A 52,691-nucleotide genomic window follows, 5' to 3' on the forward strand; every position below is an offset into this window, starting at 1 on the left:
TAATGAAAGAAATAAACAGGAAAATCCTTTACAAAATTTAGAACTTAGTTATAGTTTGACTTGAAACAAGTTGTTTTAAATATTTATAATTATTGTAATATTTATAACGAGAAGTCGTTTGTAAATTAATATCAAATTCCTTAAACAATTACTAGAATGAGCCTTTTTTGGATCTGTGATTGACAACTATTCATATAGTTATGATGAATGAATTATTGTTCGTGAAATATCTGTAAATACATAATATACATAACCGCTATTTTAAAATTTCTTGTTTCTTTGGGTAAAGAGAAAAACTGAATAAAAAAAAAATACTTTTAAATTAAATAAAAAATTTGGATTAAAAAATATTTTATTATAAAAGAGAAGCAATATTACCACCAAAAATAAGCCACGGCTATATTGTCCAAATAATAATGGGAGTGTTTAGTAATTAGAAGACAAGTTCGCTATCAGTTCACCATCAATCTCATTTTTAGTTGTCTATTATGGGAAGACAAAAAAAAAGCGAAAAAGAGGGAATTTTCAGAGTGAACAGTCAGCACATTCGACTGGAGGGGGGTGTTTATTTTTAGGCTCTTTACGACCTAACATCATCATCATCATCCATACTTCCAAAGAATCTTCACTCTGAAGCAAAGAGGGGTCTTCCATATGATTACAACTTTCTATCTCCGGATCTTGAAAAGTTGCGAATTTCAACCAAGGATTGCAAATAGAAGATAAAATACCACATAGGCCACTCTGAGCTAAAAACTTTTCTTGTTGACAAATGAATTATGGCACTGAATATTTGTAATACTAAAACAATACTTTCTAACATAGTAAAAGTATACAACTGAGCAATAGACTGAAATTTCAAAAAATGATATTTTTTGTTGTTGTATTTATTTATTGAATAACTAGCCGCCTTTGGCGATCAAATGATTTTTCCAGGATCAGTATTGCAAAATTTTCAACTAAACATTTTGTATAACTTGCTCTTAATGGTTTCCTCGGCAAAATATTTTTGAACTTAAAATTTTGACAGATATATCAAAACTATTACTATTTTTTTTTCATAACATTTTCAATGTCTTACACTATTCTGTTCCTTATGTGTTTCAATACTTGTCTATCTATAACTTTATTCATCCAGTTATATCAAAGAAAAGAGGAACAGTGTGCAGAAATGAAATTACTTTTAAATATTCCCACCGTTGTTTGAATCTTAAGACAAATCTCTATCATAAGCACAAAGAAATAGAAATTAAAAAAAAAATATGAAAAGTATGCTTTATATTGAAACCTACAAACTATACTAATAATTGCAAAGTAAATGTTATGTGTATTTTCCTTAGCTTTCAATGATGGTTAATAGGCTTTCAAAAAAATCAAGAGATTAAATATTTGATCATTCACAATAATGAAAATATTGTTATAAAATATATTTAATCTTTAAAATATTAATTTTAATCTAAATTTAAAGCTTTTTAAATTTAGATTTGAAAATTTCACTGCAACTAAATTAATATCAGTAAAGGCAAACATTTTTCAAACTTTAAAACTGTATAAAAATTATTTTAGTGCAGAAATATTTTCGGAAATTATCGCAAAAGAACTACAAAATTTTATTTAATTTTTAATAACCTAAGATTTCAAATAAAAATTTTAAAAAAATCACTACGAGGTGCGTGTTTCTACTCTCCAAAATATATACCAATTTCGTAACTCTAGGTAAAACAATCTGCCTGTAGAGCGAAACATATTCTTCTTTATTATTAGTAGAGATAGATATGAAGAAGTTTCCCGTGAAATTCTTAAGCCTTTTGCAACCTTTAAAATGACAGCTATTTAATACTTTTCGAAATTATTCTAAGTTTTGAAAGATTTTTTCACAAATTCATTACATTAATAATTAAAAAAACAAAAACAGACTTTGTTAACAAATACTCTACAGCTTTCTGAGCTACTTTGTATTTCATTCTGTACATTTGTTATGTTCTATGATAATTATGTGACTCTAAAATAATATAATGAAATGAGATCTGAATGAAATGAGATAATATAATGAAAGTAATCAAATTAAAAGTGATTATGTAGCAATAAAAATTTGAAGACATAATTCAATGCTGGAAGTTAAAACATGTATTTGCATTTCAAATCACAATTCAACTTTAGCAATAAATTTTAATAAAACGCCGGTTTCGAAACTGATTAATGTGGAATAAATAAATAATATAGAATGAGATAAAGTAAAATACTAAATATAAAAATAATATAATAATTTTCATTCTGTCATTTTTTTAAAAAGAAATTAGCTGCCAATAAAATTCGTGTCTGGAAGAATACTATGATATATAGATATTTTACTTGAGGTTCTTCCTTAAGATTTGTTATTTTATTTGTTTTAAGGGTATTTGAATGAATGAATCTAATGAATTTTAAGAATATCTTTATTTGTTGATAAAGTCAATGTCAAAGAGAGAGAGGGAGAGAGAGAGAGAGAGTAGAAGATTTTTAATATAAAATACGATTCTTAGTTTAATTTAAAGCTATCTAAAATCTGTTGAAAAGAAACAATACATTGGACAAAAAAGAAAGAGAAAGAAAGGAATGCATGTTTTCGAATTCCGAACAAGATAAAGTATATCTATACATCTCCATTGCGGTGTTCAACAAACGCAAAATTCTCAAATACTTCTGAAATAAAATAGTGTTTTTCTCAGGAAGAAAAACTACTTGTCTCCTACTTTTCGACCGTTTCAATCGTCTGCGATCTTTTTTTAGATGTATACTGTTCCTCTCATATCCGTCAGCCCTAAAAAATTCCACCAATCTGTTCTTCATCCCCCATGCTCCTGCGTGACATAAACCTTCGACTCATGCCCCTAAATCCAAGTGACGTACTGTAAAACTTGTTTCACCTCCGACACAGATATAATGCAAGGATGCAAACTTAACGCATAGCACATAAAAAAAAAGAGTTCAATGGAATCAATTTATATTAACGTTATAATCACAAGACAAATGTGACTGTGATTGTCATTTAACATTTAATTGCATGTTTTATATTCTGCTGCCACCGCCTGATCCTTTTGTTAAATGTCAGAAGAATTCCAAATTAAGTAGTAGGCAAATATTTTTGATGAATGTTATGAGAACAAGATTCGTTCCTCATTAATATCGAAAAAACAACTATATGCGGAAATTTCATGACCTTTTACACTCATTAAAATCAACTAATTTTATATTAAGAAGATTTATAGCCTCAATAAATCCATGACGGATATTTATTTGAAAACCATCGCAATGTTAAAAAAATACAGTAAAGTAGCGTCTGGTCTAAATTTTAAAAATATAAGTGAATTTTAAGTTTAAATTTCATTTAGGGCTTTCTAATAGCAAATCAATGTATGTATAAACAGAAATAAGTTTATAATTATGAATCATCTACACCTTATATACCTACTGAACAACTATTTTTCTTAATATTAAAGTACAGAGTTAAAAAAGTACTTTGGGATACCATTTCGAATATCAGACAATATTAGTTATTATTATAAATAGATTCAAAACTCAGGGGATTTGAAAAAGATTTAAATGCAATTATGCGAATAATAAATAATGAATGGAATATAATCTCAGTGAAATGTCTTCTATAATTTTTTCACTGCAATATTATCGTAGTATCTGATGTAACAAATTGCAAATACAATAAATATTATTATTTTTTAAATATTATTTGTTCATGGTTTTATTATATTATTTCTTCATTTTAAATATTATTTGTTCATTCAAGCCGTTATAAATTTTTGATTTTTTTTATGCTTGTTTTTAATATTATTTTTTTGTAAAAGTATTTTAAACATTCTATTTAATTATTTATCAAAATAATTATTAGCTCAAATAATACTTTTAGTGTAACTAACATATATTCTTCAAGGGCTATTTTTTAAGTGGAGCTCAACAATATAACAATATAATAAATGCTTGCAAACCATTGGGATTTGATAGGGTTTTTTTTTCAGAATAATACTCCTGAAAAACACTATTTATTATATAAATGAAGTTCAACAGCGATTATTTTTATGGTAGTTTGTGATGCTCAAAATTTATTATATCATGTAAGAGGGCTTTTTAAATAATTATTGTCTTCTTTTGATTCTTTTGAAAAATCCCCTTTTTTTAATCATGCAACAATTTATTGTTTTCTCTAAATATAGTTTTTTTTTTTACCATTCATATTTTTAAAAAAGCATAGAATTTTATAAGAAAATGAGTAGATATTTTAAACTGAAATCCCATTCGTATGACCATTTTCCTATTTCTGTTTACAGTTTCGTAAAATGAATTTTTATTTTTCATCTGTTCCAGTTTCTACGTAATCCTCTTATATCTCGAGAGGTAAAAACTAAGAATTAAATAATATAATATATTTCTATTACATGAAATACATTTATTTCATAAAATCGCCGTTTATAATCTCTTAAATACATTTACTTGTAAGAAATCTCATTAAAAAATCTTATCTTGATTTGAAACGGATATAAATATCAATGTATAAAATGAAATATGAAGCAGCAGAAACATTTATATTATAACCCAACACTAAATGTTTTTATTCTTAAAACAATTAGCTTCTTTGTGATCCTCGAAGGTTAAACTTTGCCCTTTGTTAGACTTGAATCACATCAGATTAGCTTAACAAAATCGGTTCATTGTTTTAATTTCATTCGTTCGAATTCACGTCTGCAGTATCAAGTTGCAGGAAGTAACTTTTATAATGATTCTTTTTATTTAAGAAAAAAAGATAACTTCTGCCTTTTACTTAAATTTTCATTGAACAAAAGCTTCTGAGAACTTACAAATTTTAATATTTTAGGTTTCTTTCTGATATTTCTTTTCTTTTTTCAATGTAAATTGTATGTAATGATTAAAAATTAAAGCAGTTATCGTAGGAATAATAACAGCTTGAGGAACAAAAGTTTGGCTCTGTAGAAAAACTTTTGTTGATCAAAAAAGTATTTAACTAATAAGAAAGGAATGCATTCATATTTTACATAAATAAGAAATACATTATAATGAGAAAATTCCTGAATTATGAATTAAATACGTTATCTCATAAATTTCTTTGTTCGATCATTTTTCCTTTCCCCTTTTTTTATACGCTTGTTACATCTACTTAAATACTGTAGTCTAGCAAATCGAAATAAAAATGATACTGCGATATTGATGCCAATTTTTTCAAAATTTAGGATCTAAAAGTAAAATAAGTCTATGGACAATAAAAATCTCAATCGTGTCTGAAACGTTTATGTTACAGGTTTTAAAATACCAGATTTCCCTAAATTGCAAGACGGCAGCCATTTCTAATATTCCAATCAAATATTGTTTAATGAAATAAATATTAAGATAATTATTTATCATCTTTATTTTATATTAAAAGTCGGGAATGCTATCTGAATTTACTACCGAAAAAAAAAATATTTCTATGCAAATATGAAATTGCAGTTTTGATCATTTGATGATTTCATAGCACATGATTTATTAAAAAAAACGATCAAATGATCGATTTCCTTTTGATTCAAAAAGCATTAACGAGTTTCCGAAATATCAAAACATTGAAAAGGAAAAAAAAAAGTTTAAAAAAAGATTAAATTATCCAAAATACCACACAAAATCTCAAAAAAAGTTAATCACCTCAAAACTCAACTAAATCATAATATCCGTGGACAAAAGAAGCTTTTTTACAACTTATGCAATGTGATGATATCGTCGTTTTGACGACTGTGAGGGATCCTACAAGAAAAGAAAATTCAGAGTTTCTTCATTTTCCTGTTAAAAATAGAGAACTTTTCTGAAATTTGTTCCAAATCCCCACAAAATGCTTCGTCGACAACGAAGATGGTGCTATACATGAGAAGTTTCATAGTGGCCCAAAAATGGCATGGTCCTGTTCTCCTCCCTCGGAGGGGAGGAGGGGAAGGATCTCATCTTCGCTTTCTGCTTAGCTTCTATGGAAACTTATTGACCGCGTGCCGCTCGTGCAGGGTCTCTTCCCCCCCTGCCCCGAACGCACGTCTCTGAGCCAATGAGAATGTAGCTAATTTTGCGCCACGGCTTTCGCATATGGAACCCATATCTGGTTGCACAGTTTAAAAGTGCTCCTAGGCTATTTTCACTTACAGAACGGATTTCAGACGTAAGTGCACAGGAGCGTTTTCTCATCTTTCTATTCTTTTGTGCATGTGTGCATCAATTGTGGAATATCTCTAGGATACTATTCCTTGTTCTTGTAAAAGTGGATTTTCTGTTCGTGCGAAACGTTGCCTGCCTTTTGGGTTTGGTTTTTAATTTATTTTTAATAATTTATGAAGTGAATAGAGTTAATTTTTGTAAGTAATTCTTGCAGTTTATTTGCACTACATTATCGGCTTAAGTAGCAGTAATAGAAAAATAATGCAGAAATTTCTCATGCTTCTTAGGAATTTGTCAATGGTTTGAATTAATGAGTAAATTTTACAGTTGTTAAAGCTTTATTATTTTAAATTATAAAGAGAGTGAATATAAAATCCTTGCATTTTTGCCATTGGTTTTTCAAAGTTGTTCATTAAGCTTTTAGAATAAAATTTTTTAAAGAATATTACATGCATATAAAAAGCATTGCTTTGAAATAACAAAGTTTTCATAGTGTTAAATATTTTTCTCTTAAACATTACTTTTTCTATATCATACATGAAATTTTTAAGTTTGCTTATTAGAGTTAGGTTTTTGCTAAAAAGGGATGACTTAGAGATCATAGCGAAAAGAATTGAATTTTGCTCTAAAATATTTTTAAAAATACAATATACTTCAGAATGTTAATGTTTTAAATTATTCCTGTAAAAAATTTAACTTGCATCAAAATTTTAATATTTTGAATTATTTACGAATGACAATATAAATATGGTTTTTCCTTGCAAAATTAAGAAAAAAAATCGTAAAATAAATTTGAATAAATGGATAATTGAATATTATAAATCATGATGAATGCAATCAATGAATCCTGAAAACTCGCTGCAAATAACCGGATTTATTTATATTCAAAAAGAAATTTTTATTAAAAAAAAATTTAACAAAAGCTGAGTTAAAAATTTAAATACGTATGTCAAAGAAGGCTTTGAATTGCTCTTTAAAAGAAGAAACACTTTATATTATCTAATTCCAAAGCATGTACATTCTCTTTCTTTTATAATGTCTTTGTTCAATGAACAATAAAAAGCTTTTAAAGCAAACAGGATGGTGGCTATATAAATAAAAAAGCGCACTAATGGAGAAACAAAAGTAACTTCATTCGGTTTCAAAGCTCAAAAGATTCTACGTCAACTAGATGCAAAGATCCGATTGGTTGACTAGTGCGACTGCGTACTCAGATTTCGCTTACATTTTCTTTTTCGGGTTAAGGCAAAATGATATTAATAATGAATGTTTTCAGACTGTCATTGCGCAGAATAATAATATCTAATAAAGAATATAAATCTAAGGAAGTAAAAAGGTTTAAATTTTTACGAATGATTATTTAGAAATTAATTAATAAATTGCTACCAAAAATTAAAACTTTAAAATGGGAAATTTATCATTTTACATTAAGAATGTATTATGTGTTTTGTTTTTATAATTAATTAATTAAAGTCGATAATTTCATTGATTCACTTTTAACAATAAAGATTGTATATTTTTCCGCTATTATTATTTTAATTTTCGATTTTCATTATTCCTTTTGTTCTTAGTTATTAATTATTGATTCATTCATTTGATTTTTTTTATTAGAAAAGACGTTTTTGTCAAAAAAATCAATCTGTTAGATAATTTATTCCTTATGACTTTAGAAAAATAATTAAAGAAGTTCACATAAAACCAATTTACGTTTTGTATCTGTTTTTATTATTATTCTTCTCAAAGAAATAATTGTAATTAAAGTGGATAATTTTATAAAATTTATCATCATCTGAAATTGTTAATAAAAAATATATATAAATACAATTTACTAAAATCAAAAGGATATCATCTAATAGATTCAAGATCTGGATACGTGAAATAATTGTAAATGGACTTTTATCTTTAAAGTTAGAAAAATTCCAACTTACCCCTAAATTGTAAAAACAATTAAAAGATAAAAATCAACTAAAATTAACTTATTTATATAAACTATACCTTCCCATATAAAATGAGCCACAATCTTGTGTTTCAAACGTCACTAATTCGACCACGCCTGTCCTATTCAGGGACACATTCAAATCCCCCCATTAAAAAAATAAGCATCAGGGCTGAAATGATATACCTACATGTATGATATAGTTCTCTTAAGAGTTTATTAAGTGTTTATTCACACGTCGTTAATTAACTCATTTATTAACTCTGACTTTGTCTCATCCATTTGAAATTATAATTTAAAAAATTCCACTTGAGTCAATCAAATCTTTAAATCTAAAAGATTTAGAATATTAGTATTAAAATGCTGGGAAGATTGGGCTTAGTGTTAGAAATCCTTGTTGCCTCATGTTTTTATAATGACTTAAAGAAAAACTTTTTCAATAAAATATAATAGAATTTCCATGATTTTTTTTTTCATTTTGAATATTTTAAACCTTAAATGACATTCGGGATATTTTTATTAAATAATTCTTTTTTAAAAAGTGCTAAAATTTAAGGCAAAGAATTTGATAATTATTACCTTCTTACAATACTTGGTATATCGTGACTAAACAGATACAACTGAAAACCTTTATTAATTTCTATTTGGTGTAGAATATAAATGCTGATATTATAATGATTGAAATTCTTAATCACATATTTCTTTGGAATTTAATCTAAAAACACCCATTTTTCCTTATTTCAGAAATTTTGGTTAGTTTCTTTTTATAGTTTTCTTAACTTGGAAGCGAGTTCAAATTAATTTTAATAAGGTAAAAAATGATATAAAATATTTTCTCAATAGTATTAAAATAGCTCCGACGATTTCCCTTAAAATTCAAGCGAATGAAACAAATAATGGCATTCTTTATTTTATTCTTTTGAAAACAAAATGAATTCGTTGTTTCAAAATTTGAACACGTGAAAGAGAATTATTGCCATATTAGTGTGAATCGCATACAGGCGATTTTTCTAATCTTCCTGTTTATTTATTATTGCTCAATAAAAAATATCTAATTTCAGAATTTTTAAATACATAATTTAGCAAAGAAAACTGCCCTTATAAGTTTAAAAAATCTGATATAGAACTTTCTAAACAATTAATTTACATTTAACTGTGTGTTATAGGTTTGATTCTTTACATCATAATCTAGGTTTCGGAAATTATTAATAACTATTATCTCCAAATATTAACAGCAAATTAAGTCCTATTTATAGATGACAATTTTATCTCTAACAAGGAAAATAAATAGCTTTAATTTGCTTTTGATAAAAAATATTAGATATTATTGCACAGAAGTGCTAAAAGATTAGCAGATTGTCGTAATTACTATGGAGGAAAAATATCAACGGATTTTGAAACTAATATTTACAAGAAAGCTTCCAATTTCTAATATATGCAATTTAAACTCAAAACCATGAGGTAGAATAAGGCTAACTTATAAAGATTGCTATATCTGAAAAAATAAGCAATTTATTTTTATTTTCCAACTTTTTATTATGTTTAAATACTTTACACTCTTTTTTCAAGAAAAGGGAATGCTTACTGTAGTTCTCTATTCTAATTCTGATGATAATTTTCCAATTAATTTAGTATCCCATTTTTACATATCAAAGCCAAACTACTGGGGCATCAAAGACAGAATCTTTGGCATGGCTACGTTTCCACGAGATAATAATTAACGATAGAAGTAATCATAGCTTTTCGTGGCATTTTATTTTATCTTGTTATTTCTTATTATTTTTATATTTCAATAAACTTCTGTTTTTGTTTTAACTTTGCGTTTATAAAGAGAATAATAGATTTTCATGTTCATGTATTCATGCCATAAAAATTTCAAAATATCAGCCAAAAGTTTGAATTATACAGAGAATATCTCAAAAATCTTGATTGTTTTCTTTAATCTTTCACAAATTTTTTTTCAGGAAATCGAAAAACGTTCTGCTGATCGCCGCGCCGAAACGTTGATACAGCTCAGCCATGACGAAGCACCATCAGGAAGATTTTGGCGATGACCCCGACCCTTCTGAATACCTTTTCGTTTCTCTTGAGCAGAAGAGAAAGGACCAGACCAAGCCTTACGATGGCAAGAAGATGGTCTGGGTTCCAGACGATAAGGAGGGATTCGTCCTTGGTAATATAGTGTCCACAAAGGGTGACTTGTGCACTGTGGATGTGAAAGGAGATGAGGTGAGGCCAGTGAATTGGGCCTTAAAGCCAAAACAAGACATCTTTTCAAACTTAAAATTCGATATATTCTTTGTGACATAATTGTGTTCGGTACAAGTTATCTTTTTAAAAAACATTCTTTTGACCCTAAATCAGTTTAAAAATTGGTTCTTGAAACACAGTACTAAAAACATACATTATATTTCTTAGATAAGGGATTATCAAATCCTTAAAATTATACACTACGTGAATAAGAATCAAAAATTTATGTATATCATAAATGCAATTTTCTAATAAAAATCAATATGTCATAAATAGAATGTTTATAAACAGAAAATAACACATTTGAAATGTATATTATTAAATTGCGTTCGTAAGTGAAACTCTTAGATTATCATAAACATAAATATACTATACATTGCAACAAATAATAAGTATTAAATAATATATAATAGTATATATTAGTATTGAAGATGGAATAATGCGACGAATGAGCCTATTTTTGTTATATATATTTCAATATTTATCATAGAGCTATAATTATCATACAACTGACCTCTTACCGTCAGTTGAAGAGGTGGGAGGTATAAAAATAGGAAAAATTATATGGGACTGAATAATAAAAATTAAAACAAATATTGAAAGGGTAGCAATTTTATATTCATTTTAATCCTCCATTTAAATAATTTTTTGTGTGAAAATTATACTCTAAAAAAATATTGCAATGTCCCATTAGTGGTGCTATTGCCATAGTTAGAGAAATTCTTTCTAAAACAATTTTGTAATATTCTTAATATTCAGAATATAATCATTTTATAAAATAAAGCCTATTTGGATATAGATTAAATTTTTTATCCGTTGGGTCTTACTTTTTAAATATGTTTCTTTTTTTTTCTTCTTTTTTATAAAAAAAATGTTTAACATAATGTTTTTATTTCAACTTACCCATTATCACATAAAAATGTTTATCTCGTTTCATTTAATTTTGATATCAAAATTTCAGCGCTTCTAAGTCTTTCTTTTGTCATTTCTATTTTAATTTCATGTATTTCGATGCATTTTTTTTGTTCAAAAGATTTTTAAATAACCTTTGTAAAATTATGATTACTTGATTTATAAAATAAATTTGATAATGTTACGTTTTTCTTAAAAGCACTTCTTTAAATTAAAATTCGATTCCATAGATCAGTATAAAAAACGTTTTTTGCTATAAAACTTATGAATACTTATTTCAAAACCATTATCGACAGTAGAATTTGATTATATTTGGATAGAGTTTTTAAAAATATTTCATGTTTAAAAATTATTTCTCGAAAATATTTAATTTTGAAGAATAGGAAGTTCATTTGTAATTAATTCACCCTAAAAATAGTTAAGCTTTTTGTTCCATACTTTCTACTTTTATTATAGAAAAATCTCCACTCAGCAGTTAGGTAAACCAACTTAATCCATATTTACGAAACCTAAAACTCTTTTAAACTAATGCAGATTCTGTGAAGTTAAATGTTTTACTACTTCAGTAAATTAAAATTTTCGACAAACTGCTATAATAGAGATTAAATTAAAATCAATAAAAAAGTTTAATTTTAAAAATTGGACAGGGAAAAACAGATCCTGAGATTTGTATTCCCTTGTGCATACTAGAAGTTTTAAGGAATTTAATTCCAAGTAATTTTTTTCTTTGCCGGCATGCTTTTTCAAAAGATGCATAAACCTAAAAGTTTCCTGTTTCACAATTCTGCAAAAATTTCAATTCATTGTGCATATTTCCGCAGCGAACTCTGAAAAAAGAGCAACTACAGCAGGTGAATCCACCAAAGTTTGAGAAATGCGACGATGTGTCATCGTTGACTTATTTGAATGAAGCTAGCGTCTTGCACAACCTTAGAGATCGTTATATCAACTGTAATCTCATTTATGTAAGTAATTGTTCGGTCACGGAAGTGACCGAAAGAGAGACGGCATTATGATGCGGCTGCTTTAGTATTGCATTACAGGGGCATCATTTCCCGCTGTTTAAATTTTTCTGAATTATTTTCTAATTCAGTTAGGATGCTTTTGTTATTGTAAAAGCTCGCGTTTTAATCATATTTTGGCCTAAAATTTTGAAGCAAAATTAATTTTTTAGGAGGTTTTTAGAAAAATTGAATCAATGAGAAGAACAGTTCAATTCCAAAATTCTCAATTTGTGATAATCAAGTTATATATCCATTCTCATTCCATTTAAAATATGTTTAGAACCAGTGAAAAGAGGGCAGTATATGGTAGAAAAAAGAGAAGAGACTATCATATTCAATATTTAAATCTGTATTTACCTAAGAGATTCGAAAAGAGAACATAACAAAGGCCGAATTTAGACTTGTACTGTTCATTTTCTCATCAATTCAGTTATTGTTTAAGCAAAGTTCATGATGCCGTCTCTCAAGTCTTTTATCTCTTTTTGATTCTAATATACATTCTTTGTCCTTACTGAAAACAGAGGCAAGTGAAAAAAGATCAACTACAACAAGTGAATCCTCCAAAATATGAAAAAACTGAAGACATGTCGAATCTTACTTATCTTAATGATCCTAGCGTACTTTACAATTTAAAAGAACGATATTATGCCAAACTCATCTATGTAAGTATTGCATGGAAAATTTTGTACTCACCTCTAACCTTTTTTTTCTCACATTGGTTTTTACTACTAAATATAACACATTTTTACTAACAATTTTGTTTTTGTTTTCATTGATTTTTTTTGATATTTTGAATGAATAAACGCTTAAATCGGATATTTAATTTTTTAAAAATTTCGGTTTTCAATATTAATATTCAATAAAATTTATCTTAATTTAATATCATTAATAATGGCGGTCAAATAAATTAGTAAAAGATATTAGTACAAAATTACTTATAAAAAAGATGGAAATTTCCGTAATTTTAGAATTTGTACATATTTGCCAAGTATTTCAAAGATACAATTGAAAATATTTTAATAATTTGCATTTAAAGTCTGTTCCGAATTTAAATTTTCTCCTTGATCACCTATTCGGATCACTTTGTAGGCAAAAATAAATAACATTTACATGCAAAATATTTTTAACTTTGGAGAAATTTCCTGATAAATTTCATAATCGACAAAAACAGTTCACATATAGAGTTTTGTACTAAAAATCTACAACACTTACCATCAGAAACGTAAAACATTTCGCCATAAACTTCTGTATATTTTTCTATTTTTAAAAAATATATAGAATATTAAAAGCAACCTATTATTCTAACTTCATATTTTTGTCATTTTTTTTCCATTTGTGCATGAAAAATGCTAAATAATTTTTTTATGCTTTATATATTTTTTATTTTCCAAACGATATTTTTTGAAGGTAAAAGAAAATTTTTAAATTACAGATTCACTTTTTTTGTTTTACTCTTTTTCGGTTTTGAATATTTTTTTACATTTTTTATTTAACTGTCTTAGAGAAGAAGAGTTGGCATTTTACTGTCTATTTTTACAAAATATATGATTCTCAATTTATGTTTGAAAAATCAAGGAACTGGGTTTTACTTTCTTTCAGAAACGATGAACTTTTTTTTATTTTTGTCTGTCTTAAAATTAATTAAAAAACAATGTTTTAATACGAATGAGTTTTATCACTTGCCTTCTTTGAAATGTTTCAAATCAAAACTATACTAGCTCATTCTCAGAAATATCTTATACATCTTGATATCAATATGCATGTTATTTTATATTTAGTGTTTCCAAGTAATTTATTATTATCATAATATTAAGAAAAATTTGTTTTATAAATATTATTGCTACTGTTATTGTGCTATTTACTATTCCATTTATGAAATTGATGTTTTAAATGAGTCACAAACAGTTATATTATTTTGCAATTTTACGAATTTGTCAAGATTACCAAACAATTGGGCAGAATCTAACTATCACAAATGGGAATATATAACATTTTAAATAATTTTATGAAGTCTCTGTCTTATGAGTAATCAGTTAACAAATCATTTAATATATTTCAAATTTCTAAAAAGTTTTAGCTATTTCGAATGGATCATATTTAAAATCAAACTTGAATTACTGTTCCATTTGTTATCTTATATGATATAAGATTAAGTTAAAACGTCAAAACATTTAATTTTAGTTTACAATTATTTTATTACATTTGAAAATGTAAAGAAGACGCAATGTTATACATAAACTAACAATCAAATCTTGATATATTAGATTTCTTCTCTTGAGTTATTCAATATCCTCACTAGCATAATAATAATAATAATAATAACAATTTTCTTACGAAGAATAGAAGAATAAAATTTTCGGTATGCTGCTATATTTCTGCTGAAGTAAAAGAATTCTTCTGGAACAATTCATTATTTATCTCGCAATTCATAGTGAATGTTTAGCGATTGGAAGAATTTCTTCAATATTTCTCATTAAAATGTTTCTGAAAAAACTTTTAGCAATGAGCAATTGAAAAAAAAGTAAAGTATTAGATCCTAAATGTAAATTTTATGAAACGTGTTATTTTTACTTTAAAGGTAGATTCTAAACCCCGCCAAAATACCATCTAATTTCTGTAAAATTAGTATCATATAAATAACATTTGTAATTAGTTTTATAAGAAAAAGATGATAACGTTCTTTAATATATATAATATGGTCAATGACAGGAATTTTTATGACTTCATACATATCTTTGCGAAATGTATTAAATTAAAATTTTTGCTATTTAAAAATTTGTAGTGCCCAATTTTTCCATTATATTTCAAAAATTAGAAAGTCATAAAAATTTTATTTTCTGAATTGTGAAAATATACGATGCTGTATTCTTTAAACAACCTATACATTTATTTAATACGGTGCAGTCATTTAAATAATTATAGAGACATAGAATACAATTTTCTGAATGTCTAATATCACCATATATTTTGCTTCCATTTTTTTTTCCATAGACATATTCCGGCTTGTTCTGTGTCGCTATCAATCCATATAAACGTTTCCCCATTTACACTAACCGCGTGGTTCAGATGTACAAAGGAAAAAGGCGTGGTGAGATGCCTCCACACATATTCGCTGTTTCAGATGGAGCATACAATGATATGTTGCAAAGTGAGTACATTTTTCTTTTTCAAAACAAAATTTTTATGAAATTATTATATCTGTAAAGCACAAACAGATTTGGGGGGAAGATAATATTAAATCTATTTATTGCATTAAGTAAATAATATTAAAATTTCATAAAAAATTTTCAGAGTTTCAGTGATAATTCTAATATTTATTATGTTGCTATCATAACGAATAGTTGATAAACGAAAAATAAAAAAAATGCTCCATAATGGCATAAATAAATTAATGAATTGAAATATTTGATTATCTTACGCAATAGTTAAAAAACTTGATTCTAAATTAATTCTTTTTTAATGAAACTTTATTCTTATAATAATAATAAAATCATGAATAATTTAATAATTTTTGTGATTTAAAACAAAATAACTTAAAAATACATAATTAAAGAAAAACAGCAACATTTGTGCTTCTCTTTCAATGTGAAAGAGAATCTGAACTCAAAAAATAATGTGGCATACGAGGAACAACATTTTATATAAGTTCTATTAAAATTAATAAGTATTTCAACTAGAGATCGAATTCTTCAGTCAGAGTTAAAAAAAAAAATTCATTATCAAAATCATAGTTACTAACATGGAATTATATTTGCTAACTGCTCTATGGATATTATTATAAAATAAATTAAATAAATCGACTCATTAAAATAAAAAAAAATCGAAATTTATACATTGTATGCATTTGATTTGATATCAGTATAATTTTTAAAAGCGAAATTTCACTATCAAATATAAACCTAAAATGTCTACTTGAAAATATTTTTATACTTTCATTATTGTAACTCAATCCATTTTTTTCCAGATCGTGAAAATCAGTCCATGTTGATCACGTAAGTTATAAATCTTTATATTTTAATAAAAATAGCAAAGTTTATAGTTTACTTTTGGACACCTTATGAAAATATTTATAACGAACTCCCAATTTTTTATAACTTTTTTTTTAAATATTAAATATATGTCCTTTAAGAAAAAAATAGGTTAAATTATATTTAATTAAAATTTAACCCAATTTTGATATTAATAGAATTATTTAAAAAATTAGATACTTTGTAACTTTTGTAACAGTAAATTCTAATTTTTTTTTTTTTTTTGTGACTGCATTTATTTAAAAAAAGTCTTCTAAAAATTTCCTTTCAAGAAACGGTTTGCTTTGTTTTCACTTTTAGCGAAAAGAAAAAAAATGCACATAAAAACATTTTTTAAAATGAAAACAAAAATTTATTGGATAAACGAGAGAATTTATATTCGCTTTTTAATATGTTGGAAAAAATAAGATTCAAAATATAAAATACGAAACAGTTACGTTTAAAAATCAAAATTTATTGCACAGCAAACACTGCTTATTTTACTCATAAAAACCTTATTAAACATTTAGAAATAACAGAAAAGATTACAATTTCTCTTACTAAGTTTTAAAATATTTTGTTTATAGAGGAGAGTCTGGCGCTGGAAAAACTGAAAATACTAAAAAAGTAATTGCATATTTCGCCAATGTCGGAAAGTCTTCCAAGGAAAAGAAAGATAAGGAAGCTTCCAAAAAGGTAAACCTAAGCGATAATATGCTTTCTTATTTATTATTTGTTTGAAATAAGTTAACATTTTGCTTTAAAATTATAAATAAAATCATTTTGAAAATTTATAAATATTTGCTAAACTTTTGAATTTGATGTGTTTCTTGAATTTTTTTTTAGGGAAATCTAGAGGACCAAGTCATTCAAACCAACCCTGTTCTAGAAGCTTTTGGTAATGCCAAAACTGTGAGGAACGATAATTCATCCAGATTCGTAAGTGAAAAAGAAATATATTTTCATAGATAATCAACATATTTTGAAACTAGTAAAACATATTTGATTCATTCTAGTAAAGAACACATGAAATAAATATATGTTGTTGTAACAATAAATATATAAAATTCGTAAATGACATTTGACTGTGTCATTATACCAATAGTTATATCAGATTAATCACCTGTATTACGCAATAAATATCTAAAATATATTTTTATAGGGTAAATTCATCAGAATCCACTTTGGACCAATGGGAAAACTTGCCGGTGCTGACATTGAGACTTGTGAGTTTACAGTCTTCTTTATTGGTTTCTTTGTGGATAAATATTTTCTTTCAATATCCGACTTCTGGAATATCATTTACTTTTTTTTAATTGTTGTAATTTATTGAAAATAAATTTAAATTATGCATTTTTATTTTCTTTCAGATTTATTAGAAAAGGCTCGTGTGATATCACAGCAGCCTTTGGAACGTTCGTATCATATTTTCTACCAGATCATGTCTGGTAAAATAAAGAATCTGAAAGGTAAAATTTTCTGAATTTCATTTTTTTCTAAAACTGAAAAGAAAAGCCTATACACAATTATAAAAAGTTACATAAATATAATTTATATTTTAATAGAAATACTATTTTTATTAGAAATAATACTGAATAAAGTTAAATAATTTTCTTAAAAAAATTATAATTCCTTTTACAAAAATAACTATTTATAAATTTTTCAAATTTATGCAAAAAAAAAAAAAAAAAATGAAATATTACAAAAAGATTTTATTTTTATTTAAGGAAATTAAAAAAAAACTGTCTGAAATAAAAAAATTAAGAATATCGTAATAATATAAAATACTAAAATAAGATTACTTAAATCCATAATAATATATTATATATAAATAATAAAATATTATGAAATATTGTTAACTTAATTTATATTATTATTACAAAATATAAAAGATTTTATTAGTTTAAAGTAATTTATATATTTCTGTTTGTATAATATAATTTTATTTCCTGGTAGCAAGTTAAATTTACATAAAATTTTCATTCATAAAGCCTACTATCTATTTTCAATGCTTCAGCCTCTATTTGCAATTCTTCTACTAAACGCTTTATTCTCTTCATCTGCTACAATAGAAAAACTTCTACTCAGCGATGACATTCACGATTATCACTTCGTGTCCCAGGGTAAAATTGACATCCCAGGGGTGGATGATGCTGAAGAAATGCAATTGACTGATGTGAGTACCTAAAGCGCAATTGTCCCTATCCGTTCTGGTGATTCCCAACCTAATATCCATCCTCAAGAGAGCACCTTTCCCATCTTAGACCCACATTTCTGCTTCCCTTTGTAGAAGTAGTTTCTTCTTATTTATAAGAAGTTCCCCTCGCATCCAATCAAAATCTTATTTTAAATTCCATCCAATGTTAACACCTTTACGAATCTTTTTCCCCTTCCAACTTGCTCCATAGAATGATCATTTAGATTTCCAAGTTCAAATTTGAAATCTAAAATGTAACATATATTAGTATGTAATTGATTTACCTGCAGGAAATGGTGAGCCATTTTACTGCCATTCATTGCACGATCTTTAAACATTACTAACCTCTCTTCTTGTGTCTTTTCACTTCAGTAAACAAAGCTTATCAAGGAAAGCCAAAATGTTTAATTCTTTAGGGGATAAGAAAGAAAATAAATGCTTCGAATCAACGAATTAACCATGGATTACCTTCAATATATAAAGCAGACGTTGAGTTAGAAACAAAATATTCACTCGATTTTTATTATGTTACAAATAGATATAATAAAACTGATTTAGCAGAATAAAAGTTATTTCTTCTGCCCCAACATATTATATAGCGTAGTAAGCTTATCCTTCGTAATTTTTCAGTCATTGACAAACTATGTTATCATATATATTATCTTATAACTGCCTATTTCCTCACTGGTTTATGAATAAATAAATATCATTATTTCTAATAATATCATTCATTCCCATATCAATTCAGCAATTCGCTTATACATTGCTATTCATTGGCTTTATAATGCTTTACATATCATCTGAAGTCATGCATAAAGCATTGCTCTATATGCAACTCTTTCATCTTATTCTTATTTTGAAGTTTAATCTTTTAACCGTAGCATTACAAAACAAATTTAAAATCTGAACCACTCAAGCTGGTTTATAATAATAGTAATAATAAATTTATTGATTATTCTTGATAAAAACAACTAAATTCAACAAAAAAAAGGAATAAAAATTTTTAAGCTTTTTACAATTTCTTTTTAAAAACTTGAAAGAGTTTTTATTGCACAAAAATTTGAAAAGCGAGACACTTTAAGCAACCTATCACATTCTAACAAATTAGAATAACTCTAGTTTTGGAATGTCCGAATATCCCCTTTGTTCTACCTTGTCACTAACTTCCTTATTAGTTTAACCTTCCTCCCATTACAGAAAAAGTTCTACTTTCGAACAATATCCGAGATTATCACTTTGTGTCGCAAGGTAAAACAGATATTCCAGGAGTAGATGACGGTGAAGATATGTTGGTTACTGACGTAAGTATTTGAAACTAAATTTTTAATGTCGAAAGCGATTTTCTTATCCATTCATTCTTTAATGGCTGTTATAAAATTCTATAAATTTGAAATAACTTTATGTTATGTTGTGAATTTTTACAGTGAAAGGAACCACTTAGCAGCATTTTAAAAGAAACAACAATACAGTGGCAGCCCTCAATTAATGTTTTATTTTGATTCTAATTTCATTTTATTTTGCTACAAAAAAGTGTAAACAAATTAGGAAGCATTTAATTTTTAAAATAATTTTTTAGATCTATAATCGTAATTATAGAAAAACTGAGCATGGGAAAAACTAGTTGAAATTTGAGCATAAATATTCATATAAATTTGTGTAATTTTACATACTTGAGAACAGCTTCTTAAATATAATATCACTCCAGCAAATATTGCTTTGTAAGTAGACCATCATTATTTCTTCATTAATTAATGCAATGAAAAAAACTGCCTAAAATTGAACTTTGTTAAATAAAAAAGAAATTTCATTTATTTTTAAAAGTTCTATGAGATTTAATTTTACTGTTCAATCCAGCTTCGAAATGAAAAGATATCTACGTTAATAAAAAAAAATGTCTTTAGAAAATATTAGTTTAGAATTGTGAAACTTTTTATGCTATATAATGCAAAATATTGGCAGTAAATTAAATAGAAAGACAGCTATGGAAAATTGATATGATGGAAATGTCTCATATTTGATAATACATATAGTTATGCAATGTATCTTGATAAATAAATATAGTAATTTTGAAAATTTTTAGTTCAACCTTTTTTTTAAAATTATGATAATATAATGGCAGAACAGTTAACGAGTAACAACATTTTCCCCCAATAAATTTAAAGAAAGAGGGCTGATAGAATTTTTTAATATAATTTCCAGATATTAATAAGCTGCAGTTACAATGTAAAGCAGGAATAAATTATGGTCTTGTCTTGAAACGTTATAAAATGATTTCATTTAAATAGGCAGGCAGAGAGATTCTTTCGTTGAAAAATTGGTATGCTTCTAATATGTTTTGAAGACAGATATGGTTTCCTATACATGGAAAAAGTATACTTTACTTTTGTGTTCATTTACTGACAAATTTTTAAGGGTAATAATTCTCAAATACACGAATTCGTAATTATCTTTCTCCCTCATCTCTGAATTCAGACTAAGATGGATTGATAGATCATTGCATCGATAGATCATGCAATGATAGATCATTTCCCCATCATATTTTGGAAAAAAAAAAAAAATTATTATTAACAAATGAACCAAAAAAAAATCTTAGGTTTATATTTTAGTGAACTGTAGCTGCATATTTTTATGTATTATGCAAGTAAATAAGCTTATAATGGCTTATTAGGAAAAAAAGATTTAAAATCATCGTATTCATGATTATCTTATGGAAAATAAAAATGGGGGAAAAGAAATGAAAATCAAATTCCCATGCTTGTAGCTTTTACTGATATATGAGAACTGAATTTAATTTCATCGAAAGTGGCAAATTTCAGTTTAAGATGAATCTCAAGTCTCAGGAAAAATTCACTATGCTTGAAGTCAACAATTTTCAATAGAATCAAAGACGCGAAAATCTAGCGTCTTCCGGATTTTTATTAGAAATGATTTGGGATTTGGGATATTAACAAAATAAAAAGAAAGAAATCTTATCCAATAAGCAATTCTCAGAACGGTGAAAAAACTTCATTTGATATAAAATTTAGAGATTAATTATAATTTCAGAAATAGAAACTTAAAAACTAATTCTTAAAGTTTGTTTTTGTATCCATTTCATTTACACTTCGTGTTCAGGAGTAGACTTGCAGTGAACAGATGAGCAATCAATCAATCAATTTGTAACGAATGATTCCGAAAGTAAATATAGCGGTAAATACAAATAATTAGTTAAGCTTCATTTTGTATGATCTGTGGATTTTGTGATATTCGAGTTTTGATTTTTGTTAACCCGGCACAAGCTAAGAATTCCGTTCAGGAGCATACGCCGGAAAACAAACCTCATTCCTTCCTATGATCTGTGGATATGTTTTTATAGAGATTCTAACCAGAACCAGGATTATAATTTTCTTTTCTTTCTTTCAAACAAACGAATAAAAGCAATTCAACAAATTATTATTATTCTTGTAAACGTTCGTTTTACTTATTCTATAAACTTTAACATGAATGATACATTAACAAACATAAACATTAGTTTTAATAAATATTCTTGGCATTTTGAAAATTTTGTTCTAAAATTATATTTTTAATATAGAATGGCTTTGATGTATTGGGATTCACTGATGAAGAAAAACTCAATATCTACAAGATTACTGGTTCTGTAATGCATCTTGGTGAGTTAAAATTTAAACAGAGACCACGAGAAGAACAAGCCGAAGCTGATGGAACCGAAGCAGGTGAAAAAGTAGCACATTTATTGGGACTTAATGCAGCTGATCTCTATAAGAACTTGTTGAAACCAAAGATCAAAGTTGGTAATGAACTTGTGACTCAAGGTAGAAACAAGGAACAGGTTAGTACATAAATTCATCACTTTAACATACGTGAATAGAACATTGTAAAATTATACCCTTTTGCTTCATGCCAGATATATTTGCAGTAGAGTTATTAGAAAAACCTCTTAAGTGGCTTGCTCTTTTTAAAAAATATAGATTTTAAAAAGTCATATATTTTCATATAAGAAGGGTGGGAATGTTAAAAATTCCTAAGTGATTTCAGTTCAAATTAATACAACTGAATTTTTAATAATTTATTCAAAATCACATGGTTTATAATTGTTATACAATGATAAATATTGTATAATAAATTGTTTCAAAGCTACAGCAAAAGACTGATATATTTCTAACATATGAGGGTTCATTCTGAGAAATCTTTGCTTTAAATATAACTGATTTTAGAGTTATTTTAAATAATTAATACAATATTTCTTTTATAGTTCAGAAATATTCTTAATTATGGATTTCTATAGACTATAGAAACATTTCATGTATAAATAGTAGAAAAATAAATGAAATGTATTTTTTCATTTTGGAAAAAAAAAAGAAAAAAGAGATGTAATTTTACAAGGAACTTTAATATTTTATTTTGTATATATATATATATATATATATATATATATATATAGATTTTTTTAATATTTGACAAGAATATTTATGAATTGATTTATGAATTCTTTATGAAATTCCATATATTATAGGTAGTGTATTCTGTTGGAGCTTTGGCAAAGGCCATGTATGATAGGCTTTTCAAATGGCTAGTCAAAAGAGTAAATGAAACTTTGGATACCAAACAAAAACGACAACATTTTATTGGAGTCTTGGATATTGCAGGTTTTGAAATTTTTGATGTAAGTATAGATATTTAGCATCTAAGGCTTTGTTTTTCTCATCAAAGTTCAATAAAAAAAAATTGTTATATTTATAACTCTCAATAAAGTTATAAAAATGTATCATGTAATTCTGATATATCTAAATATGTTAAGAGACACCATTCATATTCTTACATTCTATATAAAATAATCTGATAAAATCGTGTCTTTATACTATTTCTAAAGAATTGAGGTATCCTTCACAAATTTCTTCTTTATATTTTATTGATAGTTATTTTTTTTTTTTTAAAAAGGGAACTAATAGAAAAAAGATTGATTTCAATTTTTTATATTATTTCTTAATTTTTTTTTTCTTCATGAATATATTCGTTAAAAATATTAGTATTCTAAAAAATAATAATTTCTTAAAGTTTTATTTTTTAAAATTATGACTTTCCTAACATTATTTTCTCCTTTTCATCTTGCAAATATATTTAAATAATTTTTTTCAATAATAATGCACTTCTGTTCATAAAAATTATTTTCAATTAAAATTTTTTTTTTATTTCAGTCTTTTCTGTCTTTTATCCCGAGCATTTGTTTTACTATCCATTTATAATTTTATTCATTATTAAAGGAAAGCATTGAAAAATTTGCTTTCCCATTTCTTTCTTTTTTTTTTTAATAAGTAATTCAAAAACACAATATTGAGCTGGACATTTGAAATATTATGTTATAATAAAATGTTTTTATTCATTATTGTAATTTTAAACTATTATTTTGAAAAAATATTCTAATGTAAGAGTTGTATTTATATTTATTCTGTTTTAGAATTAAAAGAATTGTAAATACTTAATGAAAATTTAACATTTTAATCTAATAATGAAGATATTAATTCATTTGGAAAATATCATGCCAAAATTTCTTTGTATTATCATAGCTTAATATATATATATATATATATATATATATATATATATATATATATATATATATATATATATATATATATATATATATATATATATATATATATATTAGTCATTTTTATAATTAAATGCAATAAATGTCATGATTTTTGTCCTTTTTTGCAGTTTTTATATAATTTCTTTTATTTTTCTAAGAAATACTTTTAATTGGTTTTTGCAGTAAATGATTAAAATTATGAAAATAAATGCCTTTTTTTATTTTGAAATTATATTTTTATGTCATAAAAATTTCTTTATGTAAAGTGTCTGATATTTGCAACTGTAAGCAAATTTGATTTTGCATTTGGTTATTATTGAACATTAATATGTTTTATATGTTTCTCTTGAAGAGAAATGTGTAAATATGTGTGTTCAAGATATGCAATATAAAAATTTTTTCTAATTAGTTCAATAGCTTTGAACAACTGTGCATCAACTTCACAAATGAAAAATTGCAACAATTCTTCAATCACCACATGTTTGTTTTGGAGCAAGAAGAGTATAAACGTGAAGGCATTGAATGGACATTCATTGATTTTGGTTTAGATCTACAAGCTTGCATCGATTTAATTGAAAAGGTAGGGCAAATAGGTTCTAATGTAACTTTGATTAACTATATGTTGTTGTTTTAATAGATTTCATTATAGTAAAAAATGTTTATGTAAGATAGAATTAATTTACTGTATATGTGATTGCTATTGAGTTAGTAAAGACTTTTCTACAGATTTAAGAAATTTCTTATAGATTTATTTTTAATGATTCTTTATAAAGTTAATTGTATGTTAAGAATGTCAGTAAAGCTAATAGAATTTTTGATAATCTAAATTCATCAAAAATAAAAATACTTTTTAATATATAACTTGATATTTTGTGTTCTTAACAATAAAAATTACATAGATTTGTAGATAGAGTAGACTATAATAATTCCTTTTCTATATTTGTTTTAAATATTCATAAAAAATGTAATAAATTTAATAATGAACATTAATAAATTTTTAAATACATTTATAAATGTATTATTTTTTCTGTATATATAATTTATTTGCATTATGTTATAATATTAAAGTAATTTTGCTCTCTATTTGCAAAATTTTCTGAGAAAGTTCTTTAATGAAAATATCCAGTCTTTGTTTAAATTAAAGAATAAATATGATGTGAGACCCTCAAGTATTTTTTGTAAAAAAATAATATTTTTATCTTGAAATTTTTTTGAAATAAATTTATTTTTGTTTACATTTTTAAGTAATTAAGAGAATTTTATTTATACTAAATTTTTCATCATTTTTAACAGCCTATGGGTGTTTTGTCAATTCTGGAGGAAGAATCTATGTTCCCTAAGGCCAGCGACAAAACATTTGAGGAGAAATTAAAAACCAATCATTTAGGCAAGTCACCAAATTTTGTAAAGCCCAAACCACCCAAACCTGGTCAACAAGAAGCTCATTTTGCCATTGTTCATTATGCTGGAACTGTAAGTTTAGAAAATATCTAATACTGAAAATTGTATATAGTTAAAAATTAAAAGTAAGGTTAATTTTTACATATATTTTTATTATGTTGATAGGTACCTTACAATCTCAATGGATGGTTGGAGAAAAATAAGGATCCTCTTAATGATACTGTTGTGGACCAGTTTAAACATGCTTCTAACAAATTGCTGAATGATATTTTTGAAGATCATTCTGGTTTAGGTGTTGATGATCCTAAAAAAGGTTAATAACTGATATCACTGTTCCTGTTACTTGTAGAAAAATATATATATACATGCATATGAATATGAATATTTGTACTAATACATTTATTTGTATAGGTGGTGGTCGTAAGAAGGGCTCTGGCTTCCAGACTGTATCAGCTCTGTACAGAGTAAGATTTTCTATCTACTTTTGCTACAGAGTATTTTTTTTTTTTTTTTAGATAATTTTCTGAAGTGTTTTGAATAAAAGTTAACTAACCTTCCTTACACAAAGTGAATTTTAATGTATTTTTTCCTAGATTAAATAATATTTACTTTATTAAAATTTTCTAGTATGTATTAAAAAGAAATTTCTCAAATTAAAAAAGAAAATGTAATATTTTGTGTAATCTAAGACTTAAATTCATCTTAAATTGTTTGCATTGGTTCCACATATATTTTTTTAAAACTGATATAGTTGCATTTGTTTTGTATGTTTTTGTGAACTTATTTTTTCCCTTCTTTTTAGTTCTGTTATGAAACTGAAATGCCTGCATCTATATGTTTCTCTTATTAATAACTCATTGTATAAAACTTTTTTTCTTATCTACTTTTTGTATCTATGTAGTTTATATTCTTTCTTTCTCTTTGCTTGTGCATTTATAGAAGTTATTAGTTCATGTACTTAGTTCAATAACTAAGTTCATTTTTTTCCACTAACCAAAAAAAATGTTGTTTTTTGCCCTTTTTTTCATAGGAACAACTGAACAAGTTGATGACAACATTGCGTTCAACACAACCACACTTTGTTCGTTGTATTATTCCAAATGAAACTAAATCACCAGGTAGATAGATATATATATATAGCACTGCATATATAGCATATTTTTATGCCATGTATCATGAAGGTTTCCTTTGTTTAAAAATAGTACTTTCCTTGACATTTTAATTCTATTCCAAATTGTGAAGTAGACAAAAAGTTGATATCTCTGAAGGAGTTCGACTTGTTATGGAGCTATTAATGAAATTTAAAATTATACTATGGGATTATTATCATTACTGAGGATTATCATCAAAATTGAGGTGAAATTTACATAATTTTTATCTTGAAAAATTATTTTTGTAATGTCGTCAAAAGAATTTCTGTCTTAAAAGTTTTGCTCTTTATTTGACTCACTGAATAAGTTAGAACTTAATTGCAGTAATTTGCTGCTGAAGCAGCTTTTTTTCTTCTCATACAGAGAGGTATTTTATTTATATCAATTTTGATTCCCTTTATGGACAAAACAGCTCATTTTAAGAAATTGAAGATACTGAAATACCAACTTTCTATTATATTTTTCAACACTTCTGTGATGTGCATAAAATGTGATGTTCTGTTTATATGTAGGTTTAGTCATGCATGTACAGTATTGCATTTCTTGTGCAATTTTGTCTTCCATTAAATTATCTTAACATATATGTACTGTTCAGTTATAGTATTGACATTCTTGAAACAATTGGTAGAATTATTTCAGAATTTCTGTAAAAAATATTAATGTCAAAATTTCTGCATTTAAACTATACTATCACTTTTTTAAAATGAAAGAGCATGAAACTGGTAGATGGTCAGATATAAATTTTACAATTCCCTTCCATGATTATTGCTGAAATATTGGACATAAATGCATCATGTATTTTCTAGGCATGTCAAATATTAAAGAGATCATATGAGATCAAAAGCACTCGCTGCTTTTATAGTTTAAGAATGGAAAATTTTTTGCAAGGCTTGTGAAAATTAAAGATTTGTGCAAATCATATATTAAAACAGAAATATTTTATTTTTCCATAGAAAAAACGAAAAATGCAAAGTTCAAGGTGTGTTAATTGATATATGCAAAAACTTAATTTTAGTCTTCCAATTAATTGTGCATATTAAATGTTTTAAAAATTCATTTATATTTTCAGAATTTCTAAAAGTTATTTCCCAGCACATGTACTAAAATAAAGAAAAAATTATTTGCTGGTTTGAAAACTGAAACTATATTAATAGAATTGCTTACATGTGGAAATTTTCTTTGTTGATTTCTTCTGACACCCATATCCTCATATGTGTTTGGCTAGTATCTGCCGGTATTAATACCTTCTGCCATAAAAGTCAATTAAATTAGTATTGCCTAGTTTGAAGATCTCCCTTATGACACTTAATATTCAGTTTCCTGTGTGCAATAGAAGTCTCTTATCAATATTGGTGTGCATTAATGCTTATAAGAGTCCTTAATAAAACTTTTAGAGAAACAATTATATAAAAGTTATAAAATAATATAACTGTTATGGTGATAAATAATCTTTAATTAATGGGAAATATATTACAAGGAGGTAAAATTAGTTTTGAAATTAGGATATAGCAAACAAATTTATTTTTTTTTATGTTATCATGATTTTTAGTTTTTTTGATGCAAAACTCTGACAGTTGTTTTTTGAGAGTATTGAGAGGAAGGAATAACTTGCATATTTCTTTTACATACATCTAATTTATTGAATGAACTTAATTTTTACATTAATTCAATTATCTAAAAAAAATTTCTTATTTGACCTTAGAAACAAAATTAAAATAGATTTCTAAAATTAGTCATAGACTATTGTTAATGACAAGCTTCAATTTTTTACAATTCATAGAATACTTGAAAGATTCATTTTGATAAGACAAAACATTTTGCATGTGAACCTTGTTCTCCTGTGCCTTTGTGCTCATTAATGCATGATTTAGTAATTTTTGCATGGACAAATGGTTGTATTGGCATTGGTAGATAGAATATATATGTTTGTGTCTGCTTTAATCAATGAAAATACTATCTTTTAGTTTCAATTTGTGTTACTTTTCCATAATTTGAATTTTTCTTTTGAAAGAAGCAAGATTTGATATTTTAATTAAAAGGTAAACTTTGCATTTAATTTGTTTCAACATAAATGATTTTATTTGCTATATAAAATACAATTATAAAATAAAAAGAATTTTGAAGCATTAAAGGACCAAATAATACAAGTATAAAATCCTTAGTTTGATTATAATAAAATTTTTATTCTTCATTTTATTAAATATATTTTTTGTGTAAAGCATTTTTTTTCAAATAAAAATTTTATGTAATATATCTTGTTTAGGAAAGCATAATTTTTTAAATTATTGAATAATATATAATGATATTCATTATAAACTTGTAGAAAATAAGGTAGAATAACAAAGACAATATTATTGTTGTTGTTATTTAAGAGAGAATAAACATTCAGTTAATTCTTGAAAAATTATTACATAAAAAGTTTAGAAAACATTAAATATATAATATATTTGAATACATGTGTGTTAAGTGTTAGATTTATCACATTAGAAAATTTGGACACTGTATAAATAACTAGATCTGAAACATTTCTTTTCTTATCTTTTTTTTTTTTATTTTCACAGTATTTATATATTTATTAAAATATCAAATCTTTTTATATAATTCCCTTTTCAATAAATTTCTTCAGGTTTTTTTATTTATATAATTAATTATATGATATATTTTTTGCTAATTGCATATTAACATAATAAAATAAAATTATTGCCCTATTTTGTATGTAACCAATTTCAATATTTTTTCTCAGCTTTGTTATACTTGTAAAATTTTGCCTTATTTCTAATATGCCTTTGCATCTATAATCAAACGACTAAGTTGAGTGATTCTATTTTAACATGTGCTATGCGTATGCTTTTACTTGAATAATAGGAACAGTTGAACAAGTTGATGGCTACTTTACATTGTACTTCACCACATTTTGTAAGGTGTATTATACCTAATGAAATCAAAGCCCCAGGTAAGCAATGCATATTTCATCTGTGTGATTCACCCAGAGAAACCCTTTTTCCAGAATCCTATCTCCTTTCAATCCAGATATGAATTGACATCACTTTAAAAAAAAACTTTTTTTTTTACATTTCTTTACTATAATCATCTTATTTGATTATATTTGCATCATAGAAACAAACTGATAATGTTTCTTTATCCCTTTCATCCTGAATTTTTCCACATTATCCTGAATATCCCCATATATTCCTTCCTTCCAATGAGTGTAAAGTTCAATGTGTAAAATAAATAAACATTTTGTATTTATTTGGTTTATTCACAAATTAAGAATTTTTTTTCATAGGTGTAACATTATAAACATATGCAGTAGAGTAATAACATGTGCATCATTTTTAATACTTTTTTTTTTAATTTTTTATTTTAAATGGAAACAGTTGTGATATATGAATACAAGATCTAAACATTTTTATAGTATTACTTGGTGGGATTTTTCCTGCTTTCATTTTCATATAAATTTTGCTTTTAATATTGTTTTCTTATTTAGACATCTGTGTTGAATTTCTGAAAGAAAATAATTTGCTTTTAAACCATAAAATTATATTTCTGCGAGATATTTAAAAATCTCTCTTACAGATTTTGGAAACTACTTAAAATTTGAATATATATATATATATATATATAATATTACATTGTATAGTTGTCTTTTTTATTAATTATTCAACTACTATATGAATGTCCATATAGTAGTTGAAAATCAATATATATATTGAAAGCTTGCTTAAAAATTAATTTTTAATATAAACTTTAATTAAAATTGATTTTTAAACAAATATTTAATTGAATAAAATGTGGTCTGCAAATATTTACATAGAACAGCGAAACTAAAATTATTTAAATGCAACGTAGGAAAAATGTACTATGAGATGTATAAATTCATATAAGTAAGTTTAAGCTAACATATAAATTACACTTAAGTAGTCAATTTTATTTAACTGCATAATAAACTGATATACTAAATTATTTGTGATTTAACAGAATAAATTGTTCTATGGTCCTTAGATCTGTTTTGTCTACAATTTGAATATGAAGATACACAAGAATTCTTATAATTTGATGTTAAATTTTTGAACTAGAAATATTACATACATTCATTATTTCAGGTGTTATTGATTCACATTTGGTTATGCATCAATTGACTTGCAATGGTGTGTTGGAAGGTATCCGTATTTGCCGTAAAGGCTTTCCAAACAGAATGGTTTATCCTGACTTTAAACACAGGTATTAATTTGATTTATTTAACTTTTAAAAGAAATTATAAGTGTAAATTTAATTTTTTTATGAATATTTATAATTACATATTGTTATATTATTATTAGATTTTTTTTTAATAATGAATAATTTTTATGATATGTTTTTAAATTTTTTAACAATAATTATAGAAATTGATTAATTTGTATATGTGATTAGCATGTATTAATGTATATTCATTTTCACATTGTATTCCAGAAATTCACAACAATTTCCATGCAATTGTTTTGTTTTGTTAAATTTATTATTTTGTTTGTAAATTTTGTTGGAAAAAAATGAATTCTGCATGATTATTGTATATTAGCTTAATCACATTTTGATATATTTCACGTGATTAAATCTGCTTATATATGTACTGTTATCTATTTTTATGTAACTTAAAACTTTCTTCATTTACATTGTTCATGTATTATGTGCATTCTTAAGTATCATATTTTATATTTTTCATTTATTTAAAATTCTTTTTAAATTGTTTATTTATAATAATTTTATTGCATTTCCTCTAAAACATTTTAATGTATATTTTGCTATTTTATTTTAAATTATTTCATGTATGTGTTACATTTTTCAAATTTATTGTTTTCATAACACATTTGATAAACACCTACAGATACACAATATTGGCTCCCAATTCCATCCCAAAAGGGTTTGTTGATGCAAAAAAAGCTACAGAATGCATTCTTACAGCTATTCAACTAGAAGCAAATGACTATAGGTTGGGACATACCAAGGCACGTATAGGAATCTGCAACAAGTGGAGGACTTGTTCAGACAAGAAATTCTGCTATAATGCTTGCTTTTTTATTATTTTGATAATATTTAGAACTTTTGCTTACGAGATTACATAACATTTAAGATATAAAAATAATGCAGTTATTATACTAAGATAAAACTGATTTATTAATATAACTTTTCCTAACCTTAATTTTTTTTATTGCTAAATTAAATGTGTCAGCTTAATTCATATAAGTTTCAGATTTAGATATAAACTTTTAAACATTTATAATATAAAATGAGTACTAATGCTTTATGCAATTATATACTTATAAATATATATGCTATTGACATTAAATTTGCAATTTTTAAAAGTGCATTTGCTTCCATATTGTTTTTAACCTTCTATATTTCAATAAAATATTTTAAATATTAACTAATATATTTTTAGTGCATGCTATGAATTATATCAGCTGCTACTTTACTCACTCAAATCCTGAACCTCCTATCCTCTGAATGTTACCTATCTGTGCCTGTCCCATGTTCCTACCCAATCCCATTTCCAAAGGAATTCATTTATGTTGTCTTTTGTTCCCCCATTCCTTATCCACATGTAGCTGTAGATCCTCATAAACCCACCATATTTCTTGCTTTGTCTCTTTCTCTTCATCTCAACTACCTTTTCTTCAAATATTCTCTCTCTTTTCTTCTCCCTTTACTTGTCATGCTTTTTTATATTTTTTGTTGAATAAAAAATAAATAAAAGTCTCCTTCTCAAAAAAAAAAAAAAAAAAAAAATAAATAAAAAAAATAATGGATGAAATCAGAAATTTAATATTAGATTTATATAAACTAGATTTTCATTTTAAAAATAAGGGAAAAAAATCTAAAATTATTTATTAAAAATTCAGTGGTTAATGATGCAATATATTTTATTTTCATTTTAACTAATCAATTTTATGGAAAAAATATATGATACTTATAAGCTGCTGATATTCAAGCTCAATGATATTTTAAATATTTGAAGATCCTTTTTATGTATTTCAAAAGTAATATAATTTTCTAATTTAATATAAATGTTAAATATTAATAAAAAAACACATGTAAAAAATTGTTGTCTAAATTTTTCCTATTTTATAATTTTTATGTTTTTTTCTTTTCTTCTGTATTTTTAAAAGTTGCCCTCAGATATGAACAAAAAAATATAATGAAATTTTAATTACAAATAATAGCTCTAGAAACTCTCTGCTAATCAATATATTTTTAATTAACAGAACTCCAGTTTTCGAATATTTGAAATAAAAATGTTTCAGATAATATGAGTAGCCACCTGCAATTTTCAGAAATGTTTGAGAAGTCACTTTTATATTATTTTTTATTTCACTTCCTTTTCCTAACTTATTGTGAACCTTTTATTCTTTTGCATTGCATGCTATTATCCTTTTCTCAGATATGCTATCCTTGCTCCTAATGAAATTCCCAAAGGTTTTGTGGATGCGAAGTGTGCAACTGAAAAGATTTTGGATGCTATTTCCCTGGATCCTAGTGTGTTTCGTTATGGAAGAACAAAGGCATGTAACCAATATCTTTTCCCTTAAACGGCTTGATCTTTCCTAGGAATGCTGCTTACAGATGAAATATAAAAATGTTCCTTTCTTATTCTACTAAACCTTTTCTTGATGCTAACTTTCTTTTCATTATTAAATATTTGAAATTTTAATTTTTCATGTATAAATTGTTTATACATATTGAAAATTAATTTGACTTGTAAACAAAAAATTATTGTGACAGTTTTTTAGACTAGATTAACAACTGATTGCTTAGCACACATACACACAAAAATAATTTCTATATATAATGCAATTTATATCTACATATTTATAAATAGTTTTATGTAAATTTTATTTATCATATAAATATGTAAAATATATTTAATTGCTCTAAAAATATAATTTTTCTTTGTTCAATCTTTCAATTTTCTCTATTCTTTTTTTTTTCTAAATTAGTTATCTATTTAATTTATATACCTAATTAATAATTTAGTTAATTATTGTAATTTTTAAGTATATTTTGCAAAATTAAAAAATAGGATATTTAATATAAAGAAGAGAGAATATGAAGTTTACTAACACAATTTCTAGAATACAGTTTAATATTTTGCTATGATTACTTTAAAAAAAATACAAACAAATTAATATTTGTGTGTTTATATTTTGTCTCTTTATAAATTAGTAACATTAACATTTTTAATAATTTATATTATTTAATTTTACTTGTTTATTATTTAACTTAAGATTAAAAAGAATAAAATTTTTATCTTGAAAGAAAAATTGTTTATGATTCTAGCTTTCTAAAGAAACTTTTTGTTAGAATTTGATTCATTCATATTGCTGATTTAAAAAAAATTCTTGAACTGTCTATAGGTAAATTAAATAATTTATTTGTTGCTTACCTTCATAAAATTTAATTACATTGTGCTGTGCATTCAGTTGTTAATTTTAGTTGAGTAAAAAATAATTTAGATATAACTTTGGCAATAATATTTTTCTCAAAATTTTCATATCTTCAAAGCAAAAGTGAGTATATATATATAAATAACAAAAAGTCTCCTGCAGCAAAGCTTTTATGAGTGCATCTTTTCTGTCACTTCTCCTTTCTTTACACACAATTACAAAGGATTTTTTAAAAGGCATTAATTATATAAGACTGTATCTGAATTCCCTTATTATATATTAGGGTGGTACTTTGTGTTAATTTTAACACAAATTTCTTATCGGAACTTTACATTACACTGAAAAAATGATTTAAAGTAAGTGTATGACAAGTATTCACTTGAACCATAAATTTTGTAATTCCTTTGATGTAAGGTGTAAGTCCTCTATCTAACATTTGTAGTACCCTGTAGATATACCATTTTGGCTCCGAATGCCCTTCCAAATGGCTTCATCGATGCAAAGGCTGCAACTGAAAAGCTTTGTGAAGCAATAAAACTGGATAGTTCTGACTATCGTTTAGGGCTTACAAAGGTATGTTTGCTATAAGTTAGACAGAATAACATATTTTGTCTTTTTTTAAAATTTTTTATTTGAAAATATTGCTTTTTAATTTTTTTTTTTTTTTTTTTTTGCTAAAATAATTTTGTCATGTTTTTGAGCCCATTTTTATTTTACAGCATTTTCTTCCTGCAATAAAAAAGCAGCATTAAAAATTAGCATTGAAAACACTGAACTAATGCTTAGAAAGAAAAAATGTGCTTTTATTTTTGTTTTAAGCATAATTTTTTACTTATTTATTAACTAAATTTTTTTTATTGATAAGCATTTATATTATTGATGCATTCAGAAAAGTTTCTGCTGCAACCATCTGGTTTCTGGTTTTTCTATGCTTTTATTAAATGAGTCGTCATTTTATTGCTTTTCAGATATTCTAGTTTTGAGTCTCACTTCTGCTGAATCTTGAGTAGAGGTAAAAGAAAAAAGTCATAATAAATAATTAAAGTTTTACTGTACAAGACCTTTTAAAGAAATCTTATGCAATAATAATTTTTAAATAAAAGTAAAAAGATTGAAGCTTAATAGAACATTCTAATTTCTAAAATCACAGAAAAAAATGTAAAAAAAAAAAAAAAAAAATCAAGTTATTTTTCTAGCTCTAAAATTTTTTATAACTTTAACTTGTTTTTAAAATTAGGTATTCTTTAGAGCTGGTGTTTTGGGTAGACTTGAAGAAATGAGAGATGAAAGACTGGCAAAGATTATTACATGGCTTCAAGCTTGGATTAGATGGTATGAATGCAAGAAAGAATTCAAGAAGCTCCAAGAGCAAAGGTAAGTCTTCTCTCTTTTTTTTAAAGCTTTCATTATAAGATATGTTAATTGTTTTCTCTTATTTTTCTCTTTGTATGAATTTGAAGATATGAAATAATGTCTGGATTTATTCATCTTACTTTTTTTGAATTTAAGATACTATAAAAAAGAATAAAATGAGAGTAATTCTATAAATTCAAAAAATGTTTTTAGTTCAATATACTTGAATATGATATAAAATCTTTGCTGAAATATGTTTAACTAATGCAATTTTATTTAACCATATTATTTTTCTATTGATTACTTGACTAAGTAATTTCTTTTCATTTGTTATTTATGATTAATTTATTCTTTCAGAATTGCTCTACTTGTTATTCAACGGAATCTACGAAAGTTCTTGCAGCTTAGAAATTGGTTATGGTGGAAGTTGTACTCTAAGGTAATTTTTGAATTGAAGTTTTTTTAAAAAAATTTAAAGATGTTGTTCTTTTTTTTATATTGTTATTGCTAAAGCTTTATAATCCTTTTCTTTTTCCTTGTAAAGGTTAAGCCTCTTCTTAGCATTGCAAGAGTGGAAGATGAACTTAGAGCTCTGGAAGAAAAACTGAAAATTGAGCATGAAGCATTTGTTAAAGAAGAGAAAGTTCGGAAAGAATTAGAAACTACAAATGTGAAACTCCTTCAGGAGAAAAATGATCTCTTTTTACAATTGGAGGCTGAAAGGGCAACTTTTGGCGATTTAGAAGAGCGATTAAACAGAGCATTAGCGCAGAAAGCTGATTTAGCTAGCCAACTGACTGTAAATATAAATTTTCTTTTAATAGAAAATTGTTCTGAACTTTTCTGGTTTCCATATTTGAAGACATTTATTATATTTCTGTTATAGGATGTTCAAGAACGATTAACCCATGAAGAAGATGCTCACCTTCAGATGGCCCAGATTAGGAAGAAACTTGAGTTAGATTTAAATACTTTAAAGAAAGAAGTAGAAGACTTAGAACTAACAATTCAAAAGGTATATTCTTTTTTCTATGAATTCAAAAATTAATGTTTGTTACATTGTAAATTGGAATTTTTAATGCCATTTCTACTTCAAAAAGGGCTGTAGCAAAAATCTAAATTGCATACATTACTGTTTTATTAAAATACACCAAACAGCAAATTATTGTAAATTTTGAACATTATTTTCATTACATAAATTTCTCTTTAGTTACAAAACAATTTGAATTTATCCAAATTATGATATGCTATTACTGTATTAATTATATATATTAATACAATAATTAAATGCATTATAAAAGTTTTTGTCTCTTGTGATGCATTCAATTCCATGAAGGATTCTTCCAATTCAAAAGTAAATAATATGGCAATTTTTCTCTTATTCATTACAAGGTATTCCCTTTATGTTTAAGACAACATATAGTATTGTGTCTTCTATTAATATACTTGTACTAAATATTTTATTATTACTTCAAAGGCTGAACAAGATAAGCAGTCACGAGACCATCAAATTAGAAATCTTAATGAAGAAATTTCCCATCAAGATGATTTGATCAATAAACTCACCAAGGAGAAAAAACATCTACAAGAAATCAATCAGGTAACTATTATTCTTTATTGTTTACATTTAAAAAATCTGAAAATATTTTATTGCTATGATTAAAATATTAAATTGCTATGGGAAAAAAATTCTTTCTAATGTTTATTATTATGTTTCTAGAAAACATCTGAAGATTTGCAAGTTACAGAAGACAAAGTCAATCACCTTAATAAAGTTAAAATTAAGTTGGAACAAACTCTTGATGAAGTAAGTTTTAGTTTCTATTTATTTATAAAGAGTTTTGTTTTATCAAGTAGTTTATATCTACTTTTCTCTTAATCATTATCAATAAAATTAGAAGTGCAGTTTTTCTTAGTAACAGATCTTCTTCATTTAAAATTGTTAGATTAGCAATTTCATGGAACTTAATTCTGATAAGAATGTTTTTATATATTAATATTATATATAAAATGATTTCTAAAAATGTAATTTTTTTTTCCTTAGGAAATTATATATATATACATATATATATAATTTGTTATTTTAAAAGCTTTAAACCATTCTGTTCATTGTGCTTAGCACTCCTCTCATTTTCTATCTTTATTATAAATCCAACTGTATTACCAATTTTTCCATCATTACATGATTCTGACTTAAATTTTAATTTCAAGTACAACGGTATATCAAAAATTCTATAAATGTATTCTTGGTGCTAAACCTTACTCAACATGGAAAAATAAATCAAATATTCATATCCTGGTCACAACAATGGATGAAATATTAGTAGCAATATGCCAACAATTAGTTTCCCTGCAATAATAAAATATATTAATGTAAAAGTTGCTTAAAATATTAAAAAAATTAACTAAGAAATAAAGAGAAGTTATATAGCAAAAAATCATTAAAAAGATAATTTTTTAAAAAAATTCTATAAAAATTATTCCTTTATTGTTATATTTTCAGAAGCTATTGCGCAAAACATCTCAGATTTTTGTTTAATTAAAACTGTTACTAAAAAATTAACTGCTTCAAGATGCACATTCCCATCCTCCAAAATATATGTACCAAGCTTGGTAGCTGTAGGTCATGCATTCTGGCCTATACAGCATCAGCACACTCGCATTTTCATCCTTATTATTATAAGAATCAATAATCTAATATTTCTTTCCCTTAAATTGCTATTTTTTTTATTGATTTTCTACTTCACTGCATTTTTTAATGTCTCTTATGGTTTATGATATTATATATTGTTGTCAGAACAATAATGCTTTACGCGACTTATATTGTCTTCATATATTATGACATATTTAAAACAGAGTCTTGTTAATATAATCATTAGTGTCATAAATGGATTTTAATATAGGATAATAGATGCATAGTATTTGTATTTTCATTTTACCATGAACAAATCCTTTTAATATAAAGGTTGTAACATTTTATTTATTTATTTATTTATTTGATTTTCTAAAAATATGAATCTAATGTTTTATTTAATCTTCTTCACTAATTTTATAATCTACATTATTTATTTTTATCATAGCTGGAAGACAGTTTGGAAAGAGAAAAGAAATGCCGTGCTGAAATGGAAAAAATGAAACGAAAGACAGAAGGAGACTTGAAATTAGCTCAAGAGGCTCTTGCTGACTTAGAAAAGGCAAAGAAAGAAGTAGAACAAGCCAGCCAAAGGTATTGCATTTTAAAAATAGATTGAGTAATTATTGTTAATAATTGTTACAAATGGACAATATTTTTTTTTGTTTAAATATAGGAAAATGACTATTGTTTTTCTAATTTAGAAAAGAGAAAGAGATGGCCAGTTTGGCAGCTAAACTTGAAGATGAACAAAGTCTAGTGGCTAAATTGCAAAAACAAATCAAAGAGCTACAAGTATGTTTAACGGCGAATTTTTTCATATATTTTAGAATTTTCTTTGTTTTTGGTAAAAGATCTGTAATTTTTATTCATTTGCGGTGTGTTCTTTATATAGTTTGTTAAATTAATGCAAAATAATATTTTCTTCAACCAGACCATTTATTTATACTACATTCTTTATTTCCATACTTTCAAATATTTACTCAGTTGTAGTTGAAAAAAGTTTCATTGGGAAACATTCATCAAAAAAAATCTCTAGAGAAAATTATATATTTACTTAAATTGAATTAAATTAAATTATATATGTTACAAAACAATTTAAAAGCTCTGATGTGTGTCCTTTTTTAAATTTCAGATGTAGATGCAGATTAATACGATAATGAATGCATAGAAATTTTATCAAATTGTACATAATTCAGATCAGAAAAATTTTCTAATCTAAATTATATAACATTTGCATACATTTCACTAAATCGTTTTTTTATCCATTAAGTTTCTCAGCCTTTTTTCTATTTTTATGTAGCATATATTCAGATTTTGTAATATATATATATATATATATATATATTTAAACGATTCCTTTCAATTGAATTCTATTTTTGAAAATCAGTTTTTGAACAAACATAATATAGATTTTGAGGGAAGAAAAAAATCATCTCTATATCAGAATAAAAATACTATTCAAAAATAATCATATTTCAATTTATTTCATTAAATAAGAATACTTGTTAATTATGAAGGTAATCCAATATCCTAGTATTTCATATTCTGTATAACTGCTATTAACATTTTTTTTTTGTGTGTGTGTGATTTAAAGGAGCTCTTAAATAACACAATTTAGCTATCTTTTATTGCTGAATTAAAGTGTCACATGAATTAAATTTTTAAATATTTGTAGCAAAGATTATGTAGTTAGAGTTTTTAACCTTTTTTTTTTTTTTATTTGTAGGCAAGGATAGAAGAATTAGAAGAAGAGTTAGAAGCTGAAAGACAAGCTAGATCTAAGGTAAAATGAGTTGATTTCTTTTTAAGTGAATAAATATACCAATAAATAATTTTCTTAGTTTTGAAAATCAGAGCTTTATATATGAATCTGTAATTTCCTTAAATTTAATTCTCCATTCCTCTTCCCTATTTCCACCTGTTATATTGTGCCTATTATTATACTTCAAAGATATAATAGGACTTTTCTGGGAAAAGAATTTTATTTAATTCCATTTCTATATATTTTTTTGAATTTTATTCATTTATTTTTATTTAAAAAAAATGTAATATTTAATATGTATTTTTTTTCACATTGCATTTTAAAATCAACACCTATTTCTTATTAAGAGATACATTTTAATTTCAATTGTTAAAGTTTCAAGAAGTCTATTAAAATTTTGTAAATCAATGATTGTGTTATATAGTTTTTGAAATTTTTATTTCTAGGCTGAAAAACAACGAGCTGATCTAGCTAGAGAAATTGAAGAACTAAGTGAAAGACTTGAAGAAGCTGGTGGTGCAACTTCAGCTCAGGTATTGTTTTTTTTTTATCTCAAATACAGGATAGTGTTTCATTTTAAAAAACATTATTTCAAATGAATAATTATTCTTATAATTTTCTTACAGGTTGAATTGAACAAACGCCGAGAAGCAGAAATGTCAAAACTCAGAAGAGATTTAGAGGAAGCAAATATTCAGCATGAGCAAGTGATGTCTAACCTAAGAAAGAAACACAATGATGTCGTTGCTGAACTCAGTGAACAACTAGACCAATTAAACAAACACAAAGCTAGGTATAGATAATTTATTACAATTCAATGTTTTAGATAATTGATCAGTTCATTGCATGCATTATTAATATTGATGTATTTTTCATTCTGTTTTGTATTAAGATTTTGTTCCTATTAATTGTTGTTTTACTTGTGATTGCACAGGTTAGAAAAAGAGAAAGCTCAAATGAAAGGTGAATTAGATGACTTGCGTTCCAGTGTTGATCATGTAAATAAAGAAAAGGTAATTTTATTTATTCCTATAGATGCATACTTTTGCATTGCAACTTAACTACATATTTTTTACTTGTAAAATGCTAATTATGAATTTCTGAAAGACAAAACAAAAAAAATTTCTATATTTCAAAATTTTTGTAACAGATGATTTTGCATATATTGTATGCATGCAGTATATTTACATATGTTACACATATATTACATTTATTAAAGGGGTTATTTTCTTGCCATTTTGAAATTTTCTAGATTTTATTTCATATTTTATGTAAGAAGAGTATTCTAAAATTGATATAGCATTGTAAATATATGTACAATTTTTATTAAGTATGAAATTGTACATATTAAACTATTGTGCATATGATGATGGTTTAAAGGAATCTGTTGAAATTCAGTATGTATTAAAACTAAAGATGACTGAGTACAGAGTACAAATGTTTGAAAATTATTGTTGTAACATTTTATTTAAACTGTTTATTAAATTATTAGATATATAAAAAAGACATTTACAAAGATTTTTTTAAAAAAAATTACAGGCCAATGCTGAAAAACAAGCCAAACAAATCGAAATGCAAATGATGGAGTTACAAGGTAAATTAGATGAAGCTCAGCGTTCTTTGGCTGACTTTGATCAAGCCAAAAAGAAACTTACTGTTGAAAATGGGGATCTCTTAAGGCAGTTAGAAGAGGCTGAAGGTCAAGTTGCACAGCTAACTAAACTGAAAAATTCCCTTTCCATGCAATTAGATGAAGTTAAGAGAACAGCTGATGAAGAGAGCAGAGTATGTAACAAAATGAATTACGAATATCTTTTTGCATATAAATATTTTGTTCTGTGTACTTTAGATTTATATTTATTTATATTTTGAAAATTCTGTTAATTTTTCATTGTTTTTTGTAAATCTTTTAAACTTTAAATTGAAAGGAGTTAAAATAAAGAAACTTGTGTCAATAAATAACATTTATTATTATTCATCTTATTTCTTTTGAATACATTTTATTTGTATTATATTTCATCTTAAAATTATTTTGTTTTTTCATTATTCACTTATTTCTTATTCATATTAATTTTTAAATAATTTACTTGTTTAAAATTTATTTTTCCTGTTAATAAATCATTATTGTCATTAAAAATTGAAAATAATAATAATTTAGTAATTAAAATTCGTTGTTTCAGAGTAGAATTTAAAATGATTTTTCCCCCCTTCCTAGCACTTTGCATTAACAAAAATTTCATGAAGCAAATGTTTTGCTCATTTCAGGAAAGAGCTGCTGTCATGAGCAAGTTCCGCAATTTAGAACATGATTTAGACACGCTTAGAGAGCAATTAGAGGATGAACAAGAAGCTAAAGCTGATCTGCAAAGACAATTAAGTAAAGCTAATGCTGAAGTTCAGCTGTGGAGGACAAAGTATGAAAGTGAAGGCCTGGCACGCCTGGAGGAGCTAGAAGATTCCAAGTAAGGAAAATAATATATTAATATAGAAAAAATAATAATTAAATAATATATTTATTATGTAATTTTTTTCATTAAAATACCCACACTTTTATTCTTAGAAATCTTCACATTTAATGACTGTTAACTTAAAATTCCTGATTTGTCATTCATACATTGTAATTTTGCATTTGAAGCAATAATTAATTTTATTTGAGAATTTAATTAAAAAGTCATATTATGCAGAATTCTCAATACTTTATTTCACCCTTTTTTACAATGTAATGTCATATTGTACATATCTAATCAAAATTAAAAATAGAATTAATGGTTACAAAACTGTTTATGATTTTATATGTTTAATGTGACACATTTTAAATTTCATATCCTTTAAAGTATAATTTTTTATCTATAAATTTAAATTAATTCACTGAAGTACATTTATTTTTAAAATTTAGACGTAAACTTCAAGCTAAATTACAAGAGGCCGATGAAACTATTGAGCAATTAAATCAAAAATGCAGTAGCTTAGAGAAGACAAAGACAAGGCTTCAGGGAGAACTTGAAGATATGTCTATAGAAGTAGAAAAGGTAAATATATATATAAAATCTGCATTACAAAAGTAGTATAATCAGTATTCTATTGAAAAATACTTATAAGTTACTCATTATAGGCCAACTCTCTTGCTAATGCATTAGAGAAGAAACAGAAATCATTTGATAAAATTGTTGCTGAATGGAAACAGAGGGTAGATGATTTAGCTCTTGAGCTTGATGCCTCACAGAGAGAATGCAGGAACTATTCCACTGAAGTCTTCAAGCTGAGAACTCAATATGAGGAAAGTCAAGAGCAATATGAATCAGTCAAACGAGAAAACAAGAATTTGCAAGGTATTAAAGTCAAATTTATATATATATATATATATATATATATATTTGTCTTTATGATATTTGTGCCTGGAAATCAAAATTAACTTTCTTAGTTCTTATTCCAACTTGATTGCATCATTTGAAATACATGCTGAACTCCTAGTATAGAACAAATTATAAAGTATGTGGCTATTATTGAAACATAATAATTATATTACAAACTATAATCCATATATATGTATATATACCTCTTATTTAGATAAATATTTGTTAAATTATCACAAGAAGATATTTACTTCTAGACAAATATAGTCCATCTATTTTTTAGAATAACATAGAAATATTTAATTTTTAAGCAAACTTGATAAATAACTTCAAGATTAACTAATTCTGCCAAATATCTTGAATGATATTAAGACTTTTAGTCCCTTGTAAATGAAAATTCATGATGGAAATATTATTAAAATATAAGAGAGAGGTTTGAAGCTTCTTTTAAGATTAAATTATATTATATGTTTTACATGTAAGTTTCCATTCAAATACATTAATTAAATATGCATAACCACTAATTAAATTCAAACTCATCATGTTCATTTACTGCTAACTGTCTACAAAATAAATAAACACTCTTCATATCAATGTAATTAGCAATTACTCCAGTATAAACCACTTCTTCAGTGCTTTTTAGATTAGTTTTATCTTCCTGTATCATATACTGAAACTTGTAAAAGATTTAAGTAGCCCTTAAAATGTTACTTAAATCAGTAATAATAATAAAAAAAAGAAAATGCTTATCACTATCAACTATAGAATTTAATCGATTTTCTTTCAAAACTTAGATGAAATTAAAGATTTGATGGATCAGCTTGGAGAAGGTGGTAGAAGTGTCCACGAGCTCGAAAAGATTCGCAAACGCCTTGAGATGGAAAAAGAAGAGTTGCAGGCAGCCTTAGAAGAAGCTGAAGCTGCTTTAGAACAAGAAGAAAACAAAGTACTTCGTGCTCAGCTAGAATTATCGCAAATCAGACAAGAAATCGATCGAAGATTACAAGAAAAGGAAGAAGAATTTGAAAACACAAGGTAACTATCCATTTGCTTACAAAGAATTTTATATCTTAGGTTCCAAAAATGATTAAAGAAAATTATTAAAACTGTCATCATAATAACTACTTTCTAAAATTTTATTTAAAAAATATTTAATAGCTTCATAATTTTGTACAATCGTAAAATAAATTTTTTATATGTTAATTGCTTGAAATGTTAAGCTTTAAATCTGTGCTTATTTATTAATACTAGATGTTTTCAGGAAACTTCATTTAACATTAATTTAGTAATTTTTTTTTTCTTTCATAAAAAAAATTATTTTAAAAATAGTTCTGGTTGATATTCAAATTACTAGCATTCTTATAATTTCAGTATAAACTTTAATTTATTTTTAATTCAGTATACAAATTAACATAATGGCATGAAATTTTTTTTTCAAGAAAAAATCACCAGCGGGCCATTGATTCCATGCAAGCTAGCTTAGAAGCTGAAGCTCGAGGCAAAGCAGAAGCATTGAGATTGAAGAAGAAATTGGAAAGTGATATTAATGAACTTGAAATTGCATTAGATCATGCTAATAAGGCCAATGCTGAAGCTCAAAAGAACCTTAAAAAATATCAAGCCAACTTGAAGGAAGTACAAGCTGCACTAGAAGAAGAAATCCGAGCACGAGACGAATTGAGGGAGCAATATGCTATGTCTGAAAGACACTGCAATGCTCTTCATGGAGAACTGGAAGAAAGCAGACAGCTTCTGGAGCAGGTATACTTTCGCTCTTTTTAAATATTACCTGCAATAATTATTTTATTTATAATAAAAAAAGAGACCTGATTAAATTTGTTATAATGTTTTGTTTTTCATTTTTAGTCTGATAGGGCTCGACGTTCATTAGAGTCAGAATTGAATGAAGCTCGTGAACAACTGAATGAATTAACAGCTAATAATGCTTCACTTTCCATGGCTAAGAGAAAGCTTGAAGGAGAAATGCAGGCATTACATGTAAGCATACCTTTTTTCCTTTTTATTCTATAAATACATTATATGATGAAAGTAGATTTAACCGGATACAAACATGAATTAAATAAAAACGTAACGATGATTAACTAAAATTGATTATTTTTAATTAAGTGTCAGCATACTCTTTTTCCTTTTTTATTCCTTTAATTCATTATTTTTAGATGGTTACTACGTTAAGCTGATGAAACAATATTAACTTCTATGTTGATAAATGGCGATTCTTTTAAAAGCTATTAAAAAAAGAGAGAAAAAGAATTTAATAATAAAAAATAGATATATTGCGCAAAAATAAATAAGACTTAATGATGAATGCTTCAATACAGATAGTGAATTACAAATTGATATATTTTTTTCGCAAAATGCATTCCAAAGGAATTATTTGTAACAAAAATAGTACGTATGTTAATTTCAGTATTTTTCTGTAGTAGCATTATTATTTTGTTATCATCATTTATTTAGAAGTGCAACATATATCTATGTTTATCTTAGATCTTTAGTACCAAAGATTTATATTTCCAGGAAATAGGAAGAAAAATGGTCATATTGTAGATACTGATTCATTTCATTCATTGCCTGAGAAGCATTTATCTAACAATGCTGATAGTAGAAATAGTAATTATTAAAAATGAATTAAATAAATTGTTAATGAAAACTTATTCTGTGAGAAAGTTGCTGCAGTTCTAAAGCTAAAAATTGGCAGTGAATATAATACTCGTTTAACACGTGAATCAACCTGTTTTTATATTTATATTCTATTTGTTTTAGGCCGACCTTGATGAGATGTTGAATGAAGCCAAGAATTCTGAAGAGAAAGCCAAGAAGGCCATGGTTGATGCTGCTCGCCTGGCCGATGAACTCAGATCTGAGCAAGAGCATGCCATGCAACAGGAGAAGATGCGCAAATCTCTTGAACAACAATTGAAAGATTTGCAAGTCAGGTTGGATGAAGCCGAGGCTGCAGCTTTGAAAGGTGGAAAGAAAATTATTCAGAAACTTGAACAAAAGGTGAATTTCAAAAAATAAATATTCTTTTTTAAAAAAACTTTTGACAGAGGCATTATGTGTTTTAGTTAGATTCACCTTAGTGAACTCAGTGAGATTAAAATATTTTTCAGGTCAGAGAACTCGAAAATGAGTTGGACAATGAACAGAGGAAACATTCTGAAGCTTCTAAGAACTACCGTAAATCTGAAAGGAGGCTCAAGGAGATACAGTTCCAGATGGAAGAGGATCGCAAAAATCACGAGAGAATGCAAGATCTGGTAGATAAACTCCAACAGAAAATTAAGACATACAAGAGGCAGATTGAGGAGGCCGTAAGTTTTATCTATTATTAACATTTTTATTTAATAATTTTTTTCTACTTTTTCAAGATTTTTTATATTTAAAAATGTAAAATATCTTTTTAGGAGGAGATTGCAGCCCTTAACCTTGCAAAATACCGAAAGGTACAACAAGAACTCGAAGATGCCGAAGAACGCGCGGATATGTCCGAGAATGCGTTGGCCAAACTGAGAGCCAAGAATAGGAGTTCTGTATCAGCTTCCCGCGGCATGAGTCCAGGTGTAAGTATTTACATTTTACTTTTATTGCGATAAATTAATTAATAATAATTTTTTATTACCAGGTGTTAGATAAGAAGTAAAAGATAGATTCTAAAAATTTGAGAAACTTCTGTGAAACATTTTAGTAATTGCCATTAAAGAAAAATAAAGTTATAATATTAGCAGAACAGTTTGTCTTGGAATTGAATTACGAAGTAGTTTTGGATTTCTTATCAAACGATTATTCAGAAACAGCTGTCACATAAAAAATTTAAATATTAACTGCTTATATGATCATCATTAAAAAATTTTCATTTGTCTATAGTTGTGTATATAGTAATAAATATTCAATTTACTACTTTATACTTTCATGACATCAATGCTATCTTCATAACATGGTGTTGAATTAAGTAAATTATACCTTCTTATTTTGGATTTCTTTCTTTTATGATTATCAAATTATTTATTTTATGAGGAATGATCTTTTATTCCACACACAGCCCATCGCTAAACCCATTTCACGCAAAATCAAAGCATCCGATGAATAAATTTCCCACTGTTGGTGTTTTGTGTTGTAGGTGAGAGAATTATTCTATCTGAATGAGGCCCGCAAATATTAATGCTTTTTATGCAATATTTTTTGCTTTTTAAAAAATTGTTCTTAACCAATAAGTGTTTTACATATGAACGCCTGAAAATTAAAGAATTTCTGCGTATGAAAAATTTCCTGCGTAGCTTTTGCTTTCCCTTAAATTCTGTACCGATTTTTATTTTTAAAACATTTGTCTTACTGATTAATTTAAGAAAAATCTTGATTATCCTTGATGCTTATAATATTTGTGGATTAAAGTTGTTCTTTTGAGCATGTGTTCTAATGTTATAATTGACGTATGAAGTTTTGTTACTGGTTTTTACTTATGTAGCATGTTTGTTTTAAATGAATTTTAAATTGTTTTAATTCATTCTACAGAATTACCGAAATTCAGGTTAATGCATAACAAATTACTGCATCATTTTATAAAAAATATGTTTAATGTGTTCAATTGAATAAAAGCAGTTTTGCAATGAAGCTGATTAGTTTGGAAATCAAATAGAGGATTAAAGAAAACAATTAAAACGATGCGTTTACCTTTGATATAACCCAAAATAACAATTGGGTATTATCAAAGACTAGAAAAATAAACTCATTTTGGCATTCCATTGTAAAAATAATACAGAAATTATTAGAATTGTCTGTTTATTGAGAAATCTACTATCATATATTTTTCATTGGTTTTAATCAATAAAAATATACTTAACCCTTTCTAGGGCCATGGGAAGTATGCTTCCCACCAAATTTATCAATCTTTGTATGAAATTATATAGGTTGGAATAAGTTCTGACAAATTTTTTTAGTAAGTCAGAAACTTAGATGCTTCAGTTCTTTATCTCAGACAAAATAATGTGTCTTGATTTGTTACTTAATTATTAATTAACCAAATTAATTAATTAATCAAATTAAATTTATCTAATAAGCTAAATAAATCCCTTTTCTTATTCTAATTTCAAGCCTAAAAATATTTTAACATAATATGACTAGAAAAAAATGGCCCTTTAAAGGGTTAATTCAGTTAGGAGATATTAACTTTATAAAGCATTTAACTAAGTAATCATTCTTCTTTTTAATTCTTTATTGCATTCAATTGAATTCATTCTTTTGTTGTTTTCTTAAAAATTATATTTCTGTTGCTGTTGTACGGATATTAAATTTGACTAAAACATCGTTAATAACATGTATATAAACACAGAAAAGAAAAACAAAGATTTCACTCTCATAGATATTAATAATTTAATATAACATTCCCTATACTGTAGACTGTGGCAACTAACAATCGTTCTGATGAAATAGAAGTGTCATCTACTATTGATATTGGATTCAAAATCAACATTATATCTACCTATATATATATATTGAGAGATATATATGTAACATCGTCACAATATTCGTTTTCAATTGATGTTGCATTAAATTAATGAAAATATTAAGCGATAGGTGCAAAAGTATCTGTGTTGTATGTAATAATATCAAGCATTTTATGAAAATAAAATAGAACTTGAGGCATACAACATAATGCTTCTTACAAATACATTCAGATCTCTAAAAGGTTATATGCTTTATTTTAAAAGCATACATGTACAGTAATCTCAATAAGTGATTGATTATATTGATATTCAATTGATATCTAGTAGATGTATGGAGGAAGATTTCAGAATGTTATTAGTTTAGTTCTATAAACTAATGATCTAGTACATTTGTAAATTGTGGTAAAAGAAAAATGTCTTTCTATGTCATTAAATATTTAAAATTTTCTTTTGACTTATATCAGCATTTCTTCCATTTATTTAATTCCTAATTAAATTATATTAATTTATGCTTTAATCTTTATTTCTATGAAACCAGATATATTGAGAATAAAAATGAAAAAATTGTTTTTAAAATTTTAATAGTTTTAAAGTGTTTTTAACGATTATAAAATACTTTTTATAAACAAAGTAGTTCAGCATTCTTTTTGATTCATTAAATATTTTCCATACAAAACATCTAGCTACTATAAAAGATCAGTTTCAGTGAAGACTTCTTTTAATATGTGTAATTGAATACTATTGTATTTGAAATTTAAAAATATTTTTTTCTTTTTTTTTTTGAAAAAGTCATAAAATTGAAAAATAATTCTGGACTGTATAAATCTTATTTTTATGGTTATTAATATCTATTTTGTTATTTCTGAAAACATTTTTACTTTTACAGTTGTACATGCGTATGGAATTAGGATATATAAATTATCTAAAGAAATATATGCTTTATTTTGTCCTTTTAAACCACATTAAAAGTAATTTTTTGTACTTAAATTATCGTCGAACAAGAACTTATACTTTTAGAACTCGACTTTCAATTTATTTATTTATTTGAAATCAGATTAATTTAATGCATGGATTTTACAATTTGTCTCTGATAACATAAAAAAAAATTAAGTGAAATCGTGGCGATAATTTTTGAAAATATTGTAGCACAAAAATTATTTTTACATCATTTTAAAATTCAAGAATATTGTTTTTTCAATGATACCAATTTATCTCCTATAATTTTTTCTACATTTAATCTTTTTTTAATAAAATTTCTATATTTTTTCCATGTTTATTCCAGGTGTCTTCCAGATCCCATTCAAAGATGAGTTTGCCCGCAATGAGTTTCAATCGCAATTCTTACGCTCCTGGTAAATTCAGCTCTCACGAATATTTGGATGATAGCGACCATTAAAAACGAACTTTTTCTGAAGTATATGCGAACTTGCGGGCAGCAAGAATACTTCCAAGTTATTTATTTTATACTTTATAGTTTACGAAGCTATGCACCTCAAAGAAGATACTTGAAAAAAAAAAATGCTGTGCCTCTCTTTTCTTCCATATTATGATTAAATCAAAATGCTAATGGACTCTGAACTCAAAATAAAATCTTATATAATCTTACTGTGTCTCCTATATTAATAAACATTTTAATATCATGTATACTGTACAATCAAATTTAAATATTGGGTGTATGCGCTAAAGAAATCCGAAAAGAATGGCTAAAACTTATCCTTTTTAACGCGGCTAATTGTGGATGTTAACATTTTTTTGCAGATTAATAAATTTCAACATGAATACCATTATGTAGGAATCCACTTGTCAATTCATATCTTGTGAAGTTATTAAGTATATTTCATGGATAACATGTTTAAAGTCATCCAAAAAAAAAAAAAATTATGGTTGGTCCACAATTATTTTTTAAAAAAAGATTCGAATAAAACAAAAAAAAATTGGGGAAAAAAAACAAAACAAGATAAGACAGTTGTATGCCTGGGGAGTTGTTAAGTTACATAATAGAGTATACATGCTAATATGCAGTCACCAAGTGACTACTACTGTAGAGAGCGTTTCAAAACTACTACTGACACTATTAATTGGTAGAAGTTTTGCATTAAAAAATTGATGCTATTTCCTATTAACAACATAGAATTTTCGGTATTAATCGTGTGGTCATCTAAATGTAATCCATTATTTTTAACCAGCTTATATCTGGGCATCCTGAATAAAATAATCTTACTAAAAATAAAAATCACTGTAATTATGCATGTTCCACATCTCCACCTATATAAATGTTTTTTTTAACATCTTCAAAATTAACATTTCGCCATGTCAGTGGTATCATTTTCTTTTCTGTACATTTTCCCTTCGATTTTTATTAATTAAAAAAAATTTAAATGCAAAATTTAATAAATAATCGAAAAAATGCACACAATTTTAAACTAAAGAAATGTATAAATACTCCTCTGTTATGAAATCCTGAATTACTCTAGAGGGAAACAGGGGAATGCAGCTGTTTATGGTAAATAAAAATTCAGGGACTGTTTTGAATCAATTATATAGTGGAAGTATCATATATCAGGTTAGATCTTCACACATACACACTTTCTCACTTTTTATCACTATACGAGAATTCTCGGATATTGAAAAGGATCGATGCTTTCCTTAAAATTCCTCAGATATTAAAGAAAAATTGTCAGACCCCATAAAAAATGTACAAAATTTTGTTTTTTCAATTTTTCTTAAAACTGGCAAGTGCTAAAAAAAAATAAGGGGGGGGGGGGTCAAAATAAGTTATATAGAGATATAGTTAAATTTATATGAAACAATATTCTAAGCGAGCTAACTAGAAGCACAAGACGGCAAGTCTCTACTAATAATAAAAGAGAATGTCTACTGGCATTCTGGAAGTCAGATCGTTTGACCTAGAACAATCAAATTTAACGCAACTATACTTTTGAAGAAAAAAAAAATTATATATTTGAAATTTTCGTTAAAATTTTCGGTCAATTAAAAAGTAGGGGAGATTTCAACGTTTTTTGCAGTAATTTGGAAATTATTACTCAAAACTGATATATAAACAATTTTCAAATTCAAAAGACTGTCTTAAATTTTATTAATTAAATTAATAATTTTCTTGCACTTTTGGCCGTTTTTTTTTTTTTTTTTTAATTCAATGATTTTTAATGACAGTTTTTAATTGTAGCAAAAAGTTTCAGCTCGTTTTCATTGTTTCATCTAATATCATTTCGTATTATCTGAGCAATTTATATTCAAAACTAGACAGTGAAATTATAATGAGCAATATGAAGATAGATAAACAGGACAGTTACCTATAAAAAAAATAAACACTTACAACAATGTCATGGAACTTGACTTGTATAAGAATTGACACAATAAGCAGAAGAGTGGGCTACCAGCACGGCTCTACTACCTATCACAATTTAATACTTTAGAAATTTTTTTTTTGGGGGGGGGGGATAGGATAAGGAAAATCATGAATATCAACATAAGTATAAGAGCAAACAAGTGTAAATACAAAAAATAATGAAAATTTTTGGTTGAAAACAAAAAAAAATTATTCACCAATTAAACCTACTAAATTATTTAAACCATAAAAACCTATTAAATTTTATTCACCTACTAAAAATACCCGGTAAAATTTAAAAAAATTGGCTACGGACAGAATTTTACAACAGAGTCAAGAAAATGACAGCAAATCATTGAGTTAGCAGAGCATTTCAAAGCTAAAAATTTTTAAAGTCCATTAAATAATTTCAAATGAGTTTTTAATTTGCTTGACTAAAAATTGACCAAATCCTCATTAGTATGTAATTAAAAATAAGAATTTAAATTCTATTGAGTTAAGAACTACCAAAAAAAATTATATATATATAGTTGTAACTTTAGCAAACCTATTTACTGCTTGATTCTATTTTAAACATCTTCATAATCTGAATTACTTTTGAGGAAATGCCATGGTTGCTAACTTATTATTGAATAATTTTTGATTTATTTCCTTTTTTTAAAGTTCGACCTGCTTTTATTTAATACTACTGCCTTTGGTTCAAAGGAATTAATAAACACTAAAATGCTCAA

At 25.6% G+C, this 52,691-nt stretch overlaps 1 protein-coding gene across 12 annotated transcripts; it reads left to right on the top strand.

Moving 5' to 3' along the window:
• Nucleotides 1–6,166: 6,166 nt before the first annotated feature.
• On the top strand, nucleotides 6,167–50,216 carry LOC129968170 (myosin heavy chain, muscle-like). 12 transcript variants are annotated; one of them, XM_056082008.1, is made up of 43 exons: nucleotides 6,167–6,184; nucleotides 10,081–10,345; nucleotides 12,100–12,243; nucleotides 15,274–15,430; nucleotides 16,247–16,274; nucleotides 16,877–16,985; nucleotides 17,136–17,228; nucleotides 17,452–17,515; nucleotides 17,660–17,758; nucleotides 18,362–18,465; nucleotides 22,058–22,315; nucleotides 23,000–23,149; nucleotides 24,486–24,656; nucleotides 25,370–25,549; nucleotides 25,643–25,790; nucleotides 25,889–25,941; nucleotides 26,508–26,595; nucleotides 30,732–30,849; nucleotides 31,490–31,610; nucleotides 35,284–35,420; nucleotides 35,757–35,838; nucleotides 35,944–36,198; nucleotides 36,286–36,414; nucleotides 36,877–36,999; nucleotides 37,120–37,206; nucleotides 38,480–38,625; nucleotides 38,736–38,826; nucleotides 39,761–39,817; nucleotides 40,243–40,329; nucleotides 40,423–40,589; nucleotides 40,731–40,809; nucleotides 41,336–41,581; nucleotides 42,062–42,258; nucleotides 42,693–42,825; nucleotides 42,909–43,125; nucleotides 43,944–44,184; nucleotides 44,589–44,910; nucleotides 45,016–45,147; nucleotides 45,931–46,170; nucleotides 46,281–46,481; nucleotides 46,575–46,730; nucleotides 47,210–47,287; nucleotides 49,894–50,216. In XM_056082008.1, exons 2-42 carry the CDS (start codon nucleotides 10,136–10,138, stop codon nucleotides 47,255–47,257), a joined length of 5,868 nt encoding a protein of 1,955 aa, XP_055937983.1. In that variant the 5' UTR covers nucleotides 6,167–6,184; nucleotides 10,081–10,135; the 3' UTR covers nucleotides 47,258–47,287; nucleotides 49,894–50,216. The 12 variants fall into 12 exon arrangements, with proteins under 12 accessions (XP_055937983.1, XP_055937971.1, XP_055937975.1 ...); XM_056081996.1 differs by lacking the exon at nucleotides 47,210–47,287; XM_056082000.1 differs by lacking the exons at nucleotides 31,490–31,610; nucleotides 47,210–47,287 and adding an exon at nucleotides 33,044–33,164.
• The last annotated feature ends 2,475 nt before the right edge of the window (nucleotides 50,217–52,691 follow it).

Source organism: Argiope bruennichi, chromosome 5, assembly GCF_947563725.1.
Source record: "Argiope bruennichi chromosome 5, qqArgBrue1.1, whole genome shotgun sequence".
Lineage (NCBI taxonomy): Eukaryota > Metazoa > Arthropoda > Arachnida > Araneae > Araneidae > Argiope > Argiope bruennichi.

Excerpts from the sequence above, each read along its gene's own strand:
- LOC129968170 (XM_056081996.1), top strand. The coding sequence starts at position 10,136 with ATGACGAAGCACCATCAGGAAGATTTTGGCGATGACCCCGACCCTTCT. Across the intron at positions 16,986-17,135 it reads ATAAGGAAGCTTCCAAAAAG|GGAAATCTAGAGGACCAAGT; the intron begins GTAAACCTAAGC and ends ATTTTTTTTTAG. Across the intron at positions 36,415-36,876 it reads TAGAACTAACAATTCAAAAG|GCTGAACAAGATAAGCAGTC; the intron begins GTATATTCTTTT and ends ATTACTTCAAAG.